Source organism: Dipteris shenzhenensis, chromosome 29, assembly GCF_047967505.1.
Source record: "Dipteris shenzhenensis isolate YYH24624 ecotype China chromosome 29, Dip_SZ_1.0, whole genome shotgun sequence".
Lineage (NCBI taxonomy): Eukaryota > Viridiplantae > Streptophyta > Polypodiopsida > Gleicheniales > Dipteridaceae > Dipteris > Dipteris shenzhenensis.
Genome location: NC_141624.1, coordinates 8,632,185 through 8,704,273, shown reverse-complemented (window position 1 = coordinate 8,704,273; position 72,089 = coordinate 8,632,185). Strand labels below are relative to the sequence as shown.

At 41.6% G+C, this 72,089-nt stretch overlaps 2 protein-coding genes across 2 annotated transcripts; both read right to left on the bottom strand.

The window, feature by feature from the left end:
• Positions 1-9,317: 9,317 nt before the first annotated feature.
• LOC147882395 (uncharacterized) lies at positions 9,318-10,110 on the bottom strand. The gene is made up of 3 exons (XM_087400234.1): positions 10,100-10,110; positions 9,538-9,998; positions 9,318-9,444 (listed from the first exon to the last, which is right to left on the bottom strand). Exons 2-3 carry the CDS (start codon positions 9,957-9,959, stop codon positions 9,318-9,320), a joined length of 549 nt encoding a protein of 182 aa, XP_087256360.1. The 5' UTR covers positions 9,960-9,998; positions 10,100-10,110.
• A 22,269-nt stretch (positions 10,111-32,379) lies between these two features.
• TIF3H1 (translation initiation factor 3 subunit H1) lies at positions 32,380-67,118 on the bottom strand. Its single transcript, XM_087400925.1, has 12 exons — positions 66,965-67,118; positions 66,714-66,793; positions 63,356-63,472; positions 63,160-63,269; positions 62,859-62,925; positions 35,611-35,744; positions 35,470-35,518; positions 34,881-34,952; positions 33,864-33,965; positions 33,664-33,731; positions 33,239-33,391; positions 32,380-33,055 (listed from the first exon to the last, which is right to left on the bottom strand). Exons 1-12 carry the CDS (start codon positions 66,984-66,986, stop codon positions 32,998-33,000), a joined length of 1,032 nt encoding a protein of 343 aa, XP_087257051.1. The 5' UTR covers positions 66,987-67,118; the 3' UTR covers positions 32,380-32,997.
• Positions 67,119-72,089: the final 4,971 nt, after the last annotated feature.

Genomic DNA, 72,089 nt, shown 5'->3' with positions numbered 1-72,089 from the left:
AGGTTTTGGTCCACTTTGGACGTGTCAACAATATCAAAAATACCAAATTTTGCATCCTATGTTAGATATACTAAAGTAGCTCAAGTATCCTCATTGAATGCAAACTCAGTGGTAATTCTTTTTTTTCCTTTTTTTTTATTTTTTCAATGTTACGTTGGCCCTCCTTTGATTGGTGGAGGGCTATTTTCCTCTTGGGCTAAAAGGCCCCAAAATGAGCTCTTATTTGTCTTAATGTTCAGAGGACTTACGTATGGGAGTATTTAGGGTTTGTCGCCCTATCATCCTATCAAGTGTCTAATCACCAACCTCTTCACACCACCCCCTTACATAATGAGGTCCTCCCTGGTCATGGAATTATGGCCATTTAATGTTGTACTTTAGTGGGAGTTTGTGACTTGCCTTGGCACTTCTTTCCATTATGATCTCGCCTAATTGCATTGTCAATTATGATTTGACATGTAATGGTTCTTTGGGATTGGTTCCCATGAGGTGGCTCTTTGTTATTGCCTTAGTGAAGTCTACCAAATGAAGTGCACTTGTGGCCAAAAGAATTTGATATTCATCCTCTTGATTCGCTAAATGGTAGTTTGTTTCCTTCTAGATCCTCAAAGCTTTGATATGACCCTACCCACATCTGATGTAGGTTTTGTTTCCGATGCTGTACAGCAACACAAACATCCCATATTTGAACATCTTTTTTTTAATGTGATGGTTATGCCACACTTTTCTCCTCCCTTATATTATGCTTTGCATCAAGGTTATCCTTAACCTTACTTCATTGATTTTGGACAATTTGTTTACTTGCTTCTTGAGGGTTTCTTCTTAGCCATTCGTATCTTGGATAGCCCTAAGGCTTGGTACCAAGAATTGCACCAGTATGCCTGTATCAAAATTGAGGGCCAATTGAAAAGGGATGTGCTTCATTGTTTGAGCATTGTGTTTGCACACTTTGTCTAACCATTTGCATGTGGATAGTATGTTGTCAATTTCTTATGATAAATTAGGAACTCCTTTGTCATAAAATGTCAATGATCGAATCAATAAAGCCATGCGTGTCAGTAATCAGCTAGCATAATATATGGGATAGTCGAGCTGACCATTCGACTGAGCCAAAATAATGCCTAAAGCATAGCCAGAAGCATCCACATGTACATGGAAGATAACATCCCATTTTGGTTGCCTGATAATCAGAGTAGCCATTGCTTGATTCTTCAAATCATGAAAAACTACAGTTAACTCAGCATTCCATTCATACTTAGCATCTTTTTTTGTCAACTCATATAAAGGCGCTGCAAAATCTTTGATGAATCTTTGATAGTAACTGACAAACCCCACAAAAGAATGTACTTCAGTTAGGTTCTGAGGATCAGGCATTTTTTGTATAGCTTTAATTTTACATGGTTTGGTTTTTATGCCATACTTGGAAATAACATGGCTGAGTAGTAATATGCCGACTCGAACACAAAATACACTCCTAGCTGGATTCAAGGAGATACCTGCTTGTTTGCATCTTAGGAAGACCTTCTCTAGGTATCCAAGATGAGCTATATTTGAGGAATAGGCATAGAAATCATCTAGATAAATGGCAATGAGTTCGATGAGGTAATCTCAAAAAGTTTCAACCATAAACTTCTAAAAAGTTGACAGAGCATTTCTCAATCCAAAAGGCATAACTTTAGTTGCATAGGCACCCCAATCTGTAATAACTTTGGTTGCATATGCACCCCATTCTATAATAAAGGAAGTCTTTGATTGATCTTCAAGAGCCACTATAACCTAGTTAAACCCACTATAACCATCCATAAATGAGTACATCTCATGTCTTGCAACTTGATACAAAATTCCATCAATAAAGGGTATAGGAAACGGATCAAGAACTCTCTAGGCATTCAACTTCTAGTAGTCCACACATACTTGGAGTTTGCCATTTTTCTTAGACACAACCACAATAGGAAAGTGTTAGTCGCTACAATCGATGGCATATATGAACCTAGCACATAGGAGTTGATCCAGCTTGACCTGGGTTTTGACCTATTTGGCATACTTAGGATTCATTATGTATCTTTGTTGCCAAATTGATTTAGCCTCTGGCACTAAAGGTATCGTGTTGACACAACTCAAGAGGAACTCCTCTTAAATCTGTGTAATTCCATGCAAACACATCCTTGTATCTGATAAATCTCTTATCATTCCAAGTTGCTCGGAAGAAAGATTAGCACTCACCACCACCAAACCAAGGTGTTCTTGTGTTTCAAGGTTCAATTTTTATGTGGGCTCTGGAATCATCTGTTTAGTACCAAGTCGAGTGATAGTCACTAGTACCTCAGCAAGTGCCCTTTCTCCTTCAATGTCCTCGGTAAAATTGCTCAGAAAAATATATCTCTGCTTAGCAATCTGCTCATCCTTCACTTCTATTTGATGTCTATAGCCACTTGAAAAATGTCTATCTCACCTACAGGTAGGATGTGCAACTCCATCAACTGTGACTCAACATCTTGAGAGGAAATGGATCTTTGAATTCTAGATTCTTGGGTTGTCAACAACTCCTGAACTTCCGAGGGTTGGTCGATATACAAACATCTTGATTATCCATCTTAATCATTATCTCTTCTGTACCTCGATCATGGATTACTTTTTCACTCTTTAGCCAAGGTCTTCCCAATAGGATTGGGTAGGCATGCTATTCCATAGCAATCACAATGAAACTAACTATGTAATAGATGCCGTGTATAGAAATGACTACATCTTGCAACATACCTTTGGGGTTGACTGGTCATTGGTCTATCATGTGCACTCGAAAAGGTGATCGCTTATATGATTTGAACTTTAGCCTCTATGCAATCTCTTTAGAGATAATATTCACTCGTGAGCCCCGTCCACTATTACACCTGGTATAGTTTGTTTCTTAACTTTAATAGTGATCACTAGAACTTCTTCATCAACTACCGGAGTATTAATCATAGCTAAAGTGGCTAAGGATTGCACTTCCCTTGGTTGCTCTAATGACTCCTTGATTAGCTGAGCAAAGAAATCATGACAATACAGAGCTACTTGCATTAGCTCAAGAAATATTAAGCTGACTTGCATATTCTTAAATGTTTACCATGCTTGGGCTAACTCTACGCTAGTTTCCTATGAAGTGCTTGATTCTATTTCTTTGGACTCATATTTTGAGGATTCCTCTCTCTCAGTAATAGAATATTGAGTTTCCTCAGGTATTTCTACTACTGGAGCTTTTTTCTTGCAATTTTGGCTACCAATTCCTTCTGTGCTTTCCAATTGATGTCCTTACTTGAAGCATCTATGTCCTCAGTGGTTGTCAATAATCCTCTCAACCGAGTGATCCCTTGAGCATCTCAGCTACAATTGCTCGACATTCTAGATCCACTTCTTTCCATTCAATGTTATTCTTAAGGTTCCCCACAAATTGGACAATCGGAATGCATATGATTTTCTCCACAGTAGAGGCAATTGATTTTAGATGGATCAACCTTCTCTTTGCCATTCTTCCCCTTGTCCTTCTGCTCTGGATATGGTAGTTTTCCACTTTGTGGTCGGTTATTAATTATTGCCAATTGGTTTGTTCGCACTTGGCAATTTTTACCATTAAACCAAAAATCTGACTCATCCTGTCTAAATTTGCTGCAAGTATTACAATACTTCATCTAGCATTCCTCTTCCACATGTCCACCTATGGAACATTTATTATACCATTTCTCATTGTTACCTAGCTTACCTCAAATGCCCAATTTTAAAAGGCCTTCTTCAGCTCGGTTTTTAGTTTATCTTTCTTTGCTCACGTCTCCTCGGTGTCAATGTTAGCATATTTCTTCTTTACCTTACTTTTCAAGCCTTCACTCTTCTCCAAAGAAATAGTTATAGTAGTTCTTCATAGGTTCTAGTCAAGTTGACTATCTCTGGCTTTTGCAAATCCACCTGGGTACAACTTGTAATTAACCAGGTTTGCATAGACTTGTCATCTGGAACCATACTCAATTGATTGATGAGAGCTCGCATCCTAAGTACAAAGTCTTGGACACATTCACCCTTGTTATGCCTTAGTTCACTAAGCTTTGTCCTCACTTCTTCCTCATTGATCTCCTACTAGAACCTTCGCAAGAATGCTTCAGACATTGCATACCAATGGGGAAATACCCAATTCGGAACTGATTGAACTACCTTTGGTCATTTTTAGTTAAGGTACATGGAGAATACTCCATACACTCTTCATTTGTTGTTGCACCATTGATGTGACAGACATGCAAAAAAACTCTACAAGTGACGGTAAGGATCTTCATCATCTGTGCCTTTGAAATTTTGAAACTTTACCTTGATGTTGGAGGTGACTTAAAATTTTCCACTCCAAAACCTAAGTACGCAAATCTTCCACTCTGAAGGACTGAGTCACTAGCTTTCCACTTGTCAAAACTACCTTCATGGGTGTGAGGTTGGTGTAGACTCTCCTTGACTTGGTTGATACTATCTTTAGGCCTTAAAGGTATAACTTGATGTATGCCTATCAGCCGTGTAGTATTTCTGTGTGTTGCAAGAGGAACTCAAGAAAAATTGCCTTAGTTTCTCTTCACTTACCTTGGGTCTTTGGTAGTATCTCTGTTCATTGGAAGCACGCCTTTCTTCTTGACGGTGGGTTATTTGTCCATTAGCCATAGCCGGTCTTCTTCCCTCATACCTTCCTTGATGCAATCCTTTTGGAATGATAGTTGAGTACTGTCAAAGATGTTCTCATCGCTCTCTAAGTTGGTCTTCACATTCATTTTGATGCCCCAATTGAGGAAATGGCCATCCACTCAAAATCCAATTTCTCTGTAGATGAGTGTTTGAACTCCATTTGCCATGACGAGTGATTGTAAAAATCTTCATCATCGGTGCCTTTGAAATTTTGAAACTTTACCTTGATGATGGAGCCTCCTTCAGGCATTTAATTCTATTTCCTAGACCATTCCAATTCTCATATTTAGATGTAACCAATGCCTTTGGCTCAGATAATCTTCACGTCTAGCTGCATATCTTCTTCATATTTCTGAGCGAGTGTTAGCCATTTAAGGCAAAAAGTAATCGAATAGCAATCCAAGCACTCTTTGTATTCCAGACATGATCTTCAAGCACACTACCAGTCTCGATACCACTCATCCGAAGTCACTTGAATAAACTTTCTATAGTAGCCCACAACAACTATTTACTTTGTTGCTAGTTAACATGGACTCTCTTTTTAGTCTACGTTGACACTGAGCTTATTAACTCGGTTCTCTAAATCTCCTATAATGATAGCTCCTCAACTTGAAATTTGATTGACCCTTCCCCAGAAGGATCACCAAAATGTTGACGCTATAGTCCCCTCACTTGAGTAACTCAGAGGTGATCGATGACAACCCAACCCAGTGCTAAGCTCGGTGAAGATGCTCATGATTGCAGTCCTAAGGTGAACATGCTCGGGTACAAAATAGATGCAACATGTAATACACTCGGAGGTTGGGATTAGCTACTGTAGGAGAACTCCGTGTGATGACGGGAGAATACTGAGTCATGTACACACTTCAAACACTTAGACAATGGAGTACAAACAATACAGTTGAATAGGCAACAAGCATTCACTTCTATTGAATCAAACTCCATTGTGATGCTCAACCGACTCCACCACTTCCATGCAAGGTCGACACTCAGTGACCATGTGTGGCTCCATGTCAGCCTATTAACCCGAGGGCTAAGTCTCTCTCTCTCTCTCTCTCTCTCTCTCTTTCTAGGCTCCCTTCATCTCTCACCCGGCTACGTCCCTTCAGGCTCCTCCCCCCTTCTCTCTCTCTCTCTCTCTCTCTCTCTCTCCAGGCTCCCTTCATCTCTCATCTCTCACCCGGCTACCTCCCTTCACGCTCCCTCCCCCCCCCCCCTCTCTCTCTCTCTCTCTCTCTCTCTCTCCCCCCCCCTAGATATATGGCATTAATTATGGTAAGATGCAAAACATATTTTGATGACAACCAAACTGGGGATGATTGCAAATATTCACTTGCTTATCAAACATGTTATTTAGTTCTAAAAAGGCATTTGCAATCACATCAAGTCTCTTCAACTGTGTTATTTTTCGGGCCATATGCCATGGATAATTACCCTTTTCTTGTATAAACACATCTTCATAGCAACATGTTGCTTCTCTTTTTTGCTGCTTCCCTTTGGTGCATCCAGGTGTACTATTTTCAATTTCCAATGAATCTAACCACCATCTAACAAGGTAGATTATCCTTGGTCTATAAGTAAGTCCACCCAACATTAAGCAAGACACATGATATCTATAGAGTGAATGCATTCATCTATTAAATATACAAGAACCACTAAATGTAAAACTTGGTACCCCATTGGAGCTCGTGTGATGGTCCATTTGGTGGTTGGTGCGATGATGCAGTGTCTCTAAGAAGAGGGTGGGGAGTGCTTCTATCTCAATGTTTTTCCCCTCCTTGTGAAGCATGTGCGTCAACATGTGAATCATGTGCGTTAGCGTGCAACTTGCAAAACCTTCAAAATTAGCTAGGCAATCAACATCAATTGAAATAATAATCATGGTGTCAATTGAAAGAATAGTAATGGCATCATTTTTATCTCCCAAAATGGCCTCAACATGCATGTGAGTTCCCTTGCCTCTACTCACCACCATGTGCTCTCATGATCTACGCACTACCATGAACAAAACACTACACTTGGCTCACATGCACAGGTCTGCCAATCATAAGCATGTGTGCATGTAGACCAATCACCATGCACAAACCAACTTGTAGCATCAATCAATAAGCTACCTCCACAAACCATAGTATAGCTAAGCTTCCCCCCATGAGGGTATACTCTAGCAAGGTCTATAATTCCAACATCCCCCCCACAATTGAACGGGGAAAATGAATGACAATAGAAAGAAAAAAATGACCACTCATACCATGAACATCTAAAACATGACCAGTTCAACCAATCGAACCCAATCATCTCACACAATTGCCAATCCAAGGCAATTCCAAAACATGTTCACGATCTTAAAAGGCCCAATTGTCATCAAAAGACACACCATCTGCAACCCCAGCAATCTTGATATCAAAAGGCAACTCATCGACCACACAAGCACTGGTCTCTTTCTTCTTCTGCTTTGTCTTTGTGCTTCTTAATGCAAAATAATGCGAAATCATTCTATATCTCTAGGTTTACCACAACAAAAATGACTCCATGAATCATCTTTTGCATGCTTACTGGCAGCCTTATCTAGATCTACAATTGAGCTATGGTATTCTGGTGTCCATTAGTGTCCATCCCATTTATAGCAATTTTTCTAGTCATCAACTCGCATGTATAAGCAAGTTAACAATTGAGCTATGGTATTGTGGGGTCCATTAGTGTTCATCCCATTTCTAGCATTTTGCTAGTCATCAACTTGCATGTATAAGCAAGTTAACAATTGAGCTATGGTATTGTGGGGTCCATTAGTGTTCATCCCATTTCTAGAATTTTTCTAGTCATGAACTTGTATGTATAAGCAAGATAACATCAAGCAAATCCTTAATTCAACCATGGCCATTTAATCAGCTCAATGGTCATGCTATCTAGCACTAGGCTAGATTCTCAAGAATTATCTAGCGAACATGAATTCCCTTTAGCAATGTTTAGTGTCTCCTAGAAATTCATTTTCTTATAGCATTCGTTAATTAGAATTGTCTTATAGCTCAAGGAATTGATGTATGTCTTTTGATCACTGTCCCCTATAAGTTATACCAAAACATCACATAGCATCACTCAAATGCTTAGTTTAACTATGGCATAACCTCTAGCATGCCATTTGTTTGGCCAGTCTCAAGTTCCAATGGGGATCTTAATCAATACTAAATAGGCTTTAGGTATTGATCAAATGCATATCTTCTTAGGTATTGATTGAATGCTAAATAGCCTTTAGGTATTGATCAAATGCATATCTTCTTACAAATGAGTTTCTTAGGTGTCTCAACCACGATTCCTATCCTTTGGGAACCCTACAACTCTACCACATTGCCATTCCTAAGCAATGATCATGTTGTCAAGTTTGACTAAATCCTTTGTAGCTTAGCATTTATGAATACTACCATGCTCTGTCTTGACATGAATCTTTTGAGAAATGTTTAGAGTCTCTTAAACTCTGTATCTATAATCATATTGATTATTATTAATGACCTTTCTCCCTTCCTACTCGAGTGGTCATTACCCATGTGCTCACTCTTTTATACTCATTCTTGCAGTCTTTACTTAGCCTATATACAAAATGATACTACTAACACTCTAGAGCTATAACGGAAACCAAGTGTTCCTAACTTAAGGTTGCTTTAACATTGACTAATGTATGAAGATATAGGGAATCGAGATCAAAGAATATAAATAGAAAGTTGAAGGAAATTTTGAGTTGTATCATAGAAGGGGCTATGGGACCAATTACAAATAATCTAAGATTATGTGCTATGTTTTGTGCATAGGACCTTTCTCTCTCATGCAATAGCACATAGCACTCAAGACTACACTTTTTTGAGTACGTCTTTTCTCTTAGCAACTTGGTCTGAGCACATTTTTCTGAGCATGGCCTATATTGTGATTTTGTAGACAATTTTATCATAACATCAAACACCATTTAGTCATAAAACTACCCCAAGAAGATACTATATACATTTCTACCCCACAAAGATGCCACTAACATCACACACCCTTTAGTCATAAAACTACCCCACAAAGATGCTATATACATTTAATTACATTTCTTTCCAATAGTATTTAGGGCTTATAAGATCCCTTTATTCACAAAACTACTTTTCATGTCTACTTCACTTCAACACCCTCCACCTATATCATCCATCATTCATACTATCATGATAGATAGTGATTTATCGATGAAATGATTGCAAGGTACATGGTGAAGAATTTAGGGTGCAAATTTGCATGCATCTATGCCGAAACATTTATTAGTTGCATCAAGGAGATACTTTAAGATTCAATTCACCATGATGATCATTTGTACACAACTCATAGTTTTGACATGCAAACCTTAAGTAAGATATGACATAATTGTCACATCTCTAGCAAATAGAAAAAGTTTTATGAAACCAACATGCTCAAAATTGAATATGTGATATTGAGATTTATATTCATGGGTACTCACATGATGTACTAATAGTTCTTCAATATGATTACTACATCTCTAGCAAATGAAATAGGTGCAAGATACCACAAAAGTTATGCATGTTCAAATCTAGGGCATCACAAGCAAAATGAATTGCTTGAAGGGAAAAACTCATGTCAAATCACTAGACTCAATCTTCTTTACTGATGTCATCCACATAGATATTGCGATGATGCCTTCTCTCTTTGATGGGGGCATTGAATGCAATGTCATTACACATCATCTCAGCCATAGCACCTGCATAAGAAGGCAAAAAGCTAAAATAGATCAATCATATCAATGCCTCATTGATAATAATATTCCCCAACAAATAGGTTTAAAAAGATAAAACACAAGAGTAACATACTTACTAGTCATCTGGAAGATTAACAACCATTTCCACATCTTTGGAATCATTTAGAGTCCCATAGTTGCTTAACACATTCCCCTTTCCTTTCTGTCCATCCAAAAATGATTGCAATATAGAATTGCAAATGTCAGGATCATTCTCAATAGATAAGCATGCTCTCCCAGAATGCACGCATACTTTTTGCATAGAACCAGTCCCAGCACCTAAGTCCACCACATGTCCAGAAATTGGACACAACAACTCCAAGAAGTACAACATCATGCATGGAGCCTTCTCCAATGCACCTCTCCATGGAATACTCTCTCCATGTTTTATAGTCTGCTCACTTGTTGGTAAATAATGATGAAACAAACTACTTCCAAAAGCAATGCCCAATTTGGTACCAACCACGGAAGCATTTCCAGGATTACAAACACAAGACATACCAGCCCGATGAAGAAGGCATAAAACCACAACATCCACCTAAAGACAAGAAAAGAATTAAACTTATGCTTAGTACAAGCCATTTCATTATACAAGAGCATGAATTCTTTCAACAGGTCATTGTAAGACAATTGTCTCACCTTATGATCAATACCACCAACTTTGCAAGCAACACTCTTACCATTTCTTGTTTTTCTTTCACCTCCAAGACCCGCAAAGTATTCCTTCATGTCTATATAGGCTTGTGTGAAGTTTGAGACAGACAATTGCTTCCCAAACTCGACATAATCATAGCACCAAACCTTGCAATGTGAAGCATCACATGTGCCACTCCGATTCAAAGTTAGAGAGGCCAATGGAATGTACAAAAAGCGGATAGACCTATCTTTCCATTTACCTCCTTTCAAAATGGGTGTAGACTGTGGTACCTGCACATCTGTATCCACACCACATATGTAAAGACACAAAGTGATAACAACATATGTTACACAAACAAATAATAGCTTGAAAAAAGACCAAGAGGGCTTACCGTTATTAGTACCAAGATTTTTTGGTGGCCTACCACCCTTCTTTAGTTCCATACTTGAATCCTTGTCCTTTTTAGTCATCTTCTCAAGTGTTTTTTCAATCTCAATGGCTGCATCATCCTCGTGGACTGAATTTGAGCTTGATGAACCCATCTCTCCCTTTTTATGCTGTGTGTACAGCTCTACCTCCTCCTCGATGCAACATCCTTTTTTCATATCGAGCCACCACGGGCAGTTCTTTCTCTCCCACTCAGAGACTCCCACTCAGAGAGCACTTGCTTCCCTTCTTTTTCTATCATGTTTGGAGAGTACATACAGAATTTTAAGTCCTGAATTTTTGTCCATACTCGACATATGGGCAATAATTTTTCAATCTTACCAACAGCTTTTAAGGATTGCAAGAATCTGCATACAATAAGAGTCTTAGTACAAAAGCGAAATACTTAAGGATGGATTTTTAATTGAAAAGGAAAAAACATATATTGCTTACCTAAATACCAATCGTCGAGATGCTCTCATCATCTCCATTTGTCCTGTTGCAGCTGTAGCAACAGTCATTGAATCCTTTAAATCTTCATAAAGTTCAAGTCTGTTCATTGCTTGTATCTCCCCAAAATACTCTCTCAACGTAGGATCTTGAGGAAGCACAAAGCTAGCTTGTTAACTAGCAACCAAGACCTGAGAGAGTAACCTCTCAGATTCACGAAGCAACTGATCCATCCATGCCTCTTTCGCCATCCACTTTATGAATTCTCTATCAGCTTTTGGCATCCCATAGCTTGTTCTCAAATTTGAATCTGACCCTAAGATTCTGAGGGTTGCTAGTTGTGTCTCCTTTGAGACCTTTGCAATGGAGATGTTATACAATTTTTCCAATGTGACAATGGATGATTTATCATCAAATGGAAGGCGCCACAAGATATTAAACCAATCTTCACCATTTGTTGGTTTGACAATAGACACAATCTACATATAAACAATACATGCAATCGTCACACTCAAGTGTATTTTCTAATCATACAATACATGCATATCCCATACCTTGATCATTTTCGAAACAAAGATCATATTTACATCCTTTTTTAATGTTCTTTCTCAATCTCAAAAAACACTTGAACACTTTAAAAAATCAACTTTATGTTAAGAATCATTAAATTAACCATACCTTGATCATTTTTCGACCGTACTTGAGATTCACATCCTTTCAAATACTTTTAAGTGCTTTCTCCATATCAGCAACACTCAAATTTGGCTAAAGTTCCTTTAGCTTTGCCTCATAATCTTGCTTGTATAGTGGCAAAATTATGCGACCTTCACTAGGAAAGAAGGCCATAGCAAAAAAATGGGTATACAAAGTGAAGTACAATCTAGATGGAAGTATTCAGAGATACAAAGCCAGACTAGTTGCAAAAGGATTTGCACAACAATATGGTCAGGACTATGATGAGACTCATGCTCCAGTAGCAAGCCATATGGTTCTTGATATCACTAGCGACACTCAGTAGATAATGTGTATCAGCTCGATGTCAAGAATGCATTTCTCAATGGTTACCTAGACGAGGAGGTCTACATGCAACAACCAGCATGTTATGTTAAACCAGGAAAGGAGAATAAGGTTTGCCATCTCAAGAAAAGTCTCTATGGCTTAAAACAAGCACCTAGAAGTTGGTACGGTAGAATCGACAAGTATTTTGCTGATCTGGGATACATGAAGTCCAATGCAGATCATACTCTCTACTACAAAGTTCAAGGGGAAGACATTACTTACAGATTAAACCTTTGAAGAGCAGCTATTAGCTTCATTTCTGTTTCTTTCTCTGGAGTAATAAAACTTGCTAAAACTCGAATATGCCATGCCTTTGATGTCTTGAATTTCTCTTCAATTAGAGACATCCATGCAACAGTCCGGTGATTCCCCTCCCACACAAAAAACATCTTTCGAGACAAAAATGACCAATCAGCATCATCAACAATCTGTGCCTTAAATTCTGCATTTACATCCCTCCAGCAAGAATCCCATGATTGTGAAACACCATCCGGAAGTGTTGTAGATAAAATAAACATTCCTTTCTGTTGAAAAGATTTGTCTGCCTCTAGAGCTTGCTTTAGGCTATCCATATCAGTTCGTAGGCCTCTCACTCTTGTGTTTACAACACAACGACATAATGGGATCAAGGGAGCAATCTTTCCACGATTGATTGCAAGAGATTCAATAACATCCTTCCCCTGGCCAATATCAAGTGCAACAGGAAACTCTTGCTCAAACTCCTCATCCAGTTGTTTATCCTCTTTCTTTCTCTTCTTACAAGATTCCTCCACAATTATAGTAGTGTCTTCAAAGTCTTCCATTTCCTTATCCTCTTCAACTCCAATTTCAACCTCTTTTTGAAACTCTAAATTAGGTGTAGATTCCACTTGCAAAACTTCTCTTGCTACTTGTCCTTCCACCTCTCCTACCTCCTCGTTCTCCTCTTCCACCTCTCCCCCTCCTCTCAGAAGTTTTTATTTTTACCATCCTGCCAATGTGACACAAATGCATTTAAAAAAAGAAGTCATCGCATGGCATAGAATAGACTTACAAGGTCAATTAAGTCCCAGTATTACTTCAATAGCATACAAAGAAAGCCCAAGAGGCTTCAAAATAGAAAATACCTGAAGCTTGATCGTGATGCTGCTAATTGAAGCTGCACTTGATGAGATGATGGGGCTTGAGGAGACTAGTTGGACAACAAAAGCATACAAAGAAAAGTTATTAAGCATACAAGAACAAGTTATTAACCACGAAAGCGTACAATATCTCGCATATACTGTGTTGTGTCTCCTAAGGCCTCCTCGTCTCCTTGCCTCCCTCTCCTTGCCTTATTTTTATAATAGTGCATGTGTCTAAAAGGGAAGCAAAAAATCTCCAAGTGCTATGTGTACATATGTCAAAATATCATGTGGTGTATAGGAAAACCACGTGATGTGTCCTTAAACTACACAGTGTATTTTGATTATACAACTTGGTTTGCAATAGCGAACACTTATGTTTTGTATCAGGATCAATTTAGATACCATACCTGTCCATAAGCGAGTACTGTAGCATTATAGCCATGAAAAATGCCCTCCACAAGGGGTGAGACGCAATCTTAAAAGATGGTAGACTATGGAGAACCTATGCTACCGTAGAGATGGTCGAAGGTGAAACTATGGTTACCTATTTGAACCTGCACATAGCATAAGTCGGTTAGTTTATTGTGATCAAAATGCCGAGCACTCGAGAACTTTGTTCAAAATTTTTGAAACATAAGCATGTCCTTTGATAGCGTTACGTAATTCAAAGATACCCAGGAGCGGAGAGATCAAGCAATGAGATAGTACATTGAAGTATATATACACAAGAGCTCAGGTAGGGAGAGCGAGGGAGAGCGGTAGCAGAGCGCGAGAGGGAGAGCAGAGCAGGAGGAAGAGCGAGCAGAGCAGGAGGGAGAGCAAAGCGAGGAAGCATAGTGAGAGGGAGAGTGAGCAGAGCGGGAGGGAGAGCGAGAGAGAGCAGGGGAGCACAATGGGAGGGAGAGCGAGGGAGAGCGGGGGAGGAGAGCGGGAGGGAGAGCAAGCAGAGCGGGAGGGAGAGCAGAGCAAGCAGAGCGGGAGGGAGAGCTTGGGAGAGCGAGTAGAGCGACGAAAGGCAGGGAGGGAAAAAGACTAATTGATTTCAAGCGGCTAATTGATGCTTGTGATTGCAGATGAAGAAATCGGCAAGCTGAACAGATCGAGTGGGATAGGGATTCTCAGGGAAAGACAATTGATGCCGTTGACCTTGAAGAGCTGCTCTAAAGGTAAGCATTCTGCCAATGAACACGAGATCTTGCGCTATCGATCGTTTTTTTGCTCGAAAGGATTGCTATGCTCTTGTTAGTGAGTCGACAGTGTCGGGCACAGGAAATTATGGATCAAAGCCAAGAACACAGCAGCAGCAATTTGCAAGTAGAAGAAACTTCTAACTCTCCAAACTGCAAGAATCTATCAGTTCTAAAGCCCTTGTTGTAGATATATTCGTGGAAAAGGTTCCCCTGATAGAAATTTACTCAAGCAATGGTGGTGATACATGAGCCTTCCAAAAGCAACATGCAGAAGCGTGCTTGAGTATGCAAGAGGAAGAAAAACCAATGAATTGCAAGGCTTTTCGATCGAGCAAGCTAGGGCTAAAACGGAATGATTAGCAGTTGCTCCTGTTCGGAAGGTGGAAACAGGGTGCAAAAGCTCCGGAAAGTTACGTTTGAGCAGCGATTAGCAAGAAAAGACAGAAATGGAGCAAATGAGCGTCGTCCAAAATTTTTTTTTTCGTTCTGTCTATTTATGTCAACATCGAGCAGGGCCTACATCTACCATTGCCATTCTTGACTTGTGGTTCGCAAGCACAATCCGTTACTATCTCCACAATAATGCAAAGACATGTTCACAACCACGGCGGTCCCTCGCCTCCACTAGATGCTCTCAATCCGATCTCACAAAGACAAAATAGCTGATTTGGAAAAAAACGCACACAATTTGAAATTTGTTTTTCCCCGTTCAGCTCTCTTTGCTTGCCTCAAATCGAAACCGACAAGAGTCCGTCTCGCAGTAAAGACGAGTGCAACGCAAATCTCCATAACCTTTCAAGGAAGGAGTCATGGCTACACCGGAATCTACTAGAGTCGCAGAATCACCTCCGAAGAAGAAAAGGGGGAGACCAAGGAAGACAGAAACGGTACTGCTACCGGGCGAGGCGAGTGCATTGGGGGTGAAGACGTGTGAGCGGGAGGGAGCGAGCAGAGCGGGAGGGAGAGCAGAGCGAGCAGAGCGGGAGGGAGAGCTTGGGAGAGCGAGCAGAGCAACAAAAGGTAGGGAGGGAAAAAGACTTTTGAAAATGAAAGGCCAAAAGACCCCTTTCGTCGATGAAAGGGGTCTTTTGGCCTTTCATTTTCTAAATTTGGACAAGGAGGAAAATGGCCTTTAAAAAAAATTTCTTAAGGCCTTTGAAAAAATTTGAAAATGAAAGGCCAAAAGACCCCTTTCGTCGACGAAAGGGGTCTTTTGGCCTTTGAAAAGACCCCTTTTGTCGATGAAAGGGGTCTTTTGGCCTTTCATTTTTAAGGCCCTTAAGAAAATCAAAGGCTAAAAGACCCCTTTCATCGACGAAAGGGGTCTTTTAGCCTTTCATTTTCTTAAGGGCTTAAGAAAATTAAAGGCCCCTCCCTCCAATTTTCTTAAGCCCTTAAGAAAATGAAAGGCCAAAAGACCCCTTTCGTCAATGAAAGGGGTCTTTTGGTGATGAAAGGGGTCTTTTGGCATTTTATTCTCTTAAGTCCTTTTGGCCTTTTATTTTCTTAAGGGCGCCTTTTATTTTCTTAAGCCCTTAAGAAAATGAAAGGCCCTTAAGAAAATGAAAGGCCAAAAGACCCCTTTCATCGACGCAAGGGGTCTTTTGGCCTTTCATTTTCTTAAGGGCTTAAGGGCTCTCATGAAAATGAATGGCCCTTAAGAAAATGAATGGCCCTTAAGAAAATGAAAGGCCAATAGACCCCTTTCATCGACGAAAGGGGTCTATTGGCCTTTAATTTTCTTAAGGGCTCTCATTAAAATTAAAGCTCACATTGATATTTGTAGAAATAATCATCCCTCTTCCATGATAAAGAACACCTTTGCTAGCAAGGGACCACCACATGTCCTCGACCGACCCAAGTACTTAACGCTGGCACTCGTTTTTATTATTTCAAATCATTACAATCAATGCGTTTATTTTATTCACCATGACGGGACGACATACTGGCTAGAAAATTGATACCAAACTATGACGTTAATAGGAACCATGACTTATAATGATTATCATACGAATTCGATTGCTAATGAGTGATCATTTAATTAAACATCATTACGGTGTGAGGTTGATAATTTTTCATAATTGTGAGGTTGATAATTTTACTGTGTGAGGTTGACATACAATTAAATATCTTTTTGATTAATATTCAATTAATGATAGAGGCCAATAGACCACTTTTGGAGAAAATAATTTTTATTTATTATTAATGGAAGATAGAGGCAAATAGACCCCTTTTGGAGAAAATAATTAAATATAACGAAAGGGGTCTATTAGCCTCTATATTTAATTAATGGTTCATGAAAGATAGAGGCCCATAGACCCCTTTCGTCGACAAAAGGGGTCTATTGGCCTCTACCTTTCATTAATAAATGATGAAAAATAGAGTCCAATAAAACCCTTTCATCGACAAAACAGTCTTTTAACGAAAGGGGTCTATGGGCCTCTATCTTTCATAAATAATTGATGAAAGATAGAGTCCAATAGACCCCTTTCATCGATGAAACAATCTTTTGGCATATTTTTAACATCATAATTTATATTCAAAAGGTTAGAGATGTGCTGACCAACCATTTCTTGTTCACCACAATTATAATTTATATCTATCTATCAACTTTAAAATACTTATATCAAGTTGTCGGGATGAATATGTAGCAATAATGAAATGTCATTGCTAGCGAGAATGGCTTGCAATAACTCCCATACGTGTCAAAGAAAGGCTGGGGATTACAAGGTCTAAGAGTCCATGGTATTATAGTATTGTTGTTAACAAATGATGGCTAAAATTTACATCATGGTCCAGTACTATTGTCACCAGTTACAAAGTTGTGAGTATAAACAATGGGCAGTGTGTGCAAAGCATTTGTGAGCAACTTTTCTTGCGGTAGACTCTTGTTTCAAATGAGTTCTTGAAACGAACACTCTGCTCTTGATCTCACCCTTTGGACTTCATCTCATTGAGTTGCATAGCTCAACCATTCCGTTCTTATGGAATCTGTCACAATTCAGAATGAGGATAGATCTTTGCATATGTTTGTTCGCACTTCTGTAGGTAGAGGAGTGTTGTCAGAGATGGTGCTTGCTAGCCATTTTCAATTCACACTTGGGTCCATATCTGTCCATCAGCACTTTGGTGATAATGGGTTTGATTTGACAATGGAGCTGCAATACGAAGTCCATGATACAAAATGTTTCACCTTGATGCGCAGTTTGGTGATATTTTCATCGTGAAGGGAGAAAGATTCAAGCTTGATGACAATGTACTTCAGAAGACTCTAGTGCACGAAAACAAAAAAGATTTCTACTCTGTTTGCAACAAAAATGATGAGGCAAGGAAACATGATTCAGCTAGCAACATTGAGAATGACAAACAACACAGTGTCATTGAGATTATTATGCAACTACCTATAAAGAACAAATTGCGTGAGGCCTATGAGAAGGTTGAAATGCACGTCACTGTGGATGAGTTGCCTTCTACTTATGATGGTGATGTTTTCTTTGAGCTACCAGCTACTTCAATGAAACATCGCACAAAAGGTACGGAGTCAAAATTTGATGGTCATGTTTGGAGTGATCCTATTACAACAAATGTAGTATTTCCTGGTGTGGTTCATAGAAAGGAATGTGGAGGTCACCTCCGTTGTATAAATGCAACTTGTGGTTATAAAAAAAGAATTGGGATAGATAATGAGACACAATGGGATGGGAGATTGATTAGAGTGGCCCCAGCAAAGTTGTCAATTGAATCATATGGCTCCTTATCATGTATACATTGTGGTCATCCACCAATTTGCTTGGAGAGATGTTACTGTGAAATGTTACTCTGCATGCCAGAATGTAGAGATGGTGTGAATCTTACTCGTGCAGTCATACACCATGGCCATCATAATCATCCCGTTGGAGATGGTTTGACTAGAAGAACAAAGGATGCCATTAAAACCAAAGATTGAAATGGTGAGGGCTAGTGGTGTTGTATGCCCTAAAGGGATACAAAATATAATTGTCCAAGACATTATTCTAGAAACTTTATTGTCTAAAAAAGTGCAAGATGGGATTAAGATGTCGGATGTTGAGCTACAAGATTTGCTAAAACAATGTGAACCTTTGCTCGACAAAAGAAGGTAATTACCATAATATTTGTTATTGCATTGGTTTATTAAATTATGTTATTGACAATGAATATTGACCAACTTTATGTCTGTGTATAGATTATCAAGATGGATTGACGAGGGTCGACATGACTCTCGACCTGTGTCAGATGGGCTAGATGGAATTTTATACTTGAAAAGACATTGTAGATATAATTATTTCCAAAGTGTAGTGTTTCCTGGATAATTGCAACATAGTTCATTCAGCAGGTGTCATGTATTTAAAATGTCTACCCAAGGTTCTAGTTCAGGGGTTGATTTGGTAAATAAAATGAGACCTGGAGGAGAATTGGGTCATTGTTGGGTGTTGTTTGACTTTGTGAAGCGAATGAAAGATTGGACTGCCATGGCTTGCCATGTGTATAATCCTTTTATCCAAGAGTTGCAAACAATTGCAACTTGTGACTTCAAGGTGGAAGATACTGACGCACAAATTCTATTTTGGGATACTCTCAACAAAGTATTGGTTTCAGAAGGGTTTGACAATGCTGAATTCAAAGGGTTCATGGCAGATGAGGCCCAAGCCAACTGGAGAGCTGTACGTGCCACTTTCAATGGTGGCCCTGACAATATAATGGAAGGGAAAGAGCGTTCTTGCCTTTTCCATTGGGAGCAAAGTCTTCATTCCCATGCAAAGGCATGTATAAAAGTTGGTAGCCAAGAGGAATTTAAAATTCGATGTAGATGCTGGAAGGATGCCTCTACAGAGCAAGCTGCAGAAGTCGAAATGAGAAGCCTAAGGGCATGGTGGAATGCAGGCCATGCAAGTGATTCAGACTTGCCACGGCTTGAAACTTGGTTTGAATGGTGGCATGCTAGGATTTCCCATTGGGGCCACTACATTATAGAGGTTGGTTTTGTATTTCTCTTGAATTTTTTTAAATCATGTTAATAATGTAATTTTGCCATTACAATATCTCTGCAATGCTTGGTTTGCAGAGTATGTTAGATAACGAGATACCTCGAACAAATCTAGCAGAGTCTATTCATGGTAGTTGGAGGGCTGGATCGAACCATGTCAAATATGTTGGTCTCTACAATGCCTTTATTAGTGACCTCTCAAATGCAATTTTACAAAGCTCTAGATACACATCTTTTTTGAAGGGCCAGTTTATCAGAAGTGGGCCGAGTCTAGAGACCTTGAAAAAAAGATCTGTCCAATCTCGGATTGACATTAGTGCCAAAACAATTGTTGATCTAACAAGTAATGTTGCAAAGGAAATGGGTGTTGTATCTGAAGTATGTTTTAATGATGAAGATGACAAGACTGTGCGAAGGAAAAGGCCAAAGTCAATGCCTTCAAATATATGTGAGGATGATAGTCACCACCCTGAGTACAGTTATGCAAATAAGAAAAGATATTCCATGTCTACAAAATCTAGTACTAAATTTGCAACAGAGAGTTTTGAGGATGATAATTCCAAAAATGTACAAGAATATGAAGTGCGTGATGTAAATTGGGCATTACGAAGAGTTCCTGTAACAAGCCAAGTCCGTTGCCAGGCTTGGCTTGGACAAGGAGGAAAATGTAACAAGTTTGTCAATATAAAGATCGTGAAAATCGACGTGGAGTTGTTGCACCATCATTCTTTGGGAGGATTCAAACACCAATTGGAGTGCGCTCCCAAATGATTTGGTTTTGTGGAAATGATGTAACCCACACGTGGAAGCCATCAGCTAGCATTACAGGTATTCCAGGACCATCACCAGGAAGGTGGAAGGTTCACAATCAGGAACATCCTTGACAAGTGTAGAGATTGCCTGGTTGACAAGCTCGGGGTTTGTCATATTAGAAGTGTCAACTCCGATGGTGGGTGCAAGTTGTGCTTCACCAATTCACGCCCATGATGAAACAATAGTATTGCATGAAGATCGACCTCAGCGTCGAGATGGCAAAGCAATCAGATGGCGAAACAAAATCTCCAAAGAAATGGAAGATAGAATTCAGAGGTCATTGGTCATGAAATGCATTGTTAAGGATGCAACAGTCGTGAAAGCCATGGAGCATGCTGAGTTCATTGTTTCTACAGAAGGATCAATGCAAAAAGGTATTGAATACAAGGTTGACATTTCTCCATTTCCTTCTTGCAATTGTGAAGACTTCATTGGACGATCATGCAAATTGGATGCCTATATTCCATGCAAACATATTTATTACATCTTCCTTTCATACCTTGGATTGGATAGGAGAAATAATGTGTTTGTTCACCAAGCCACCTTGAGTAAAAAAGAGATATTCCAGGCATTGTCCCGCATGCCTTGAGGTTTAGTTTTTGGAGACTGTACTTTCATGATGGTCAACAGAAAATGGAAGGGCTATTATAATAATCCTTTTTCCATGAGGATTTTGAACCACAAAAATGGTATTTTTTTAAGGACTGAACCTTCATGATGTTCAATACAAAATGAAAAGATATCTATAATAATCCTTTTTTCCATGAAGATTTTGAACCACAAGAATAATGTTTTTGGAGCCTTTTGCATTTCTCCTTGTGTAAATTTTTGGTTTGTTTCTCTACTTGTTGATAATTGTGGCAGGACGCTTTGTAGAAAACTTATTTGAAATAACATGAACTCAACACATCTAGTAGCCAAATACCAAACTATCAGTAAAATATTGACTTAAAATTTGGCTATATTTGTTACATTTCCTTTTGTACCTTGGATTGGATATAAGAAATCCTTTTTTCCATGAGATAATTGTGGTAGGACATTTTGAAGGATGATTTTACATCACAAAAGTTTGAACATGTCTTCTTTGTGATAAAAATTGTCTTCATTTTCATTTGCATAGGTTAAAAACTTATTTGAAATAATATGAACATGTATTGGAATATACAACAAATAACAAAATAGAAATTATTGTGAGTGTATTTGACTTAAAATTGGGCTATATTATTTACATATTACTTATATGGATAGAAAGATAATATTTTTGGTCACCAAGCTAACTTGAGTACAAAAGAGATCTTCACAGCATTATCTTGCATGCCTCAAGGCCTGGTTTTTGCAGATTGCACACCTTCATGATGTTGAACAAAATTTGAAAGGACTATTATAATGATACTTTTTGCGATGGAGATTTTGAACCACCAAAATAATGTTTTGGAGTCTTTTTCAATACTCCTTATGGAAACTTTGGGCTATTTCTATACTTGATACTTGATAATTGTGATAATCGTAATGGGACGCCTTGTAGGATGATTTTACAATCACAAAACTTTGAACGTGTCTTTTACGTGATAAATCATATTTTCATTTGTAGTGATGTAGGTTGGAAACATATTAAAATTGTCAATATAGAATAATTAGAAAACTATGAGTGGAAAATATTTTGACTTAAAATTAAGCTAGTGTAACAAAGATGCAGAATACTGGATTTTGCTAAGGTCGAACGTAATCTTTTTTTTTTTTGGTGGACTATACATCCCTTTTAATCAAAAAAGGGGTCTAGCAACTTCAAGATTTGTTTTTTGGTTATTGGTTGTTGTGGTTTATTAGTTTACAAGGATAACCACTCCTTTTATTGAGCAATATGGACCCTTCATTTACAAAACGGTTTCATAATCATGGCCTCATTTCATGAACTTCAAGAGTTAGAAAACTTGTTTAGTCAGAAATGAGGATATCTATTTCATTTCTTAAGCAATATGACCCCTTTATTCACAAAACGGGTCCATACACTTGGATTGTTTTCATAAACTTTGACACACAAAAAACTACATTCTAATCCAATTTGCTCAAATGCTCAGATGGTTTTGCTCAAAAATTAGAAATCCCCCACTTTTTTTTTAAGTAGCCCTTTCCCCTAGCTGCTAGTCTCTGGCTAGCAGGTCCTTGTCATCGAGAAATGCCTTAGTAGGACACCCTCAATTGAGATTCTAGCCCATACTTATAGGCTAGGTATCTTGCTTTTATTGACTTTAGCCATATTCTTAGCTAGGCTACTCTAAAGCAAGCATCCCTTGCTTTATGCCTTAGCCTTGGCTAGCACTCCACTTCCAAGTATAGCAGGCTAGCTCACCCGATGTGATCTAGACCTCACAATTACTAGCTTTCGTCTAACCCTAGGTTATCCCTAATGCTGGAGTAGACCCCGCGCTTACCCCAGATCTAATCTTAGAATCTTGCCAGCTAGGCCTAGGGTTTAGTGAACCCTATACCTGCAGTACATCTAGTCATGGACATTACTTATTCTTTTGCTACTCATTCTTATAGGACCTTTGATTAATTATTCTTTCCTATTTTGAAAGAGCTTAGCATATCTTTATTGCCACTATTCCAACAAAAGCATTGCATTTTGCCAAGATGTAATCCTTGAATTTATATATGAAAATTTTTCATTGTCAAACGTTGTAAAAGACTAGTTGGCCCTGCAAGGGTCTTAGGGAAGGGTTATTTTTTGGGGCTTGGGTAGGGAAAAGGGGGTTTTCTTTGTTGGTGGTGAAGAAGTTTGACCAGGTTAGTGGAAACCCTAGGGCTAGATGATGGTTAGGGTTTAGTGTTAGGGTTTTGGATGGTTAGTTGGCATCTCCTCTCCATCTTCGTCTCCACTCTCGACCTCCTTTCAGCCTCCTTGGCCTTCTTTCCGTCTTCATATCTCTACACCTCCTCTCTGGATCCTTACCTGTCTGTCCGCTTCTGTAGCTACCTTTACCCTTGCTAGCTTGTTCTCGCTCTGTTACCCATTGTGCGGCTTTCCAACTTCTAGTGATGTGCGAGTCTTTCAAGCGCGCCCAAGCTGCAGAGCAGTTGAATACTTCGTCATCCCCTTTTAAATGGCGACCATCTTTGATTTGTTGTCTGAATTTTTCTCTTTCGACCTCTCGAAGACCAGCTAGCATGCTACTACAGATGCCTTCTTGAGAGCTCTTGGTATCTTCTGCTCTCTGGTTCTTATGGGTTGGATCTCGTTCTTGTGTGGTATTGTCGGGCTTTGCTTTTTTTCGATTGCTATTCGAGAACTGTTTTTTTACCCCAGAGAGATTCGGACATGCAACTTACTATTGTTGTATGTCGGGTTTGAAGGGGAATTAAAAAGGGCCTTCCAGTCAACTATGTTGTCGTAGGAAGTAAATTCGATTGCATAGATGTGAGTGGGTGAAGTCGATTGCAGAACTAAGTAGAAGATTGGATTGTTGAAGCAGATGCTATTTGTGGGTTTTGTTAGTGGTTGTTTCTCTATGAAAGTGCGCACGACCGCAGTGCATCCATATGTATGGGTTTCAATCACAGTGTTGTGCAATTGCGTGTCGGGATTTGCTCGAAGGAAAGCTGTTGTATTGTCATGGGAAGTGCTTGCGAGATGGACATGGTGGAATGTGTGGGAGGTGATTTGCTGTTTCATTTGTGTGTTTGTTTCGTTTGGAGTCGTTGTAGTGTAAAAAAAAATCTTTCCTCTCTGTCCATCTTTTGATTATATCCGTCATCTATATGATATATGTCAGTCATTCCTACTTGTTATGGCACATGCAAAATCGTATCAAAGCTATACCTTCTTTGTTGACCGACCTGCTCATAGTCAATGTTTAAAATTTGCTCGAGTTGCATTGCTGTCCTCTTGATGTCTTTCCTAGATAAAAAGTGCCATAGATTTTCATATATTTCCATGCATTCTGGTCTCAAGAAAAGACAATTTTAACCATGTCGTGATGATTACGCCTTCTAGATTTGTTGTGGTGCTTGATCAAGCCCACTTACGAGAGCTTCTGTTTACATAATCCACCTTAGCAAAAGTTAGCAAACAATAGAATACCTCCCACATCTGATGTTTCTATAGTTGCCTTTTCCCTGCCCATTGAAATTCTGTTTTATGTCCAGAAATATCCAAATAGGTTGAGCTAAAAATTGATTTCATTATCTTTGCTAGGCTAATACTATACGGAGACTATACGTCACGAAGTTGTAGTACCATTGTTCCAACAATTACCCTGTCATGATCAAAAGCAGTTGTAGTGTCGTTGACTGACCTAGATGCATTTGTTGAGGTGATTTTTAAGTCTCAATTGCAGTTACTTTCTGTGTTACAACTAGTTGCTTTCACTTAGACTTAATCGAATGCTTCATTGTACTGGCTTTCCATGGTTACTCCTTTAAAATGCCCTCGTTGTATGGGCTTTCCATGGCCACTCATTTGAAATTCCCTCGTTAATATCCTGGTACTATTTTCTCTCTTTTTTCATCTATCCTTGCTGGCAAATTTCTCTGAAAGTAGTTTTGCTATATGACAAACGAAGCTACAGTTACTACTCATGCAAGAAGGGCTATAGGGGATTTTTCCTGAAGTCATCGAACTGCTCCTTGGAATCCTTTCATGTCCTTTCAATACCCCTTTATTCTATTCTCTATCTAGCCTACTCTCTAGTTAGATTTGGTCCTTCATTTAGTGCAACTATTCGCTTGTGGCTTGAAATCATTCAAGATTTGTTGTTGTATTAGTGTGTCCGCTACATGATGGTTTAGTTGAGAATATGTCATTGGCTTGTGGATTGGATATGAATTACCTTTCTCTGTGGGACATGGTGGTTTGTTTCTGTTCATTACTGTTTAGTACTGCGGTTTGTATGTCAACATATTCTAGTGGTTGGTTGTATGCTTACTTGCACTGTTAAGCTCTCAATTTTGGTCCCCTAGCATACACATCAAAGCGTCGAGTTAAACATGAAAATCCCCAATGACATTGAAAAATGATGGGTCGCTCCAATGATAGCATTACTCAAATAAGAGAATTATCACATGGTGGACAGAATGAGGTACAAGGTAGCATTTTGAACGTAAGAGTTGACACAAGTAAAGTGAAACATGTTTTACCATGATTTATTAATGATGAATCATTGATAATACTTGGAATTTTTAAAAATCAAATGTCACTTTATAAATCCAACAATATAGAAATCAGCAAGCAATAGACTGAGTATTTGGAACGGACGTTATATTTGGAACAGAATACAAAAGAGGAAGAGAATGATCAATAATATGGTACAGAGGACAGTGAGGAGACTTACATAAATACTTTAATACACAACCTCATTACAGCCAAACAAGTCATAGATTACGAAACTGACATTAACTAAGTAGCCCCTTGAGAGACCAACAAACCACTAGTACTATTTCAAGACAAGAAACTGACATTAACTAAGTAGCCCCTTGAGAGACCAACAAACCACTAGTACTATTTCAAGACAAGAACAGAGAACAATTGAATTTTCCTACATTTTTCTTTACATTCAAAATCCCAGACTAACTCACCAAGACATTGCAAAGTGGCAATTAACACATGCATCCCTCAAGTTCTTGGAGAATATACCAAACCTTTTCTTCAAATCAATTAAGATCCTCATCAATCAAGTAATGCAATCCATTTGGATGTGGTTACGTAGGTGCATTGCAAAATAAAATGATATACGCAAGACACTATGAATGACACCAACATTAAAGCTATTCTAAAGTCCAAAATTGGATACCAGAACTTCGAAAACCGGCGCACTTCTTTGAACCACAAAAAGAAACTTGGGAAAGATGTATTTGCAATGATGAGGCAGTTGAGAGACTATGGGAACCTTTAACAAAGTGCTTGCACAACGTATACTCAACCAACAACAAAAAACACATGAGTGCTGAAACAAGGGAATTGATAGCAGATAATCCAACAATTTGTGTGAGGTATAACACTCACAAACTACGATTTCTCAAATGACTACAATTACTTGAAAATGTACTCAATTACTTTATCACAGAAGTCCAAAGTAGAGGAAGCCAACATGAAGATGGCATCATATGCTTACAAGATGCATCGATGTATGGTATTCATGAGACTAGCGACATCGCATCTTTTGTTGACAAGTACATAATATGTGACAAGAACCTACTAGCACCAAATATCAAGGATATCCAAACACACAGACATGCATCTACATGCAATTCAAAAAAAGAAACACCTATAGATGTCACTACCCTAAACCTCCATGACATGAAACCAAGATAATTATCTTCACATTTACAAAGAAATATACACAACAGTTGCTACAAAGCTACACATCATAGAAGTCAAAACAAATATGGCGTTCGTCAAGTGGATCGACAATATCGGAGTAGACATGTCAACATACATACTAGCACTATGATCACAAATAGGAAAACCAACCCTACTCTTGAAAAGAGAACCAACAGACATTTTCACAAACGCTTTTAATCCAAAGATGAGCTTCTTATGGCAATTGAATATGGACATACAATACATTATGGACCCATACTCAGTCACAACATGGACCCATACTCAACCACAACATACTGTACTTTATACATCACAAAGATGGACAACACAATAACAAGCAGTCTCCAACAGACAATTAAAACTTGTATACATGATAATAGTAGTGCATACGATAATGGAAAATACATTTTTACATGCACAACACAATTACCATCTTTCATTACTTTGTCTTTGCCATTACATAGAATAATAAGGAACTTCTACTTTAAAAACACAAAATAACAAGAAAACAGGGCACTCATCCTTAAGCGAAAACAACAACAACAACACCTCCCTAGTGAGTCTACTGACCTAACATGTGAAACTATCATCAATAAATACAGAAGAAGAAAAGACATGGACAACGTTTGCCTCGCAACATTTGCAGCAGAGTATAACTACGATAATGGTAGCATTAAGAAGAGGCGAAGACCAAGAATTATAAGATTTGTGAAGTTCAACATGGCGGAAAAAATACCAGTTAATTACTATCGTGAACAGGTACAGCTATACTACCCTTTCAAAGATGACGAAGATCATGAACTATCAATACATGGATCTTGGCAGGAAACCTACAATTTTGGGTGCAAGATTATACTACAAAATAGAGCTTTATATACACATGATGATAACAACGAACAAAAAGCACAACAACACGATATCCAATACATGAATAACACCAACACTGAGACAATTGAAAATCATGACTTCGAACAAAATAACTTCCCTACATACGATATTGCATTTGACATGAGAAGCATAAATTTAAAAACAATGAACGATAAATTCATTATTCTTATTAAAAAACAATCCTCATGCATAACGACGAATATTTCAAGATGATTCAATCTATGAACATTGAAAGAGACAACTATTTGACACTGTCATGATATGAAAAAGAATTCAACTGACTGACAAAAAGGCATTATCACTCACAGGTGGAGCTGGCATAGGCAAAGCATACCTTCTTGTGCTTATAGTACAAGGCTTATTGCGGTTTTACAATCAAACTCTTTGAAATGCAGATTTTGAACTACTGCATGTATTAATGTTAGCTTAGACAAGAAAAGCAGCTTACAGCATAAACAGACTCACTATACACCCCCCGTTACATTTGTCGTTACAAACCAAAAACTTAACCTCCCTCTCGAGGGAAAAGCTTAACACACTCATTCGTTTTTCGAACAATTACAACTAATCGTGTTTGATAAGATTTCATTAGTGGGAAGATAAACTTTAGATTTCGCGGACCTCTGTATGAGAACCTTCAAAAGAAATCACGTGGAATACGTTGGAAATGTTGATGTCATCTACTGTGGAGATTTATATTAGGCCAAACTACTGAAAGACAGTTGGGTATTGAAACCTGAGAAAGACTCATTGCAAACAGTAGCGAACACACATTGGCTCATGATGTTATGAGCTTCAAAAAACAATGCAACAAAACAACCAACTCATACAAGCACTAAACTCTTTCCAAAATGTTATACATGCTAAACAAATACAATACATCAACCAACGTTGCCTCTGTGACCCACCCTAAGACCATACTTTCCCCCACCTCTACTATACTAACCTTGAAACAAACAAACATAACGACAAAGTTTTCCACGCAATATCAGGTAAAGGATAACATCAAAGCAATGGACATGTTCACCAACAGCATTCATATTTCATCTAAAATACTACAAAATCTTAAAGCTACAAACGGACTATGAACAACGATACAAATTAAAGAAGGAATGTTAGTTGAACTATGTGCAAGAAACATTTATCAACAAGATGGATTAGTAAATGGTGCAGCTGATGTTTTCAAATGTCCACATATGAGAATAATGACATTGTATGGGTTCAATTTCAGAATCCACGAATAGGAAATGAAACCCAACATAACAACTTCCATGCGTACACAACAACCATCGATCGCAAATTAATACCAATATTTTGAGTTACAAGGGAGGTACAAATTGGTCCTTTCTAAACAAACTTCCTCACTCGACAATAATTCTTGATTCAAGCAGCTGCTGCTAGAAGTATACTTGAATACTAGGTCATTCAAAAAATACAAAGACGACATACAAGCCACAGAGACACTTATGAACTCCAATATCATATGTTTGCAAGAGACCCGAACCGAATACTAAGAACCATATCTCACGCCAAATTTCCAATATGTAAACAATCGCTCCAGTTGCACCCTAGTACAAAAGAATATTCTCATTGAAGAAACAGAGAAAATTTCACTACATGGAATTGAGATCACAACTAGTGTCAACACAAAACATAGAACATATGAAATTTTAAACATATACTAAACAAACATCCTCACTCGACAATCATTCTTGATTCAAGCAGCTGCTGCTAGAAGTATACTTGAATACTAGGTCATTCAAAAAATACAAAGACGACATACAAGCCACAGAGACACTTATGAACTCCAATATCATATGTTTGCAAGAGACCCGAACCGAATACTAAGAACCATATCTCACGCCAAATTTCCAATATGTAAACAATCGCTCCAGTTGCACCCTAGTACAAAAGAATATTCTCATTGAAGAAACAGAGAAAATTTCACTACATGGAATTGAGATCACAACTAGTGTCAACACAAAACATAGAACATATGAAATTTTAAACATATACACACCACCATCCAAATAGACGAAAATATTCTTTCAATTACTACACAAAACACTATTAACTTCTGCCACACAGAATGTCACTCATAGGAGACTTCAAAATTGACATGCTTCAACAAACAAAAGAGTCACGGATGTTACAAGAGATTATGAACAGTTCCGGCTACCCACTACATGTCATCACATCACAACTATATACTAAACGCAACTGGATCATATTTGGAGTAACATACCTAACATAAAATAACCACTGCGGATCTGCATATGCATATTGGTCAGATCATTCTATAACCTACATGCACCATAGCAGAAATCCACATTCCATCAAACATTCATCACTACTTTAAGAGACCCAATATTAAAAATGATAGTCCACAACTCATACACCTACCAAACAACACAAAACCCACGCTTTTTTAAACTGGAACATGAACAATGTACTATGTGAATTGAACATATACACAAACAACTCATGACGCTACAAAAGAATTCCCAACGGATAATCCTGGAATCGTACAATCCTGGAGTCAACATTGTTTTAACAAAATCATTAACCAAGCACTCACGACGAATAAATACCTCATTTATTTCGCGCATTTACCAAATTCAGTGAACTATTTTCAATCACTTACACAAGAGAAACAACACATACAAATTTGAAGGAAACGAAAACACAACAAACAACTGAACGTGAAGAAAAATAGAGAAAAATAGATGAATCAAAGGAAAAAAATAAACAAATGTGCATGGGCCATTAACTTATTAAAAAAGTGTGCCTGCTTTGCCAAAATCAAAACAAGATTTATATCGCACTCTCAACCAGTTCTTAATTTGTTTTTTGTAACAGATGAAATTATTCTTTCAATTACTCCACAAAACACTATCTACAACATCTGCCACACAGAATGTCATACTAATAGGAGACTTCAATATTAACTGCTTCGACAAACAAAAGAGTCACAAACATTACAAGAGATTACGAACACTTTGCTACGCACTGCAATGTCATCAGATCACAACTATATACGGACCACAACTACATCATATTTGGAGGAACATACCTAAAATAAATAACTATACTACGGATCTGCATATGCATATTGGACAAATCATTCTATAACCTACATACGTGCATAGCACAAGAACAAAATACAAATTATAATCCACAACTCACACCCCTACAAATATAGCTTTGGCACATGTAAAACAGTACAAAGCATCGCTTTCTTAAACTGAAACATGAACGCTTTACAATGCGAAATGTACATATACATAAACAAATCATAATGCTGAAAAAGAATTCCCAACAGATAATCTTGAAAAAACACATTCATTAGCAAAAAATATCTTAAAAATTCCGCACATTTCTCAAATTCAATGAACTATTTCCAATAACTTGTACAAGAGAAAAGATACATATAAATGAAAAGGAAACGAAAAGAGAAAAAACAACTAAACGCGAAGAAAAATAAAGAAAAGTACATGAATATTAAATTATCAAAAAAAAAGTGCCCACTTTGGCAACATCAAAACAAAGTTTATGTCACGCCCTAAGCCAGTTTTTAATTTGTTTTGTGTTCCTAGTTGTCCATTTTCATGGCAGCTACTTCAACGAGTGCAACTTCTCTTACCTACTGCAGATCAACCAACTGTTCCTTCGAGATGTCGATTGCCATGCCTTTATCCATACACTTGACAACAAGTCATCAATCCCCCCATAAACTCAACCATATACATATGTGAGCATGGTTTCTTCCTAATGAGTAGAACCAATGGCCTTGCTTCGTGCCTCTTCAACATGTGGATCTCTCCTCTCAAACACAAAATACTTTTCTCAAAGCATACCTAACATAATAACCACTGCAAACATGCATATCCATATTGGAACAAATCATTCTATAATCTACATACATGCATACCACAAGTCCACATTCCACCAAACATTCATCATTCATTCAATCATTGCTAATCATACAATCCTCAAGTCAACATTACTATAAAAAAATCATTAACTAGATACTCACGACCAATAAATACCTCTACAATTCCACACATTTACCAAACTCAGTAATCTATTTACAATAACTTGTTCATGACAAACAATACCCATAACTAAACGAAAATAAAAGAGGAAGAATAGGTGACCGTGAAGTAAAATGAAGAGAAGTACATGAATGAAAGAGAAAAGACAACAGAGATGCATGGAGCATTGATTACAAACAAAAACATCCCCACTTCGGCGAAATCAAAACTAAACAAAAAATAGAGAAAACCTCCATTTTAAGAAACATATACCAGAAGCATTAACGAACAAGCACATTTTCAATTTCCAAACAAACGAACTACAAAGCTATGAGCATAATTAACAACTCACTAACCATGTCTTTCCTGCCTTTCAAAAAACAACAAAAATCCTCTCTTGAAATTAGAAATACATCAACTCATGTACAAGCAGCTCAAAACAACCACACAATCTACTATCATGTACTTTCAAAACAAAGCAGGGCCTCAGTGGATTCTCCACCTAGTTTTTATTAAGCTTTCAAAACAAACAAAAAGTAGCAAAAGATGCAGTCCTCTTTTGAGCAAAGCTTACTCCAAGAGATTGATTTCCTTCAACAAGAGTAGACTCTATCAAAGACCCCATAGAGACCCTTCAACAAAGGAACAACACCAAGTTTGATTTTCTTTTTCTAGAGTCATGAAACTAAGAAATCTTTATTGAACAAAAATAGTGCAATGCTTGCCTAGTAAGATTCATGGAAATAAGATTTAAGTAGCACGGACAATTAAAATTTTATACATTGACAATACATTCATACATTGTCAAATTCCAAGTAAAATTGTATGGCACAGACATGTTACACTGTGCCGCAATGTAGCATTATTTGAGATGGCCTCATTATCATTTAAGTTTGCAAGACTTGAATCATAAAAGAAAAACCACATGGCTGTCAATGAACAAGTCACAATTTTTTAATATTCATAGGAAATAAAAATTAAGATGCAACAAGTACAGGTCTGAATAAGATGCAACAAGTACATGTTTGGCGATTGTCCTTCCAAAATCCATCTTCTAGAAGTCACCAATGTAGGATTCCCCATCATTACAGATACAACTGCAAGCATTTGGTATGTACAATGGTTTACCTCAGTTTTGTTTCCAAGGTTTGAATGTGACCTTTAAATCAAGTTCAATAATGGAGGATAGCTCTTTGAATCAAAAATGTACTGTACTAGCACAAACTTCATAATTGAACTAGGATGATTGCATTCCAACAACAGATAAAGACAAGACACAAATTCTAGAATAGCTTCAAGCTTGCACCAACAAGTCTGAAGCACGCTCAATCCCCAATGATTTTGAACTAATCAACAGAGCAGGTATGAAAAACATTTGGAAATCCTATGCACCAGATATTAGCCATCATTAAATGAGTAATTTCAAAAAATTATCCTGCCAATGTTACAAAAAGGCAACTGACCCTCACTCTATTACTAAAAAAAGCTCAAGCGGGCAAGATAGCTAAAAATCTTTCAAGACCCGAAACTCTATTTCCCTGGAGTAAGGAAAAGATGTGAACATCAAGAACTGCTCAAAGAAAGTAAAATTGGGAAGCCAGCTTCACCCCTTAATCTTCATGGACCGCATCCATTGTATAGATTTTAATGAAGCTCTGCCCAGCAAACCTGATGTTCATAACAAAATGGACGTTAGGAGGATGACATAATGCAAACAGAGAATGACCAAATTAAATTCCCAAATAAAAATATTTCAATACCCATTTAATTTATCTGATTTGTAGAATGAAATGATAATGAAAATAAGAGCTGGTAAAATGACAATTTCTCAGATGGAAATCGGTCGTATACCCATTTATTTGACTGCAGTAATTTGAGATCTGGTTTGTTATCAAGTAGCCATCCAGACGAGAGGGTTCGGGCAAAGGCTTGAAAATAGAATTATTTGGATCTTCCTCTGGTAGTGGCTCTTCTCCAGCCGCTCTCCTTGCCATGTTCTCTGCTCTGTGAGAGAAAACAGTGCCGCATGGGCAGGTTTGAGAGCACAATTTGACAGCTTCAACAACATTAAAGTTTCCATTTTGTACATGCAAACGGCGGGCCTCTACTAGCTATCCATTTTGTCAATTCAAAAGAACCACCAGAAGGCATGTTTTTTTGAAAAGCTGGCATGCAAGAGAGCAAACTATATTCAAAATGCTTCAGTAAGTATATTCCATAGGAAAGAGAAATGCTCAATAAACTGTGCCAGCAAGTACCACAGTTACGGCATATACCTTCTCTTCTGTAGCCAAGCTTGTTGTTGTGCTTGTTGCCTTGACAAGTTTCGATAATAGTATTGAAACTACAAACAAAAGGAGGGGGGATTGAAAAACTTTGGTCACTACTACAAACAGCACCATATGTCAGCCAATAATTTGAAACAAAAGCAAAGACGTTAAATGAATTAAACAATATGGTAAGTAGATAGTAGTACCCTTTGCTGCTCCATGGAAAGGTCATCCATGCATTCAATAAGAAATTCTAAATTTTTTTCCATGAAAGGGTTGGTTGATAAGACCAGCCTGTCAAAGTCAGACTGAAGCCAGAACAAAGAAAACAGAGTCAATGTTTGAAAATAGTGTCCCATGATAAATCCTCAGCCAAAATAAGGACACAAAAAAATGATAATGGACCACTCCGATTAGTAACTTCTATTCAATGTATTTCCAGATCGATTTCTGGAAAAAAATCAAACTCATTGTGTGAAACAAACAGAAGTGCTGTTCTAAAGCAGCTTCATGCATAGCAGGAACTTGTTACCGTGACATCCCCATGAACTTTATTGTGTGAAACAAACAGAAATGATGTTCTAAACCTCCCGGCAGCTTCATGCATACCAGGGACTTGTTACCATGACATCCCCATGAACTTTATCAGCATATGTACACACACATGCACACGAAACAGCACATACAAATGTGCATGCACACGAAACAGCACATACAAATGTGCATGCTCAATCAAAGAAAAATAGATTCTATTTATAGGGAACAAGCAGCCATGACCCCATGAACTTTATTGTGTGAAACAAACAGAAATGATGTTCTAAACCTTCCGGCAGCGTCATGCATACCAGGGACTTGTTACCATGACATCCCCATGAACTTTATCAGCATACGTACACACACATGCACACGAAACAGCACATACAAATGTGCATGCTCAATCAAAGAAAAATAGATTCTTATTTATAGGGAACAAGCAGCCATGAGGCAGGCACTCAGCACATTCAAACAGCGTCATTGGGAAGCTGCCCCCATTTTTTGCCATCCAAGGAAATTCTGGCTAAGACAAGATCATTTCATTTCAGACTCTCCAAACAGGGCACAAACGGACCAAAATTTCAGGTAGCAAAGATGGCATATACACCACTTAACCCACCCTCACAACACAAATTGATCTTACCAATACCTTATCAAACTATATCAATACTGCAGACAGCTCGAGTTACCTGTGTGGCGGGTGATTCTGTCTCAAGCTCAGTCATTATAGCACTGACCAAAGAAGAATTTGATATTTTCACCTGCAGGTTGACCAGACTAACAGATAAGAAAAGCTGATCTTGAATTTGTAAATTAGATATCTTTTATGCTAAATCTGACAATACCAAAGGGATGCAGAGAAGGGAGATTCCCGAGAATAAAGATTGAAAGAGCAACCCATCCATTCTACAAGGCAAACTAACACAGCTGATCTCAAATTTGTAAATTGAATATCTTTTATGCTAAGTCTGACAATATCTACGGGATGCAGAGAAGGGAGATTGCACGATAAAGAGGATTGAAAGAGCAAACTATCCATTCCACTAGGCAAGCCCTGCTAATTGCTTCGATTCGAACTAACACTAAGGAATCCTCAAATATTGTCCTTTAACACTGAAAACATCTTACAACACATTGCATTGAGTCAACTGGCTTCGTCATTCTAACTATCCTATACCTCAATTGCTTCTATGACGACTAAAATCGCTTGAGAATAAGATTCTACTTAATTAACCTTGAGCTGGAGAATGTTAGAACATATAGGCAATAATCACTCACTTGAATTTCTTGGAATATATCCTGCCATGTAAGGTTCTTTTCTCTCAGCCTGTCAAAAAAATTTAAGGTAGGAAAGTCAGGATGATGCCCATGTGTAGAGAGCCATTAAAAATTGCATCAGGAGAAATCTTGAGTAAATACTTTTCCCCAGTAAAATTTTGGTTGCGATAAAGGTCCATAAAAGAATCTGTAAGCTTTAATGCTTTCAATGCCAACACGCCCTGTCCAGAACGCTGTGGATCATAAATAATACAGACACAACGTTTTATGTTTTCCTGCATTAAAAAAGGCAATATTAGACACTGTTTGACATCCATCGGGATCAGCTGTACAAGAAAGAGAAGACTCTCATTAATATAGTACACATTTCAATTATTCCTTAACTCTTCTCCCAACGTTGGGACAGTAAAATACAAGATTGTTATAGAGATAAGGAGGCAGTGGTCTTCCAGCTAGGTGATTCCAGCATCCCTTTTTGAAAATTCGAATCAAGTTTCTTTTTTTTCTCTCCAGCTCAGCAAGAACAATAGAACTCTGGAGAAATGATCAAATCGTATGAAACTAAATGCATACATGTTGGATGCGTGGAGCAATGGAATGGAGATGGAATGCGAGGGATCACCATAGGGGCTACAAGGCACATATCAGGGCAAAGTGCTAACAGACTCCCCTCCATGGTATGGCTGAAGTACCCTGGAAACATCTCAGGTATACTTGGAAACTAGATCATGGTTGCACGTGTTCCTCCAAGATGGATACAGCAACCTATGATAGTACAAGGAGATCAGTAAGGCATGACGAAAAGCCTCAAACTTGCGTCGTGGTAGAACCTCAATGAAGAGATCTCCTAAGTTATCCTCCATGGGAATGTAGGATAACTATATATCTCTAGCTAACAATCACGATCGAACATAGTGATAGTGGACCTCAATGTGCTTCGTGTTAGTTAATGCCCCACATGTTTTGCCCCCCCCATTTATGAGGAGAAGGGCAAGGGGCTTAGGCGGTTAGAAGGGGGAGTGATTGAGAGGGGGTCGTCGACCAGTCAAAGTCAATGGTCGGTGGCCAAGGTCAAAGTCAATGGGCGGTGGTCAAGGTCAATGGCCGGTGGCCAAGGTCAATGGTCGGTGGCCAAGGTCAATAGCCAGTGGTCAAGGTCAATGGTCGGTGGTCAAGGTCAATGGTCAATGGCCAATGTCAATGGTCGGTGGCCAAGGTCAATGGTCGGTGGTCAATCCCCTTTGTGGCCTCTCCCCTCTATTATGTAAAGCCCCCTTCCCCCTCACTATAGCATAGCACTCAAGCCTTCAGCCTCTCAGCACTGAAGCTGATCCAGCAGCATGCACTTAGTAGGGAGAAGCCGACTTGTCTAGCCCGCCATTGGTGGAAGAAGATTGCAGCAACTGCTGCCCTTTGTAGCTGCTCTTCGCTCTTCTTGCAGCCTTTTGCCCTTCATTCTAGAAGGAAGAACTTGTTCAGTTTTACCATCTCCTTTGTTACTTTGTTGCTGCACTTTTGTTGAGTTGATTTCCAGCAAGTATTCATCTCTTTTGCTTGCATTGTACCGTGATTTCTAACATGGTATCACAGCCCATGTTCTAGGGCTCACCTGGGAGCTTGAAGGAAGGGACTTCCACGCGAGAATATTCGCCGAAGACGTTGCTGGTTCAAGTATTACTTGCTGCCCTTGCTGTCCGAACAGTAAGGAAGAAGATTTCTATCTCCAGACATGTCGACAAAAGCCTCATCCACGACAGCCCCCTCTCCCTCCTCTTCTCATCTTCTTTCTTCCTTCATCCCCCCGTCGGAGAAAGCGGGAAGCTCGATGGTACCAACTACCCGATATGGAAGGTGAAGATCCGGAGTCACCTTGTGGCCCGGAAACTATGGAGGCTCGTCACAAGAGGTGATCCAAGGCCGGTAGACACCTTGGACAGCAAAGGAAACATAGTTAACCTGGCGGATCCGGATGATCTCGAGTACTCGGAAGACCAAGATGCTCAAGCTCTTGCCATGCTTATTGGGACGACGACAGACACGATCATCCCGCATATGCAAATGGCAAAGACTTCCATAGAGGCATCGGCCATTTTGAAAGACCTCTACGAGATGGACAACACGGCCTGCATCCTCACTCGCCAGCATCAACTTCACAACATGGATATGAGTGAGGGAGATAAAGTACACGACCACTTGACAAAGGTGAAGGTTGTGAGAGACCAACTTGCAACAGTTGGTAAAAAGGTGGATTCAAGCCAGTTGGCACTGATGGTGCTACATAAGCTACCCAGGAGCTTCAAAGGTTTCGTGACGAAGGTCACAACAAGTCAAAGAACAAATATATACCTAGATGAATCCAGGAATATTCCCAAACTCATCCTCTAAAAACACAACATAGTGCAGTTTCAATCTCACGAGAGTCACTCATAAGATTGAGAACCATAAACTCCATCATGCATAGCAAGGACTAGCTACTATAACATCCCCACTGACGTCATCAGCGCCCAACAATGGGTGTAGACCATAGTATAAAAGTATGCTCTCACACATACAAATCCACACACCCACACATACTTGAGCATCCATTTATACAAAGTCTTTGTACTAAGTTTCTGTCGGAACTCCGGAGGTGAAGGGCAAACTCAGCCATGACGAAGGCTAGCACTAAAGGAGAAGGCTAATCAAAAAGTAGTCCAAATCTCTTCATTCAAGCTACAACTGCTTGTGAAGTCTAAACGATTTCATTTTAATCTCTCCCAAACGAGCATCTAAATCTAAATCTAGCTGGTAGGGCAACGCACCATTTAAGATAGAAAGAATTATAGCAATACCAATAGGCTGCAACTTGGACGAAAACTTCACAAGGTGAAATTTGCATGTCCGCTAATACGGCAGAAGCATATACCTAGATGAATCCAGGAACAATTCCCAAACTCATCCTCTAAAAACACAACATAGTGCAGTTTCAATCTCACGAAAGTCACTCATAAGATTGAGAACCATAAACTCCATCATGCATCCCAGGCAGACGAGAAAGCCCTAATGTCAAGGATAGGCCCAACAAGGGCAAGTCCAAGGACAAACTAACGATCAACAGCGCAAGAACATGAAATGCTTCTATTGCAAGAAGCCTAGTCATATGTCGAAGGAATGCCGCAAGAAGGAGGCAAACCTAAAGCAAAAGAAGCAGAACAAGGGCAAGGAGTCGTCAAGTGGGGAGGCCGCAAATGTTACCACAGAGAAGCTCTTCATGATCTCACAAACAAGCTCTGCTCTCTTGGCAAGAGAGAACGACAATGGCTGGTTCGTGGACAGCGGTGCCTCGAAACACGTCTTTCAAAAAGGATTGGTTCACCACCATGGAGTCTACTCATCCAGGCTCCAAAGTAACGGTGGGGGACAGCAGATCAAAAGGTGTTGGAAGTATTCCTTTCGTCACGAGCTCCGGAGAAGAGAAGGTAATATCTAGTGTACTTTATGTTCCTGACTTATGTTAGTGAACTGAAAGGAAAGCATAGAGCGAACACAAACTCAGAATTCTTGCTTATGGAATGAAGAAAGGTGAGGTCCTTAAGTAGGCACCTCTTACATAATCACTGACATCACTGATGACCTCTGAGCTCCACAATCATCTCCTCAATCTGCTCCTAGATTCTCTCAATCATCCTATGTGGCTTCTACCACCACCTAACAGTGCTTATGGGCACCTAACTGTGCCTCTAGCACACACACATAGAAACCAAGGTGTGCCTGGGGCATACACCTTGAGATATCCCAACATACCCCCCCTCAAGGGAATGCCTCAGGCTATGTCAAGGATACAGCTAGCACAAGGTGTCACATGCCATCTCATGGTGGTCATGGATCTATCAATGGCTAGGATCTCAAGCTAGCAAGGGTTCCCATGGGTGTAAGGTAAACAAAAGGGATACAAAAGACCTTCCAATGGTTATCTCCCCTGCATGTACATGCACACAATGTCTACAGGAGGTACCATGGAGCAAAAACACATACACATGGCCTACATCATATGGTGACCAGAGGTGTTTACAAAACACAATAGTTTATTTCATTCATTTTGGAGGACTATCAAGGCTGAGTACCTTGACTCAACAAAAAGAGAGATCTGGAGCATACATGGAGATGATTCAAAAAGCATAATCTTCAAAGGATGGCTCATCTTGTGGAGGCACATCAACTAAAAGTAGATTGGCATTTTCTGTCTTTGAAGTTGCTTCCTTTTTGGCTCTACAAAACTTTTCATTATGATTGTTTTTGCCACAGTGTTTGCATGGATTGATCTTGAAACAGTCTTTTGAGAGGTGATTAGACTTCCCACAATGATTGCAAGGTGAAAACCTGCCCTTTTGGATTTTTATGGCATAGGCTGTGTCATTGCCTTTCCGGAGTTCCATGTGCCTTTCTTCTTCTTGAGCACAGATAAGACCTTCAAGATTAGGATTAGGTCTAGCAAGATCTCTTGCTGGGTGTGTCGGAGCTGAGGATTCTCCAGCATTGGAGGCTGTTGAAGAAGAAGTTGAAGCCGGTTTGACAAGCCCCCAGAGGTTTTCCCTCATTAATGCAAACTTGACCTTCATCTGCCATGTGTGGAAGCCCTTACCATTGAACTTGTCCATATTCAATATGGTAGCCATGAGAGGGTCTAACCCAAGAATTGGGCAGTGTCTTCTCTCTTACAAGTGAAATATGAGCAACAAAAAGTAATCCTTCAAAGAGTAACAACTTGAATACTTTGACTTGGATTTCTCTATGTGACTGAAGTAAATGTCAAAGCATAAGGCAATTAGTCAGAGCAACATTTATGCAAGATGTCTAAGCAAAAAATGACCAAGTAGATGCTAGAAAATGAGCATAGCAGACTGAAAATAAATCTTGGTCAAACTACCAACTGTCCAAAGTCAAACTTAGACTTGCATAGTCAAGCTTTCATGGCCAAAGAGGCAGCTCAGAAATCTGCTTCAATTCGTCTTGCAGAGGTCGAAATTCAGAGGGCTTTTGTACTGGAGAGGAAGGTAAATAGGTAGAGCTTCTCCCTCAGAAAGGAATCGCACAGAAGACAGCCACATCGCCCAGCATTGTAGAAGAACCGTGGACTGGTTTTTTGACAAAAACTACCCGAATGCTGCTCCAAATGAGATCAGACTTGATGAGCAGCAAGGTCGTGATGTCGCCCAGCTCCCTCTGAAAGGAATTAGACAATGTAGCTCTCCACAGTGAGAACCAAGAAGAATGTCGTCGCACCTTCCTGAGACAATGCCGCCCGAAAATGGCGAGATAAAGCGTGGGGCTTATTCTGCAGATTCGCCCTGCCCTTGGGAAGACTCTCCTGAAAGATGAGATCCTGAGAATGCAGGTTTGAAGAGAACTCTCACTTCCAAAATCGACTTTGAAAGGGAAGGTGGAAGATGGAGGTGAGGAAGAAGATGATGATGTGGCACCTAACTAGGGCTTAAGGAGGATCATAGGGCTCTGATACCATGTTGGTAAACTGAAAAGAAAGCATGGAGTGAACACAAACTCAGAATTCTTGCTTATGGAATGAAGAAAGGTGAGGTCCTTAAGTAGGCACCTCTTACATGATCACTGACGTCACTGATGACCTCTGAGCTCCACAATCATCTCCTCAATCTGCTCCTGGATTCTCTCAATCATCCTATGTGGCTTCTACCACCACCTAACAGTGCTTATGGGCACCTAACTGTGCCTCTAGCACACACACACATAGAAACCAAGGTGTGCCTGGGGCATACACCTTGAGATATCCCAACAACTTATGCAAAAACCTTCTCTTTGTGAGCCAGATGGACCAGCATCAAATGTCGGTTCTCTTCAGCAAAGGTCAAGTCACAGTAAAGACCAAGGACGTAAAGGTGGTTGATAGAGGAGTACAGGACCATGGGTTGTATCGACTCAATGCCCTACTTGTTCATGATCACGGCCAGTCCTCAATATAGGTGGCAAAATCACCTTCCCATATATGACCTCAAAAGGGGCTTTCCCTGTAGAGCTATGTATTGTATTATTGTAAGCAAACTCTACCAACGGTAGATACTTTTCCCAGTCTGAACTTTGGTCACCCACGTAGCATTTCAGCATATCCAAAACTGTAGAATTTGCTACTTCACTTTGACCATCTGTCTGAGGATGGAAAGAAGAAGAAAAATTCAGATTCGTCCCCATGTTATCAAATAAAGCTCTCCAGAATAAACTGGTCATTCTGGAATCTCGATCACTAACAATGGACTTAGGCATACCATGATGCTTAAAGATCTGTGCCATGAAAAGCTTAGCCATATGATCTGCCTTTATGGTTTTGCGAACCGGAATGAAATGAGCTTGCTTGCTGAATCTATCAATGATAGTCCAAATCCCATCATTCCCTGACTTTGATCTTGGCAAATCAAAGATAAAGTCCATTGTAATACTTTCCCATGGTGCCTGAGGCACGGGAAGAGGCATAAGTAGGCCAGGTGCCTTCCGTCTATCATACTTCACTTTCTGACACGTAAGGCATTCAGTAACAAACTGATGTATATCTTTCCGCATCCCTGGCCAAAAGAAATACCTATCTAGTGCTAGAGTTGTTGCTGTAATTCCTCTATGTCCAGCATAGGGAGGTGCATGGCATTCCTCCAAAATCTTTTTCCTCGTCTCCCGGGTGATGCATAGGCAATCATCTTTCATTAGATACCCATCTTTAAGGGAATAGTGAGTGGTGGATTGCCCCTCTTGCATTTGCTGTAAAATTTCACCAAAATCTGCATCACGAGCATATTGCTCCCTCATGCCTTCTAGGTCCTGATGATAAGCAATAGTCACATTATTGACCTCGGGTCTTCGGGACAAGGCATCTGCCACTCTATTCCGAATTCCTGGGGTATGGACAATCTGAAAATAATACATTGACAGCATGTTTGCCCATTTCATATGCTTCTCGGAAAGCTTGGTCTAAGTCAAAAAGTATCTCAGACTTTGGTGATCTGTCTTAACAGTGAAATCTGCACCCAAAAGATAGTGCTTCCATGTATGGATGGCATGAATTACAGCCAATAACTCTTTCTCATAGATTCCTAGATCTCTCTCTGCATCCCGAAGTCTCCTGCTTTCATAGGCCACTACATGACCATTCTGATGCAATGCAGCCCCAACACATTCTCCACAAGCATCGCAATCAACATCAAAAGATTGATAAAGATCCGGGACTACAAGAATAGGCTCTGTAGTCAACTTCTCCTTGAGTGTATTGAATGCTTTCTTATGTGATATTCCCCATGTGAAGGCTGCATTTTTCTTAGTAAGGTCATGTAATGGAGCTGCGATATCAGCAAAATGCCTGATGAACCTTCTGTAGTAAGAACACAGGCCTAGGAAACTTCGAACTTCATGCACAGTTTTCAGCTCTGGCCATTCCTGAATGGCACGGATCTTTGCTGGATCCATCAGTATCCCATTTGTGGATATTATATGCCCCAGATAATGGATTTCTTCCAAGAAGAATTCACTTTTCTTGCTGTTTACATAGAGCTGATGATTTCTCAGCTCTTGAAACACTAAAGCAAGATGTTCCCTGTGCTCTTCTTCTGTCTTTGAAAAGACTAAGATATCATCAAAGAAAGTACTCGTGAAATGCCTGTACTTTCGGAAGATGCGATCCATCATTCTATTGAATGTGGTTGGAGCATTTGTTAGCCCGAAAGGCATCACTAAGTATTCATACAACCCGAATGTAGTGCGGAATGCTGTCTTATGCACATCCTGAGGCTGTATCCTCACTTGGTGATAGCCACTCTTTAAGTCTATCCTGCTGAAAACTGAAGCTCCATTTAACTGATCCAGCACATCATCAATGCGCGGAATAGGGAATCTATTCTTGATGGTCATTTTGTTCAGTGCGCGGTAATCGACGCACATACGAAATGAACCATCTTTCTTCTGTACTAGCAGTACAGGGAAACAAAAAGGAGACGAGATGGGCTGAATCAACCCTTTGGACAGCAAGTCCTGTACCTGAGCCATAATCTCCTCTCTCTGAGTCGCACTGACTCTATAAGGTGGTCTGTTTGGTGGCTCACTACCACGCATTAACTCTATCTGATGATCTTCTGGTCTCTCTGGGGGTAACTCCCCTGGCAAAGCATCGGAAAAGCAATCTTTAAAGTTTACAAGAAACTGAAACTTATCTTTTGTCTGCATCATTCATTTCAGCATGCATATCATTCTCTTTTTCTTTTACAAAAACCATGTACACAGAAATTGCAGACTTTATTGCTTTACCACATGTAACATCAAATACAATGGGGATAGTGTCCCCTTTATTCCTGGCAACTAAACGCTGATTTTTCCCCCTATGCACAAACTCCAACACTCTTTCAGGAAGAGTCAACTTCACTGCCTTGCGATGAAACCAAGGCATTCCCAAGACTACATCATGATGTTTCAATGGAGAAATGAAGAAGTCTTCCTGATCCACATAACTCTGTACATGAAGACGAAGCTTCCCTATCAAGGGAGTGATTGGCACAGGATTCCCACAGAACATCTGATCGGCATCCAAAGCCCTGCCCAACTCCTCCGTCTTTATTCCCAGCCTCATGGCTAGGTCCTCTGATATGAAATTATCAGTAGCCCCTCGATCAAATAAAATTAGCACTTGCTGGTCTCTGACTTTGCCCCATGATAGCAGCAATTCTCGTTCTTCTGGGTTTGAAACATGACCCAGTATGTCAGGAATTCCTCCTGCCATTGGCTTTTGCGGTCCTCGTGGCTTCTCTGCCTCTTTTCCCTTCGAAGTTGAAGGCTTTTCTGGGCACTGGGCGGCCACATGCCCCTCTTTACCGCACTTGAAGCATTTCCCATCTCTACGGGATTCAGCTATCTGTTCAGGGGTGAATGGAGATTTGCCTTTATAAGCCTTTGAAAACTGAGTACCCCTCGGCTTCTGAGGCTGAAACCCTTTCTTTTCAACCTTGGGGTACTCTTTCTTTTCTGATTTTGAAAAATCAGTTTTCTTCTTTTGGCACGTCCTGCATGCAAGGATAGTACCGTGGATGGATCTTGTAACGGCACAAGACTAGCTACTGAAGTTGAATGCATAAGGTCTTGAATGTTCTTTGCCCCCAAAGCATTCACTACTGCCTGGATTCTTGGAGTGAGACCTGCTCTACATTTTTTCTCATTTGGGTTCCTTTGGAGATCTTTTTGAAAGGTGCAACCTGCAAATAAGCATCCCAAAACTTTTGGTTATACACATCCACTGTATCTCCTGCATCCATATGCAAACTGTCCCAATCTTGAAGAACATGGTCTCTAAACTGTTTAGGCATAAACTGTTGGTAGAAGGCTTTCTTGAAGTCCTTCCACTTCTTTGGGGCTGACCCATCTGTGGTCTGTGCACTCCACCATGCACTAGCTGTCGCTGTCAAGTGCAAACTGACCATTCTTAACTTGGAGGATTCTGAAAACTTTTCCGTGCCGAATGCAACATCAAACTGCCTGATGAACTGCAATGCTTTGTCTGTATGACCATACTGTCCATTGAAGGTCATAAACTTGACAGATTTACCTCCCTCTTTGAATTCCTTGGTCTCTCTGGAAGACTTTCTCTTCCTAGACTTCTTGTGTTTCCTTCTTTTCCTGGATGGTTTATCTGATAAAGAAGAAGAAGATACAGAAGTCGAACTTGAGGTAGACGGTGATGGACTAGGAGATCGGTGTGATGCCTCTATCTCTTCCTGCTATGAGACCGTCCCCTATGAGATCTCTCTTTCACTGGCTGTACACGAGAGTGTGCCTCTGGCATTGGCACGTCATATACTGCATTAGGCATAGCTTCTGTTTGAAACAAATGTTGAGCCCTTGGATCCTTTCTGAGATTTTCCATCTCTTGTATACGAGTGTGTACCATCTGCTCAAATTCTTGCTGAGTTTGTTGCACACTTCTCTGATTTGGATGCGCATCCCTATCTTGTGAATCCCACTGGATAGGTGATTGAGCCATCTTCTTACAACTCGTCTGAGATCTGCAAATTTCTCGCACACACACTGTGTATGCAACTGATGCACGCTGCCTTCGCTTTTCAAAGAGAAAATTTACCTCAACAAGAGGTGTCTTGCATTCACAATCTATGCCAGTACTGGCTGTCAATTCAAGGCATGTACCCACACAGTTGCCAAAGCATCAACAACTATATTGCCCCTTTTCTGGCTACTGCAAATGACTTCAAAAAGCATCTGTTTTTCCCTCTTTTCACTGCTCAAAGGCATGCATACTCTTTTTCTGCAAATCTCTGTTTTCTCTGCTTTTCTGCTGCTTTTCTGACAGTAAAAGTCTGACAGGCAGGTGAAATCTGCTAGCAGAAACAGTCTCTGCAACTGTCCTCTTTTTTTTTTTTTTTTTGTGGGAAACAGTAACCAGATAAAGTAACTGACTGGTTACTCTAACCAGAATAACTGGCTCTGGTCTGGTTAGTCTGCAACTAGACTAACTGGACTGGTTACACCAACCAAACTGGTCTGGTTAGGCCAGATTAACTGGACCAATGTTGAACTAACTGGGTACTGGTTCAACTAACCAAAGTTAAACTTACCCACATTTTCACTAACCACGGGTCAACCAACCAGGAATTAACTGTACCAGGGTTAGTCTAACCATTGGTTTGCCATCTCAGCAGTCCAGCTGGCTGCCACATCAGCAGCTGCCTATCTGCCACGTGTCAATGCCATGTCATCTACTGCACAAGCATGCCACCTGGCTGCCACATCAGCTCGCACGTGCGGATGCCACGTCACCTGTGTGCCACGTGTCTGCTGACCTGGCAAGTTTGCCTCTGCCACGTGTGCCACGTCAGCTGGTGCCTTGCCTGCCACGTCACACTGGCTGCCACATCAGCCTAAGGTTCTAGACCTTGGCTGCTGATCAACGTCAGGCGTTTCGCATCACGTAAGAACGTTCGTCAAACACGAACCTGCACGTGAAGGCATCGCTACGCTTGAAGGCATCGTCACCACACGGGGAGCGTGACGGAATACTGGCCCAACTAAATTTACGTTCACGTCTCCTGCTATCGCTTCTCCTCAGTTCACGCCTGGAAGAGTTCCAACTGCAGGAACTTTTGCATCACAACGCGCTGGGCACACAGAAGAGCTTACGTTGTCCAAATTACACTCAGAGCCCGTGCGCTCCCTCAAAGCTTGTGAACACTTCTCCAAAGCTTCATCGGTGCACCCCTGTCGGGCCAATTATTACCCACGCAAGAAACAGGAACGCTTCCACAACCGTCTTCGTCACGACTCGAATGATGAAATCCTTCACGCCTGCCAATCTAAATTTGCGTTGGCCCTTTCTCTTCTGTGGTCTCTCTCCCAACAGAAACTCTCGTCAGAGGTGTCCTACGTTGGCCACTTGGATTATTCCCGAACCTACTACTTGGTCGTCACAGCTTCAGAAAACTGTGAAGCCATGCTCTGATACCAATGCAATTCACCAGCTCTCGTAAAAGATAGCATAGACACTCTCATTTGATCTCCCTCTCTCCCTCTCTCCACAGAGACACTAGGGCCCAGGACAACATGTCGGGCTGGACCCCCCCCAAGGTATTTTATTCCTTGAAGAGAATCTGTTACAAGAGTTCAGCGTAGAGCTGTCTGATACATTCCCAAAAAAATCCAAAACGTGAATCATTCATTACAAGAGCTTCAAGCTCATTTCAAATTGGCAACATGCCACTTGTCTAAAATCTAGACTAAGTCCTATTACATGCCACTAAGGGCCACTCTGGAGTCTTCAAAGCACTTGGTCACACGAACCGTCTCCTAGATGCTTGTTAGGCTCCCGTAGCGCTTAGGAAAAATAACTCTTCCTAGTATCTGCAACAATTAATTAAAGCGCACCACCATGGCACCCATTAATTGTTAGCGCTTTGCATGCAAATAACATACTGTGGACTAATTCTAGTCACGGTGGGCGTCCCCACTGAACACGTGCACACCTAACAAATATAAAAATATATATTTATTCTCTCGTTGACCGGAGTCAACACTCTTGATTAAAATTAAGGAGCTTTGACCAAGGGTCGAGGCGCCTTAATTATAACCAAGTCTCTCCAACCAAAGTTGGCACATCTTGGTTAACCGATGTTAACCCTCTTGGCGCATGCCAAGTCTTGTTGACCGAAGTCAACACTCTCTGACCGTAGTCAGCTCTATGGTTCTCTGGTTAACCGCAGTTAACCCTCTTGGTAATAAACCAAGTCTCCCCGACCGAAGTCAGGTTTACTTGACTAGAGTCAAGTATCTTTGACCGTAGTCAATCCTTTGACCATTAAAAGAATTCTTTGACCATAATTAACACATATAAAACTCTTTAATTATGATCAAATAAATGGTCAACTATACTTTGACTTAGGGTATTCACATTGTGGTGACAGGCTGTGGAACACATGACTCCATACGAGGCATACTACGGTAAGGAACCAACAATCTCTCACTTATGGATTTTTTGTTCTAACCCCTATGTTCATGTGCACAAGGATGAACGGAAGAAGCGTGATCCCAAAAGCCAGCAGTGCATCTTTGTTGGCTACAGTGAAGAGTCTAAGGCATACAGACTCTTTGACCCCAAGAAGAAGTAGATCATTGTAAGTCGAGATGTGGTGTTTGAGGAGACATTGCCAAAGACTGTTGATGATGATCAGGAATTCAGAGCCCTTTCCCCTCCCCCACCCAAAGATGTCATTGAGGAGGCCCCGCAGGGGGCCCCAGAACCCGAAGACAAGGAGGAGCAACCAGCTCCTGTACCCACTTCAGAGGATCCTCAGCCAACGAGGAAACTCCCAAAGTGGTATCCCAAGACTTTACAAGAGTCCCCAGTGACAGATATACCTGAGAGTAGTTCTAGCCTTCGGAGGTCCCAGCGGCATGCTTTGGCTTCATCTGCTCACTATACGTTGGTGACTTAGGTCACAAAACCCAAGTCTTTGAGGAGGCCAAGGACATCCTAGAGTGGCAGGCGGCTATGCAGATAGAGATGGACGCCATCCAAAAGAACCAAACATGGGACTTGGTGGATCGACCTCGCAAGAGGAAGGTCATCGAAACCAAGAGGGTCTACAAGCAGAAGTTCAAGTCCGACGGAAGCTTGGACAAATACAAAGCTAGATTGGTGGTGAAGGGATATGCTCAGTCAGAGGGTCTTGACTTTGATGAGACCTTTGCCCCAATTGCTCGGATGAGATCAATCCGGATAGTCATAGCTTTGGCTGTACATCATAGTTGGTCCATCTTTCAAATAAATGTCAAATATGCGTTCATGGGTCCCTGGAGTAGGAGGTTTTATGTTGAGCAACCCCCAGGGTTTCATGTTCCAGGGTCCACATCACCGGTCTGCATATTGAGGAAGGCACTATACGGGCTGAAACCAACCCCCAAAGCATGGTACCAATGGATACATGAGTTCTTTGACAGGATTGGGCCCGAGTCAAGAAGCTGCTTATGATAGAGTTCGAGATGTCAGACTTGGGGTTGCTCCACTACTTCCTTGGTATTGAGGTACCACAGAGCCATGACAGTATTTTCATTTGTCAGAAGAAATATTGTCATGAGCTGCTTAGGAGGTTCCAGATGGAGAGCTGCAAGCCTGCAGTTGGAGGTTGGGCTGAAATTCAGCACCATGATTCATCAACATTGGTGGATGTTGGTCATTACCGGCGATTGGTAGGGAGTCTTCTATACCTTACCAACACTCGGCCCGACATCTCTTTCCGCGTTGGAGTCTTATACAAGTTCTCTGTCAAACCCAGGGAGGCACACTGAAGAGCAGGATTAAGAGTACTACGGTACCTACAGGGTACTACTACCTAAGGCATTACCCATGCTTAAACCTTGGGGGTTTCTGTGATTCCGACTGGGCCGAGGACTTTGACACTCAGAGATCCACTACACGCTATTGTTTTGTGCTTTCTTCACGAGCTATCTCATGGCTTAGCAAGAAGCAACCTTTTGTTGCCCTCTCATCGACAGAGGCAGAGTACTGGGCTGCAAGCACCGCAGCATGCGAATCTTTATGGCTCAGATAGATCTTAGAGAATCTGGACCAGACACACGCGGAGGCGACCATGATCTTGTGTGACAACCAGAGTTGCATCGAGATTGCAAAGAATCCGGTGTTTCACGCCAAAACCAAGCACATCGAGGTTCACTTGTTAGAGAGCTCATCATCGATGGCATTGTTGAGCTGATGTACATCCCCACCGCTGACAACCTTGCTGATGTTTTCACGAAGGCTCTCCCTCGAGAGCAACTGGAGCATTTGATCACACGCATGGGTATCGGCCCACCGTTGGGTCATTAGGAGGGAGTGTTAGAATTCGTGGTTGATGCCCCACATGTTTTGCCACCCCCCATTTATGAGGAGAAGGGCAAGGGGCTTAGGCGGTTAGAAGGGGGAGTGATTGAGAGGGGGTCACCGACCAATCAAAGTCAATGGTCGATGGCCAAGGTCAAAGTCAATGGCCGATGATCAAGGTCAATGGCCGATGATCAAGGTCAATGGCCGATGATCAAGGTCAATGGTTGGTGGTCAAGGTTAATGGTCGATAGCCAAGGTCAATGGCCAGTGGTCAATGGGCTAGTGGCCAAGGTCAATGGTCGGTTGTCAAGGTCGAAGTCAATGGTCGGTGGCCAAGGTCAAAGTCAATGGGCGGTGGTCAAGGTCAATGGCCGGTGGCCAAGGTCAATGGCCAATGGCCAAGGTCCATGGTCGGTGGTCAAGGTCAATGGTCGGAGGTCAATCCACCACCCCTTTGTGGCCTCCCTCCTCTATTATATAAAACCCCCCTGTGATTTCTAACACTTCGTACATGCATGAAATACTGTATTACGCGCAACAGCTAAAGCACTCTAGTTGTCAGTGTAGATGATAGTAGAGGATGGCTGGCTAAAGTCAAGATTTCCAAGCAACTTGCGGAGCTAGACATACTCTACTGTAGCTGTGAATGCTGCCCTATACTCTGCTTCGCAACTGGAAGTAGCAATTGTAGGCTACTCCTTGCTAAACCATGAAATGCATGAAGATCCAATCATCAAACAGCTGCCACTGCAAGAAGATACTCTCGTGTCGTAACAGCCTGCCCAATCACTGTCCATGAAAGCATGCAAAACCAGTGAAAGCATGAGTGGCCTTCAAGTAATAGAAGGGCCGCCATGGCTTGCCAATGCTGAGTGTTGGGCTTGTGCATGTACCTGCTTAACTGGGAAACGGCATACTGTAGATCAGGCCAGGTATGACATAAGTAAATGAGGCAGCCCACAGCATGTTAATAAAGGGTGGCATCAAATGGGGACACTCCCATCCTCTGAAGAGAAACAAAAACCAGGCTCAAATGGTGTAGAAACCGGCTTGCAATCCTTGAACTGGAAGCAATGTAAGAGCTGTCCAATGTACTCATCATTATACCCCCCTCAAGACAAACAAATTGGATGCCCAAGTAGTAGTGCAACCTGCCCATATCTCTCATTGCAAATTGTTTCTGCAAATCAGCCTTGAAATCTGCAATTTTTTGCATCTTAGACCAAGTGATAAGCATGTCATCCACATAAAGAATTAAATTCAAAAATTCTGATTCGCTCTTCTGGACATAAAGAGTGGCCTCTATAGGGTTGTTTGAAATCCAACGTATGTCAAATGTGCATGTATCTTGGCATACCATGCCCGTGGTGCCTGCTTCAATCCATAGAGGCCCTTTTTCAGCCGACAAACCTGAATTTTCAGAACCTTGAACCTCAAACCCTGGAGGTTGGGTGACATAGACCTCTTCTAATAAATCACATCACTGTGCATGAGATGCAACTTCTTGAATGCCCGAACGGCCCCATCTTTGGAAAATGAGAACCGATGCATTTTGCCCAATAAGCAGCCCTCATAGACATGTTTGGCAAGTGCATGCATGGGTGGGAGGTCTACCCTTTGGATGCATTTTCATCAGATTTAAGTGATTCAAATGCCCCAATCTCTCATGCCACGAATGTGAAACTGAAATGACAAATTAAGAGACCAAATTTGCTTCAATAGCTGGCTGTTTTTCATAGGCATCAAGATGGTACAGCCCACTGGAAAGTGAGCCAGTAAGTACAATGAAATCATCATACCGGTTGTCATACATGGCACAACAATAACCATAAAAAAGAACCCTGAAGCCATTTAGGGAGATGGCTGAGATAGATTTGTTGTACGACAAATTCAATATCTTACCAATGACCATTGAATGTACGGACCAATAGCACTGCTAACGGAAGGCAAATGAAACTTGCATGAACAAATCCCAAAGATGGCGCAAATTGCACTAATGATACTTCCATACGAACATCCGTACGATTGTGTCAACAAATTGACACTTCTCCCAAGGCATAAAGAAAAATCTTTATTGCATGGTCAAGAAAGTTTACTTTGGCTAACTAGAATAAGCTTTGTTTTACTTTTTCTTTGCATTGGTAAAAGAGAACTGTGGGAATGCCCACAAGGGACTAGGACTAGTCCAAGATTAGAATGCATGCATTTGGCTAACCTCTAATGGGTGGTATTTGTTTATTTTGGTGTGAGGGACCTTGAAGAGTGCAAAAAGGCCCTAAATTCAAGGAGCAAGTGCCAAAAAGCAGGTCCCACAAGGCAAAATTTAAAAAGTGTCGCCCCTACTTGAAAAGGGGGCCCACTAGTGCTAGAAAGTCCATTAACGGTACCCCATAGAAATGCAGATTTGTAACTATTTGTACAGCACTTTGAACGACCAAACTGAGAAAATCGTGCATGCAAGCCACGTGTGTTACTTGCCTTTTGGCGCACTCAACATGGCTAAATCACCCCACAAAGTGTTAAGCAATTACAATCCCCAATTTAGGGGCAAACAAACCAGCAGCCAGCAGGGCCATGCTGTCGGCCAGGCCAACCAGCTGGCCGACCTCCTAGGTCAGGCCTATAAAAGACTCCCTATCCCCTCACTCTCAGTGGACAGGACCTACAGCTGCTCCTCACCTCCTCCATCCTTTGCTGCAGCCTCTCCTGCTCCAGATCTAGCTATTATGCCTTCTCCATCCTCTGCCCCTCTATTCCTCTCCTCCAGATCTAGCCCTGGACCTCCAGCTGCTGCTCCAGATCTACTCCTTTTCTTCATCATGTTGCTATTTCAGATAGCCTGAAGGTTCCTTCCTCAGAGCATGCTGTTTTCAGCCATTTCCTAGGGCAGCTCCAGCCCTTCATCATCTTCGTCATCATCAAGCTACCGGAGGACTGCGTTTCGCTCCCTCTGCTGCTATCTTTTCTATAGTTTCTCTACATGGAATCATCTTTCTGATTCACCTCAGCCACGGTCCTTGAGACACGACGGCTTGAGGTTCTTGTATTCAATTTTTCATATTACCAAACAGGCACTATGTTTTCTAAGTTCCGTTCTTCAGTTGTGCCTGAGTATCGTCTATTTTTTATCGCTCCACTGCAAATCCTATCATTTCTCTATATGGTATCAGAGCCATGGTGATCTAAAGACCCCAGATCTCTGGTGATCTAAAGATCCTGCTTCTTCATGGACATAGGTACGGGGAGCATCACTCCTATGAACATATCAGCTTCCTCTTCATTCCACTGCGCACTACGGGAGAGAACTCCATCTTCTACTCCCAGCCCTCCCTCCCTTTCTAAACTGCATCTTCTACTCCCATCCCTCCCTCCCTTTTCGGTTTCAAGCTTGACCCTCCCCATTCCTTCGAACAAGGAGGTCATGATCCTTCACCTCTACCACCATCGGCATCGACTTCCAGGATCTACAAGTTCTCCCTAGGCGGGACCCTTTCTGTTCAGATGTGTCTTGATGACTGTTGTTTCGAATCTTGTCCAGCATGGAGGTGGGGTAGACTCCTCTCTCCCGAGGTCCAAGGTCGGGCACACACTGGCTCACTGTTCAGCTACGACCTCTTCCTTTGGCGGAATCCCACCATCTCTGAATTATCAGTGCTGCTACGACATATTTGTTCTTTACCTTTGCTTTTCCCTCCACCTTTCGGTGGTGAGAGGGGGTGGCTTATTCTATCGAGCTTCACAGTGTTCTTATTTCTGCTGATCATACATGTAACTAAGGCACTTGAGAAAGTGCACAATTCCCTTGCAAGGGCACTCCTCTCGTGACCTTCTCTGCATTTTTGCATTGCATCTCTTGGGCATTTCGCAAGGATAGCCACCGTTGACATCTCTACACGAAGCTCCAAGCACACAATGTCTACCCCTCCAAATTGGCAATTGAGAGGGGGTGTTAAGCAACTACAATCCCCAATTTAGGAGCAAACAAACCAGCAGCCCGCAGGGCCATGCTGTCGGCCAGAATCAAGCCGACTAGCTGGTCTGGCCAACCCAGACCAGTTGGCCGACTAGCTGGCCAGCCCACCGACCAACTGGCCGACCAGCTGGCCGACCTCCTAGGTCAGGCCTATAAAAGACTCCCTATCCCCTCACTCTCAGTGGACAGGACCTGCAGCTGCTCCTCACCTCCTCCATCCTTTGCTGCAGCCTCTCCTGCTCCAGATCTGGCTATTATGCCTTCTCCATCCTCTGCCCCTCTATTCCTCTCCTCCAGATCTAGCCCTGGACCTCCAGCTGCTGCTCCAGATCTGCTCCTTTTCTTCATCATGTTGCTATTTCAGATAGCCTGAAGGTTCCTTCCTCAGAGCATGCTGTTTTCAGCCATTTCCTAGGGCAGCTCCAGCCCTTCATCATCTTCGTCATCATGGAGCTACACGGAGGACTGCGTTTCGCTCCCTCTGCTGCTATCTTTTCTACAGTTTCTCTACATGGAATCATCTTTCTGATTCACCTCAGCCACGGTCCTTGAGACACGACGGCTTGAGGTTCTTGTATTCAGTTTTTCATATTACCAAACAGGCACTATGTTTTCTGAGTTCCGTTCTTCAGTTGTGCCTAAGTATCGTCTATTTTTTATCGCTCCACTGCAAATCCTATCGTTTCTCTATACAAAGTACTTCAAAAAGTACCCTTAAGGACTAAAAAGAAAATTCAAAAAATACTGACTAAAGCGGATGTTCAGTTATGTGCATGCAAGCTTGCATGCACACATGCACACCTAACCTTTACTACTTGCAGGCTAGTCGTAGCTCACTTTGCATGGCCACTTTACCGGTATATGCATGCAGCACATGTATGACACATACTTGCCACACAAATAAAGGCCCAAAGTAGAGGCTTCTAACAGTATTAGACTGCCAATACAGCTTTAAAGGCACACGGCCCAAAAAAAGCAAGCACATGCACCTCTCCCAAGACATGCAGCTCAGAAAAGTACGTGCATGTAGCCTCTCTTTTGCCACGAACTGAGGACAAGCAGCAAGCTGCTGTATCAGCTCCTTTCCTTCACCAGAAAAGTATCAATCGAAGCTACAAAAACCTGCTTAGGAGCCCAACACATGTCAGCATCAACAACTCCAAAAGTATTGCCAAAAACAGCTTCAGACAACAAATTCTTCAGCCAACAGAGGTGAATCTGTTTCTGACAGAAATGGCACCCCGAGAGAATTAGCCCTGCCAACATTCATTTCTGTGTAAAATCATCAGTGGAGACTTCACTAACAAAAAATGCAATCACAGCAGCACCTGCTGGAGAGTTCATCTGCAAAAGTGAAATTATTTCCTGTGTCTCGAGCTTTCTACCCATAAGCTACTACGAGTACTACTCGCCATTGCATCTGCTTCTATTCACAAGCTTCTATGGCCCTGACTTGCAAGTAACTGTTAGCTACCAATCAAGAGCTTCTATGGCCCTGACTTGCAAGTAACTGTTAGCTGCCAATCACAATAAGCCTGACGCTACAGCAAAGCAACAAACCAATACACAGACAAGAAGCACACTCAAGCTCCACTCATGCTGTGAATTCGCAGCACAAACAAACTCAAATTCAGCATGCAACCAACAAGCAAGTAGACAAATCAGATAGAGTAGACTTTGATACCAAATCAAACACCCGACAGTACGGCTAACCTAGGGTCAACAAGATTCTCTATCCAGAAGCTACCCGCAAACACCAACAGGAGTTAGAACACAAACACATGGTGTAGGCTAACACGCGTCATCACCCAACCATAGATCCTCGCAAGGATCACCCCCAAGCTAGAGGTCAGGCAACCCTAGACCAATGAACTCCTAGGTAAGACTACACATCCCGTATTGCACAGACCCATCGGTGCAAAGATGTCAAGACAAAATTATTAAACTGGACGGGCTCCATCTAACTGAGTATTCTCAAGAGGCCCCACTCCCAATAAATTTTCTAAACGAGCAGAGGCTCATTTATATAGGCATAGGGTGTCTTATGTGTCTCAAACCCTAAATCCAGGAACATGCCCAAACTCATCCTCTAAAAACACAACATAGTGCAGTTTCAATCTCATGATAGGCTGAAACTATAAACTCCATCACGCATAGCAGAGACTAGCAACTATGACATCCCCGCTAAAGTCATCAACAAATGCTAGTGAAAATGAGACGGAGATGACTGTGGAAGTGTTTACGAGGAAGGATTGTACAATTTCCTTGATGATTTTCATCTCAACTCCTACTAAGCTAGTTTTGGCAGTTGGGTGTAACATGCAACGGTTATCTAATCGTGTAATTCACAGCAAGACCTTCTTTAAACCTTTAGCGAGGAATGAGTGTTGTTTACCATAGAGAGAGGAAGGAGATGAGGGTAGAGAGAGAGTAGAGTCGACAACCGATTGGGTCCCTGTACCCAGTGAGGGCCCCCTCCCCCAATCAAGGGAGAATTTGCTTTATACTTGGATAACTGAGAAATACAAAGAACACTCTTCAAAAGAGCACGAAACACGCTTCTGAAGAGCTCACTGTGCACACGTATAGCAAACCCAAAGACCTGGGAGGCAACGCCGACCAATACCGAGACCTTGATGATGTCCACACTGACGATGTAGGACGCTTCTGCAAGGCAAGGAAGAGGCTTGTACTGTCTAGCGGAATGCAGGGTTACTGCGTGAGTGAGAGAGTGAAAAGCTAGAAGTGATAGATCCTATTAGAGAACTGAGAGATGACGGAAATATAGAGCTGAGAATGAGCTGTGTAAACTGTAAAAGAGAGCTGAGAAAGCTGAGGAAACAGTGTCCAAACCTCTCTCCGTTTGCTGGTCCAAACGTCCGACTGTTGTGCTGCGTGGTCACCTTCAGATCAGGCTGAACTGATGGCCAAGGGACTGAGGCTAGAGAAGGGCCAGATCTGAGGATCTCAGGGGCTGCACAGGAGGCTGAAGTGGAGCTGTAGGAGGACTGAAGGCAGGAGCAAACTGAATGAGAAAACAGGGAAGCCAAGGGGCCCTTTTATAGCGCTGGACTGAGCCAACCCAGTCTGTAAACAGACTGACTCAGTCTGTTTTACAGACTGGCTGGCCTACAACCAGCCTATAAAAAGGCCTCCCTGGCTCATTGGCCAGGGGAGTTTTTGGGCAGCCTCTTCCCTGCTTACCTGTCCAGCCTTTGGGGACCCTAAAGGGACTCCTGACCTAGGCTAAGACCTAAACTATAAGATGGAAACACTTAACCTACTATTCTCCAGTGGGTACTAGTGAACAAGAACTGACCACTGACTTGACCTAAGGCTCAGAGACTGACCTTCGTAGCTTGTGCCTGACTATCCCTGGACAAGGGCTCACAAAGGGATCACAGCATACGACAAAATCTCCTATCTGGGAATTATAATACACTTGTCGATGTAGCCAGTGTGTCACCTTGCACCCAAGTGCAGGGGTGCATGTGACATTCCCTCCTTAACTTGGCGGTAGGTTCATTGCTTCCAAGTAGTCCGCCAATATCTGGGGAAACTCCTGGAAAAAATCTTCGTCCAACCACACTGCTTCATGGGTACCTCGATCCTGGAACTTGGTGTAAAACTCTCGGATCCTGCATCCTGACCCATGCTTGAATTTATAAAGAAGGATCTATTCTGGCTGCAAAACTTCGGCTTCATCAAGAACTTCAAGTTGTTGCTCGTCGAAAATCTCTGAAAGAGGAGGCCCAAAATATGGCTTCAACCAAGCTACATGGAACACGACGTGCATAGTCCAACTGTCTGGTAGGCATAACTTCATTGAGACATCGTTGATCTTTTGAATAATAGGGAATGGTCCGAAGCTCCTGAAGGACAGCTTAGGGCATCGCTTGCCCACCTACTTCAATCGTTGCTTGATAATGCGTAAATACACCCATTGACCCTCTTTATACTGAACATCTCGTCTGGATTTATTAGCTTGGCGTGTATACGATGCGGCTTTTCACGGACTCCGTAATCACTGCCATGGATTCGGTGGTTTTGTTGGCTTCAAGAGATGGAGACACCATCCGGGTGAGGAGTGAGGTAAATCGCCGTCCAAACGCCGCTTCATAAGGTGTGTGACCAATACTTGAAGAATAGGTATCGTTCAAAATGGCCTGCACAAGCGGAAGAAACTGCTCCCACTCTCCCTGAGCATCATGACAATATGATTTCAAAATATCAAATGCCATATCATTATACTTTTTCGTCTCGCCGTTCGATTGCCGATGGAAAGCGCTGGACATCTGCAGCTTAGTACCAAAATTATCAAACAAGGCTCACCAAAAGTTAGACGTAAACTTAGAGTCCCTGTCGGATGTGATGGTCTGTGGCATCCCTCCAATGGGATACCAATACTTGATAAACAAACGAGCTACATCTTCAACGCTGGCCATTTGTTTGCAGGAAATGAGCATACATTCTAACTCCCCCTCCATAGACTTTAAAAATCGATAAGGGAACTTACTTGGAGGTGTCGAGTCCAGAAGTAGATCGATGCGATGGTCTTCCAATCGGTTGGGAGGTAGCTGGGGTGGCAGATCGTCCCGGAGCATGATGTCTTTGAACTCTTGAAGTAGATCCACCATTGCTTGCCCCATCGGAGGAGCGGCTTGAACTGCAGTGCTCTGGCACTGGACATAGACAAGTGCACACATGGCACCCTTGCAGACGGCGCGACCTGCTTGAATATGAGAGATTAATGGAATCCCTGGTATGCTCCGATCACCGCGTATCACGGCAGGCTCAGGTAAACCTTCCACAATCGTGAAGATGTCCTATCGCCAATCAGGCGTCGGAACATGCTCACGGAACCATTGAATCCCAAGGATCATGTCGCACCCCATCAAAGGGAGTCAATATAAAATCCCGCATAAACATGGCCTTCTAAACTACAAAAGCGAACTGGATGGCCTTATGCGTGATGTGTGTGCGCAAGCCATGCGTGAACCCGTCCACTGTAAGCTTGTGAGGCACCAAGGTGCACCCCACAGTCTTGGCAAGCTGAGGGGAGATGGCATCTTCTTAACTCCCCATATGGAACAGGACAATAAAATGATGCCCGTTAGCTATGCCATACGCTCGAATAAGCACCTTCTTTTGATTTGAGAAGTCGCCCTCCTTCTTACCTTGAAAGACCACCGTGGAAACGGCGTTCAAAGCAGGGAAGACGGCATTTGTAGCTGAGGATGGAGGCGGAGCTGGAAGAGCCAATACATTAGCAACAGACGAAGTAGGTGCTTTCGCAGCCTTTTCGGCAAGCCACTTCGGACAATCCTTCTTGCCATGCCTAGCGATGTGGTGGCAATGAAAACAGTGATGTTCTTGGCGGTACCGCTTCTGCTCGTCGGGTTGTAGATAGCCTCCTGTAATACCCGCTTTAGCCTTCTCATCCGGAGTCATCTTTGGCTTGGATTCCCTCTTTTGACCAGATGCCTAACCGTCTTTCTTTTAGAACTGGTTGTCCTTCTTCTGATCCTTACCCGCTGTGTTGTTTGACTGCTGCGGAGCTTTGGAATCTTTCTGGACCTGCTTGGGCGTTCCCCCGTTCAGCATCATCTCCTGATTCTGTGCGACAGTCAGCGCCCGCTCGTAATCCGGCCGGTCGAAGTTCCGAATGGTAAAACGTATGTTCGTGTCCAAACCTCGAATGAATTGCTTCATCTTTGCGCTCTCCGTCACGCCCAACTGTTGCGCCAATGTGATGACCTTATTACTGTATGTCAACACAGGCAAACCATTTTGGGAGAGACGAGCGAACTCATCCTCCAGGTTAAGCATACATTGGGGTGGGAGAAAACGGGCTTTGAGGTCGGCCACAAACGTTGCCCAAACGAAATTCGTCTTAAACATTTTTGGGTCAGTATGCTTACTAGCCCAATGCTGCCACCAAGTCACCACCTCACCTGTAAGATGAGGGGCTGCAAGGTGGACTTTATCTTGCTCATCTTGAATCCGCGCTAACGGAAAATGAGCTACAAACTGATGAATAAATTGCAAAATTGCTGAATGATCACACTTACCATCATACTTAACAAAATTTAGAGTGGACCGAGTGAGTGGTGTTACCTTTGTCGACGGCAAAGCTGTGGTGGGGATGGCTGCTGCGCTCAAACTTGCCTGCATAGCGGCTAACATCTGTTTGTGATGAAGAAGCATCGCCTCTCGGTCTAGCTTTTGTTGCCTCTCTGCCTGGACGAGCTCTGCGCATCGCAGTGTCTCCTCATTTTTACGTTCCTCACGCATCAAGAGCAGTTTTTCAAAATCCGTGGTTCTTCTTTCTTCCAGCGGCTTTTCTGCTTCTTTTTCCTCCAAACGTTGTTTTGTCTGGTCCAGCCGTCTTCTGCTTTCTTCCAGCTGGGATGAATGTTCTTCGAGTTGCTGCAACAGGACCCGATTCTCCTCTAGAAGGTTCGCCATCACTTCTTGAGCATTTGGCGAAAGCGTATCTTGTTGGTAGTCTTTCTCCTCTTCCAAGTCTTCACAGTTGAAATCTTTTCCTGACCCTTCCATGGTGCTTGATTGTGTGTCCTTTCCGAATCTCAGCACAACCATACACTCGCGGTAGTCAAGCTGGATACAGAGCGAAGCTCTGATACCAATGTAACATGCAACGGTTATCTAACCGTGTAATTCACAGCAAGACCTTCTTTAGACCTTTAGCGTGGAATGAGCATTGTTTACCATGGAGAGAGGAAGGAGATGAGGGTAGAGAGAGAGTAGAGTCGACAACCGATTGGGTCCCTGTACCCAGTGAGGGCCCCCTCCCCCAATCAAGGGAGAATTTGCTTTATACTTGGATAACTGAGAAATACAAAGAACACTCTTCAAAAGAGCACGGAACATGCTTCTGAAGAGCTCACTGTGCACACGTCTAGCAGACCCAAAGACCTGAGAGGCAATGCCGACCAATACCGAGACCTTGATGATGTCCACACTGACGATGTAGGACGCTTCTGCAAGGCAAGGAAGAGGCTTGTACTATCTAGCGGAATGCAGGGTTACTACGTGAGTGAGAGAGTGAAAAGCTAGAAGTGATAGATCCTATTAGAGAACTGAGAGATGACGGAAATATAGAGCTGAGAATGAGCTGTGTAAACTGTAAAAGAGAGCTGAGAAAGCTGAGGAAACAGTGTCCAAACCTCTCTCCGTTTGCTGGTCCAAACCTCCGACTGTTGTGCTGCGTGGTCACCTTCAGATGCTTCTGAAGAGCTCACTGTGCACACGTCTAGCAGACCCAAAGACCTGAGAGGCAATGCCGACCAATACCGAGACCTTGATGATGTCCACACTGACGATGTAGGACGCTTCTGCAAGGCAAGGAAGAGGCTTGTACTATCTAGCGGAATGCAGGGTTACTACGTGAGTGAGAGAGTGAAAAGCTAGAAGTGATAGATCCTATTAGAGAACTGAGAGATGACGGAAATATAGAGCTGAGAATGAGCTGTGTAAACTGTAAAAGAGAGCTGAGAAAGCTGAGGAAACAGTGTCCAAACCTCTCTCCGTTTGCTGGTCCAAACCTCCGACTGTTGTGCTGCGTGGTCACCTTCAGATCAGGCTGAACTGATGGCCAAGGGACTAAGGCTGGAGAAGGGCCAGATCTGAGGATCTCAGGGGCTGCACAGGAGGCTGAAGTGGAGCTGTAGGAAGACTGAAGGCAGGAGCAAACTGAATGAGAAAACAGGGCAGCCAAGGGGCCCTTTTATAGCGCTGGACTGAGCCAACCCAGTCTGTAAACAGACTGACTCAGTCTGATTTACAGACTGGCTGGCCTACAACCAGCCTATAAAAAGCCCTCCTTGGCTCATTGGCCAGGGGAGTTTTTGGGCAGCCTCTTCCCTGCTTACCTGTCCAGCCTTTGGGGACCCTAAAGGGACTCCTAACCTAGGCTAAGACCTAAACTATAAGATGGAAACACTTAACCTACTATTCTCCAATGGGTACTAGTGAACAAGAACTGACTACTGACTTGACCTAAGGCTCAGAGACTGACCTACGTAGCTTGTGCCTGACTGTCCCTGGACAAGGGCTCACAAAGGGGTCACAGCATACGACAAAATCTCCTATCTGGGAATTATAATACACTTGTCGATGTAGCCAGTGTGTCACCTTGCACCCAAGTGCAGGGGTGCATGTGACATTGGGTCAGGATATTCTGAAGATATTTATTCTTGGGCTCGTCTAAGGTTTTGCTTGAGACTTCCACAGCCATAATTTGTTATCTGAACTCTTGAAATAGGAAGCTGTTATGTGTTTCAATTTCTAGATTGTGGGGTGAACGATCTTCAAGTGTATATCTAGATGAGTCCAGGAACATGCCCAAACTCATCCTCTAAAAACACAACATAGTGCAGTTTCAATTTCAAGATAGTCACTCATAAGGTTGAAAACCATAAACTCCATCACACATAGCAGGGACTAGCTACTATGGCATCCCCACTGACGTCATCAACGAATGCTAGTGAAAATGAGACAAAAATGACTATGGAAGTGTTTCCGAGGAAGGGTTGTACAATTTCCTTGATCATCTTCATCTCCACTCCTACTAAGCTAGTTTTGGCAGTTGGGTCAGGATATTCTGAAGATATTTATTCTTGGGCTCCTTCAAGGTTTTGCTTGAGAAATCCATAGTAGATGTTGTTATCTGAACTCTTGAAATAGGAAGCTATTATGTGTTCCAATTTCTAGATTGAGGGGCAAACGATCTTCAAGTGGGAACATGCCCAAACTCATCCTCTAAAAACACAACATAGTGCAGTTGACATCCCCACTAACGTCATCAACGCCCCACAGTGGGTATAGACCATAGTATAAACATATGCTCTCACACATACAAATCCACACAAATGATCTTCAAGTGAACTAAACTGGAGTCTTCAAATGGGAAAACAAAATCAATGAATGTCACAAAATGTTTGCCCTGCAAATCGACAAATTAAAAGTTATCTTGAAATGAAACACAAACCACACAAGCTAGTAAGCGAGGGACCTTCATGAAACTACCTGATAATTTAAAAATGTCTCAATCAGCTCAACAGTCTGATATGATCCCATGAATGTGGACTGGTACCTGGAGGATCCACATAGAGGAAAATCATTTTTATCCTTATTAATGACTCTGTTGAAGAGAAACTTAGCAAACAAAAACTCAAGCTTGCCCAACACATGTGGGTCCCTGAAGATTCTAAAGACAAAACAGCCATCATTAATCACTTTCAAATCATCAAATCAAAGGCCAACTTCAGGGAGGAATCATTGATAATTGAAAAAGGATCATACATTGGAATAAGATAAAGAGCCATACCATCCAACCGTATTGTTATCAACATTCACTTCTCGCAGACAACGCATCATCTCAAGCTGATAATTAGCCCCGTCTGCCTCAACCTCTTCATCTTCCTCTCCACCTCGGCTCTACAATTTTTTAAAAAAATCAACTAAATTAAAATAAGGCACCTACATCAAAAAAATTTGATGGAGAAACCCAGGCCCATCCTTACCGGAAATGGAAAGCAGTTTGTGACTTCCAAAACACTTCCGATGTCCAGGCCAAGAAGTTGACCTGTCACAAGAGCTGGCATGAAATCCTTGCAGTGTTTTATGATCTTCAATACCACCTACACAACAAAAAACTATCAACCCTCAAGCTTTGACTGTTGCATGTATACGTATGAGATAACCGACTTCAATACTCATTAAACACGATTACTAAATTTGTCATTATGCAAATCATGCCAAAACATACCATTTTCACCGAGTGATGTTCAACTACTAACGTCGCCTCATTCATCAGAAAAGTCCTTGAAGTACTTTTCATCATGTCCAGATTAAAAAACTACATGCATGCATGCAGTTCCTTATTTTCTCTAAGCATATGACATATCTTGTAAACTATGTGTATTGGTGTTGATGCTAGAGCTAGCAACTTTGGTAACATGGTCCCTCCCCATCTGTAAGCCCTTAGCCCACAAATGAGGAGAGCAAGGGGGAGGGAGACCTAGGGCAAGATCTACCCAGAGAAAAGGTGAAGAGGGGGCTGCCACATGGGCAGCACCTCACGGCAAACAGGGCAGGGCTATCCCAGGGCAGGGCTATCCCAGGGCAATGGCTATGACAGTTGGCAAGGTCTTCAGGGCCTGAATCTAGACTTCGCAGGAGGCACATTTGCATCTCTAATTTCTCCTCATTCAGTTGTCTTAACTAGCATATCAATTGCACCCCACATACCCATTGTTGATGTGCATCCTAACAGTCCGATCTTGTGTGGCTCTAAGGGATCTGCCAATCTTAATGTGGAGGTGGGCAGCAACCAAAGGGCCATACGACTAAAGCTTGTGAGTTGTGGAGTCCGTAGGTATTGTAGTCCTATGATTTGAATGCTTCAAGTCATGTTTGGTGGTTCTTGGGCTATGAAGGTTGGATAGAAAAACTTGGAGTCCCAAATCAAGTGACAAGTTAGGCATACCAAGAACTATAGACATCCTTGGTGGAGTATATGCAAGGACACAATTGCTAGCTAGGACAGCTTAGATCCTTTTGAGAGAGAGAGTTTATTGATATCATTGGGAGACTAGAATGATAGTTTAGGGCCATGGGGGAAGCTCAGTACTCCTTTGGTGTATTTACAAAACAAAGGAAACAACTACAAGGAGACGCCGCTTGGGATGAGCAAGAAATACTAATCTCCTTGGGATGGAAAGGAAGACATGTCAGCCCCATGAAGGTGGATGGACCTATGTACCAGGATGGTTTTCTTGTGCAGGACCGGACCTAGAGGAGCAGGAGCCAATGTTGAAAAGCCAAGATTTGGAATCAACATCGAATTGTTCTAGATCGTTTCATCATGGGAGAGCATGGGGGAGGGAGACCTAGGGCAAGATCTGCCCAGAGAAAAGGGAAAGCAGGGGCTGCCACATGGGCAGCACATCACAGCAAACAGCGCAGGGTTATCCCAGGGCAAAGGCTGCGATGTTGGAAAGGTCTTCAGGGCCTGGATCTGGCCTGGCAGGAGGCACATCTGGAGCGTAAGCAGGTGGGGTAATCCCAGGTCAAAGGCACACTGACTGGCGAGGTTTGTGGGCAGGTTTATGGCCTGCAACAGGGCCAGGTATGCAGTCCACAAGGGCTGGGCCCTGCATGGAACAAGGGGGCTACATAAATAGGGCTGAGGCTGGCTGGTCGGCTGGCCAGCGCACAGCCCGTCCCCACAGCCCCATAAAAAGGGGCTGGTGGGTCGGTTGGTGGACAGACCCATGGGGTCAGTTTTGAGCTAGCAAGTCGGCCAGGAAGAAGGGCTGCTGGTCGGTTATTTTGGGGCCCCTTGGGGACATTCCAAGCATTCTCTAGAGCAGCAGGTTTCAGCAGTTTGGAGCAGCCAGAAGGGTCTTCCTTGAGCCTACAGTCGGGAGTGACTTTGGAGCTGCAGACAAGAGCTGAGAAGCTGCCCACCTAGGCTGTACACCCAGGCAGTAAGGTGGAGAGATCAAACACCGAGACTAAGGTCTACATACACTCATCAGTAAGCACACGGACTCATGGATCTAGGAGTGTCTCGGAGGTAGGACAGCATCTTTTGGTGAGGACAAAGGACCACGGTTTGGTGGGACTTTGGCCCTCCGTTGTATTGTGTCCATTGGACAAAAATATTTTGTTGGTCCTAATCTCTTCTGGGCATTGTCTATTTGCTTTCTGCACATCTATGTGAAGCACTTTAAGTAAGGAAGTTGGTGATTCCACCCACACCACACACTGTATATCAGTGTTCCGCTGTGCATACCCTATGTTGTTTGATTTCCAACACCATCATAGATCCTCAAATCCTTGCCACAAGTGGACCATCAAGCAAATTAATTTTAACAACAGAGCATGCATTTATTAGCACTCTCCACATTCCAATGCTATGTCCTCATCATACATCGAGCACATCTAAGGGATAGTCGAGATCATCGAAACGCACTTGCACTCAAGAACAAGTACTCATAGTACCTCTCACAAAAGATGCATTCAAGAAGCGAACATAACATTTATTACTACCTTCTTTGCACAAGCTCGACAATTGGCCAATCAATGCCAATAATAAATGCCATGGCAATCAACTTACAAAACCAGTTTTCAGTAAATCAAATCACCTCTAAAGGCTCTTGAGGGGGGAGGCTGTTTATTTCACCTCAATGATCTATCTCGACAAATATATCATAACTATCCCATGGTATACCCAACTTTCGAAGAAATAGGGATTTTATTGGGGAGTCTCTCTCTCTCTCTCTCTCTCTCTCTCTCTCTCTCTCTCAACACTCTTGGAGGAGAAAGGTCACCCTTGGCTTAGATTATAGTGCATATCTTTGCATGTTGACGATGCACTAAAGATAGCCTCAAGCATCATCTCTAAGGCTTTCGACCCACTACAGAACAGCGTTCTAGGTACTTGCAGCTTGAATAAGCTTGCAAACATCAAGACTTCAACCATTGGTGACCAACTGCGTGCATCGTTTTGAAGCCACCTCTCCAATGTAATTTATCACGTGAACCCAAGCAATAAAGCTTACGAAGTAAAGCAACTTTAGATTCCAACATCAAATTTCATGCACTACCAAATAAAAAAATGCTTGTGTCCATGGTCCTAGGGACCATGGCCGCTTCGTGTATATTCCAAATGCCCACGTAGAGCAAACAACATAGGCCGTGTCTGATAGCTCAAAACTATCAGAAAACCGCATCATAGACAAAACTCCAAAGGTCAGAAAGAGCTTGCAGTTTAGCTAAATTAGACGATCGTTAAAGCTATTAAACTTAGAACGGGTGGCGCAGATGCCAAGCAATGAAATTCCAACTTTAGAGAAGCAAACCGAGCAAAATTACCAAGCCATCTATCTGGACCACTCGAAGAGGAGTAGCAACTTCTTCTGTTGCAGCAATCTGGGCGAAGGAGAGAACTGGAGCTGCAAAAGAAATCCGCGATCAATAAGGCAACCGAAAGAACAATTAACTTGCGTGCCGCCATGCGAGCGCAAAAACATAACAGAATCAAAACTAAGTTTCCTGTAAGGTTGTGTACAGAGAGGAATTCTAACCCTAAAACTTGATGCCAATTCTGGGGAGCTATCTCTTACCAGGAGAAGCAATGTCTGCCATTTCGATAACAGAAGTTATGCCGACCAGAATGGCAGCCTGCAACAGGGCAGGGCAGCTTCGAAAGGAGAAGGGGGGGGGGGGGGGGAGTTTGTAAATATGCAGCTTTGAGATTATATGGTGGCGGCAACTAGAGTGTGGTAGGCCGCCTAAGGCACAAGAACGAAATTTATAATAAGTCTATTTAAATTAACAATTTTTTAAATTGGAATGGAAAAAGTAAGCTGAGAATATCAAAATTGTATGCTGTTTGCTTTTTTGAGTTTAAAAAGCAAAGATATGCTTTTACTTGCGGGTTTTTACGCTATTCGAATAATGCCTTCATGATTGACAATCTAAGGGCTTATATTTGTAAGGGATAAAATCAATCTAGGAGCTCTTATTCGTTACAGGTGAATGAAGAAGATGAAAGAAAACCGAAGAATATGATTTCTGTAAGTTGTAAAAGTTAAGAAAGGGAAATACCTTACTATAAACTAAACAGGCAATAGTAGGTCTGAGCAAATGTCATGTGTATTTAAGTGTTCCCTTCTTGCGAGTACCTCAACATAGAAACAGATAAGAATTTAGAATATGCAAAAGCAAAAGTGAACAAACAAGATGAAATTTAAAACATATATATACATATATATAATATACTTTATATAATCACACAATGTGGGCGGGGAGGCGGTGTGCTTCCTTCCCCAAAAAGTTATAAACCAATCTAGGGGCTCTTATTCGTTACACGTGAATGAAAAAGATGAAAGAAAACCGAAGAAGATGATTTCTATAAGTTTTAAAAGTTAAGAAAGAAAAATACCTTACTATAAACTAAACAGGGCTGCAAGGCAAGCAGAGGAACGCCTCTCCCGAACCAGTTGCCTTGGTATTTAGCAATAATTTCCGTGCCCAACAGTTAGAACAAGAATATGTTGCAATCTCATAAGGTGCCTTCTTCAAATACGACAATACTAGAAGGTTAAACGAAGGTTGATATACTGGTTTGGATTACTAATTCTTCCTCCAAATAGCACTCTTCATCACAGAGTTGGCTCAAATGGTGCAGATGTTTTGTTTCCTCTCAATGCTCCCATTTTAGCGAATCCTACGTACCAGACACGACCTCCTGCAATGGACAGTCTATGCTATTACCTTCCTTCGTTTCTGATGGAGCTCAAGAACTTTACCAACAAGGTATCGTAAGGTTCGATTTGCTTTTGAGACCATTTAATTGCAAATTCAAGACTGTAAGAGATGTTCTCACCATTTTTGCAGGTATGAAGAATGCTCCAAGCAGCCTTGCTGAGAAGAGAGAGAATCTATGGCAGCCATTGCAATTTGATGTTAGGGAAGTTGCAAAGCTAAAAGGGTAGATTTTTGTTGCATCCCAAGTACGAACAACTGCTCGCGACACACATTGATTCTTTGTATATGGCAATACCTATCAAGATCATCTACAAACCATAGAAGCACACATCACAACGATGCATCATAGATCTGCCAGATACTCCATGCTTGGCCACAATGCACCTCTTGTGGGCGAGGAGAAAGACGAGCTTGATCGTTTTATGGTAAGCTTCAAGCCCTAGCATTTCGGTTGCGTTAGAATTTCGTGTTGGCCTTTGTGGCTTCCGTAAAGAGTGCCCTTGAGATGCACTATCCATCTCGTAATGTTAATACACAGGCACGAAAATGTAGATTATGCTTTCCTATTCCTAGACCGAGCACTGCAAAGAGCCATGCAGACTAGCCGTGTTGCTTCATTCCACCCTACGCTCGCTTACGTAAGCTAGTTCTCCTGAACCAGATGATGCAGATAGTCTACCAGGAATGGAAATGTCTTCGCACAGGATAGCACAGAAGAACCGCTTAGTTTACTGACATCAGCATAACAGAGTTCTGAAGATAATCTCAACGCAACGCCTTTGCTAACATACACAATGGCCGATAAACCTTTGCAAGCACAAAGCTCGTTTAGTCATAATACACGAACTCTTCACCACATACAGGATAAGAAGGACTCCTTTCGGCCCATTCCAGGAGGCAACTTAGATGGAAGTAATGTTTGCAAGCGTTGTTCATCCTCGGTTTTTCATCAGCAAACCCATCAAGGCACGTCAGGCAGATGTCCTGCTCATCATGCTCGATCAACCTGTAGTCCACTTTGCCAACTGTAATGATTGCGGAGGTTCCTGGAACGTCGTTGTCTTGTGATTGTAGCGGGCTCGTTGCGAAAAGAACACGGATGTCCTCTTGGGCTGCAGCTGTTTTTTTCAGGAAGCGTTGGCAGCAATGAGAGGTGTCTCTTGTTGATGCTATGTGGATGAGCGAAAAAACAGGTGATTGGGCTTCGTCGTGGTGTCTTGCAAGTCACGTTTGCCATAGCTTCATGGAACATTGTCTTGTGATTATAGCAGGCTCGCTGCTGCTACTGCAGAAATTACAAGGAGGTCCGCTTAGACTATAGCCATTTCTCCGGAAGCGAATGCGTCAATGATTGTTTGCCTTCTTCTATACCTTATTTCTAAGGTTCCACGTGGCATTCATAGGGCATGGCAACTCGCCCTCTCCTAGCAGCCTCTCTGGGAATGCCTTGCCACTAATAAGTCTTGCTCCTCTTTCTTTCCCAGGGTCTCCCTCGCTTCCTTTTCAAAACACTCTCTACGATGATACCTTCAACACCTCCAAACTATATGTGCATCGCTCAACTACTAAAAGTGATTGACATATGCACGAGGTGAGAGATTATGCCATAGTTTTACAATATTTGGTTTTGGTGGTTGAGCTATGTGTTAAAGTCAACTTGGTTGTTTCAAAGTTGAGGAGGCATACCAATTTTCACTTGCCTACAAGGACATGGTTCACCATCAACCTTGAGTCCATGGATTTCTTTGGATTTGGATTGCAAAGGATGACCTCTACCAGCTTCAGGAGTTTTGCAACCATGAAATGCTACTCAGAATCATCGCTACGAACACTTTCCTCTTGCATGACCACTAGACTATGCCAAAGTCTTTCATTGCTTGGTTTTGTGCACAAGCTATGTACCGAAAAGTTAACCTGGATGTTTCAAAGTTGAGGCAGATGAGTTTTCATCTATCCACATGTCACAGTTCACAATTAGGAAACAATCGGATTCAAGTATCTTGGGATCCAATTAGCCCAATTATGTGGGAGGATTCAATCGTTCCCATTGTATTTATGCATATGCGACTAGAAAGACATTAGACAACCAAATATAGGGGGAAAGGGAAAGTAGTGAATTCAATCGTTCCCATTGTATTTATGCATATGCAACTAGAAAGACACTAGACAACCAAAGATAGGGGAAAGAGAAAGTAGTAAGCAGGAGATTGTGAGATGATTGAGCCACATTCTTGATTGTGCATTTGTCCACAAGTCATGGTTTGCCATTAGCTCCAGATCCAATAAGCCCTTTTATGTGGTGGATTCAATCGTTCCCATTATGTATTTATGCATATGTGTAAAAAAAAACACGAGATGATACATCACAAGAAAACCTATGACAAGGCCAAGATCATGAAACTGGAAGTATTGAACGTCTGTAGTAGCAAACAAGAGATCCTCAAATGAGTGATCCACATTCCCAATTTACAAAAATCCTTCTCCCATGTATTTGATGTTCTTTTGGATGGATCACTCTCTTTGAGAATCATCTGTTGGATGGATGGGAAGACCATTTGAGAAGAAGAAATTGGGCGTTTTGAAAATAGCATCAACTATGAAGTTAGTTGAAATCTGAAATCTTTGTGGAAATAGCTTCTCGATGTTTTAAAGCGTGGTTGTTTTGGAGAGACGTTGAAGATGGTTGAGACATAGTCTTCAGGTCCCTGTAGAATCTGGGGTTGGAATCATTTCTTCTTCTTTTCTTTACAACTTACATGATATAGATCAAGGTCCATAGCTAATCTTTCCAACGTGTTGTTACAATCTATTAGCTATGGTGTAAAACGCATTTCTTGCGTGCTTTGACATAGAATGTTCGTAAACAACTCTATGTCTTTTCCTTAAATCTATTAAACGAGGTCAAGGCTTTAGTGGCAGTAATTAAAGCAGACATCAATGGAAAGGAGGTCAAGCTTTAGTGGCAATAATTAAAAGAGGTCAAGGCTTATTTAGTGGCAGTAATTAAAGTAGAGATCGATGGAGGGAGGAGTTGGTAGCAATTAGACTAAGCCCGCAAGTATAGCACAAATCGATGGATGAGGAGTTGTGCTTAGTAGCAATTAGAACACAAACTAATGGAGGAAGAGCTATAGAGAATAGGTATAGCAATAACTAGAGCATATATGCAGCAGGAACTCTAAAGAACAGAATTAGCAGCAAGTAAGGGCATATAAGGAGTAGATTTTATAGGATCAATCTATATAGTATTGATGAAATTCATCCATGTTTTAAGAAACCAATGCTAAATCGATAAAAATTATATTATAGACTAAATTTGTTGCATTAGAGTTTAAAATACCAACTAATTACACATTTGATTCATAAAGACTAGAGATGTGATTAAATTTTTGGCATTATATTATATTATTTATTTGTGAAGAATAGAATCATAATTGACCAAATGTTCAACAACTCTGCAAGGAACCCAACCTTGGGAAGAATTCATTAAATGTCACTAGATGTGGTGCTAATACGGAGGCAATGCAATCCATAGTGGATTCAAAAACATCCCTATATACTAGGGAGGTTTATGTGATAGGGAAACAAAGCTACTTCTCTCTCCACATAGGAAGTTTGCGATAGAAAACCATGAAAGGCAACCCTAGCACTCTCCATGCTTCTTGCAATATACAAGAAATGGTACAAGAAAACAAACCACTACTTCTCATTTTCATCTTGCCTTCTTAGGGACATCAATGAGCTTCATAGCACCTCCTTGATGATCTGAAAATTATGGTTGAGCTTATTGCAATAGAACTGGCTAAAAACTTTGTTGTTATTGACACTGTGAAAGGAGGGTGAGTAAAAATTTCAATGTTGTCCCATGTTTTAAAGTCCAAAGGGGATATGAAAGAAACTCTGCTTCCATGCATGGTTTGAGCAAACTTTGCAATCTGGTTGTCGTGCAAAGGAAAGCACCATTGAAGCTTTGCTAGG

Coding starts and splice junctions, on each gene's coding strand:
- LOC147882395 (XM_087400234.1), bottom strand. CDS start 9,959: ATGTCTTGTGTTTGTAATCCTGGAAATGCTTCCGTGGTTGGTACCAAA. Junction 9,445..9,537: donor GTTAATCTTCCAGATGACTA/GTAAGTATGTTA, acceptor GATCTATTTTAG/CTTTTTGCCTTCTTATGCAG.
- TIF3H1 (XM_087400925.1), bottom strand. CDS start 66,986: ATGGCAGACATTGCTTCTCCTG. Junction 63,473..66,713: donor TGGTCCAGATAGATGGCTTG/GTAATTTTGCTC, acceptor TTTGTTGTGTAG/GTGGTATTGAAGATCATAAA. Junction 63,270..63,355: donor CAAACTGCTTTCCATTTCCG/GTAAGGATGGGC, acceptor AAAAAATTGTAG/AGCCGAGGTGGAGAGGAAGA.